General features: G+C 30.6%; 3 protein-coding genes across 8 annotated transcripts in view; 2 read left to right on the top strand and 1 right to left on the bottom strand.

Moving 5' to 3' along the window:
- Positions 1-16,340: 16,340 nt before the first annotated feature.
- Positions 16,341-17,765, bottom strand: LOC111632184. The gene has a single exon (XM_023376548.1). The coding sequence runs from the start codon at positions 17,676-17,678 to the stop codon at positions 16,536-16,538; it is 1,143 nt and encodes a 380-aa protein (XP_023232316.1). The 5' UTR covers positions 17,679-17,765; the 3' UTR covers positions 16,341-16,535.
- A 6,326-nt stretch (positions 17,766-24,091) lies between these two features.
- On the top strand, positions 24,092-27,101 carry LOC111632181 (BTB/POZ domain-containing protein KCTD5-like). Its single transcript, XM_023376547.1, has 2 exons — positions 24,092-24,411; positions 26,850-27,101. Exons 1-2 carry the CDS (start codon positions 24,202-24,204, stop codon positions 26,982-26,984), a joined length of 345 nt encoding a protein of 114 aa, XP_023232315.1. The 5' UTR covers positions 24,092-24,201; the 3' UTR covers positions 26,985-27,101.
- A 17,233-nt stretch (positions 27,102-44,334) lies between these two features.
- Positions 44,335-71,210, top strand: part of LOC111632190 — a 35,245-nt gene continuing 8,369 nt past the window's right edge. The window contains exons 1-5 of one of the 6 annotated variants that reach the window (XM_023376565.1): positions 44,335-44,485; positions 56,190-56,256; positions 56,327-56,402; positions 62,741-63,043; positions 67,166-67,333. In XM_023376565.1, the coding sequence (XP_023232333.1) occupies positions 62,745-63,043; positions 67,166-67,333 (467 nt within the window). In that variant the 5' untranslated portion in view covers positions 44,335-44,485; positions 56,190-56,256; positions 56,327-56,402; positions 62,741-62,744. Of the gene's footprint in view, positions 44,486-56,189; positions 56,257-56,326; positions 56,436-62,535; positions 62,656-62,740; positions 63,044-63,653; positions 63,985-67,165; positions 67,334-71,210 lie in introns of those variants that run through there. The other 5 variants (XM_023376562.1, XM_023376560.1, XM_023376563.1 and 2 more) reach the window with 5 other exon arrangements.

Raw genomic sequence — 71,210 nt, 5'->3', positions numbered from 1 at the left:
TTATGAGTCTTGGGCGTTGGCCATGGGAGACGATATGGAATACGACTTTCCTCTTGTGAAAGTTGTGACGTGCTCCTGGCTAAGGGCGTTGGCCAGAGGGAGACGGTATGGAATACGGCTTTCTTCTCGTAGAATTTTTGTCGTACTCCCTGAACAATACCAAAGAATCCCCCTTTTCGAGGTTTTCAGTTAATGGTAACATCGTATTCTTCCCACGTGAGCAGGATGAGTGGGGATTTACAGAGGGGTGACTATTAGTTGTGTGACTCAAAATTGATTTCGAAACATTAATTTCGAAAACACTAATTATTATGAAATGTAATGTGAAATGAGGTAATGACGTTAAGAAAATCTGGATTCTATGTAGTATGTATCCAGCAGATACATGACTTTTTTTATTGAATTTCTGAAAAGTAAATAACAGTTAAACTTCGGGCTTTGTAGTATTTTTTAACTGATAGGTTCTGAAGAGATTTTTGCAGTGGTATTCAAGTTTATGATCATTTTTTAAAAAATGTTAGGAAAAACAGTACCTTACTACTACCTGCAATAATTTCTCTCGCAGCATAAAAGCGCTGTACTCTCGATTGTTTCACGTAGCATTCGCGATTCAATAAAATAACAATGTAGAATATTTTAACTTTACCACAATGCTACGCATTTTATTTTTTTTTTCTGCTGGTTTGAATGACCTAACTAATCCCATAGAATTTATTAAAAAATATAATTTATGTTTATTAAAAACAGACAAATCAAATCAAATAGTTATTATAGATTTACAAGAATTTGAAAATAAGAAACAAGAAATCNGTTTCCTTCGTTTTTGGAAGTAAACTTTTCCCATTAAAATCAGAAATATTACTTTTAAATATTATTAATTTGATATAAATTTTCAATTAATTAAGGGAGTGTGTTCAAAATCTCACAATTATAAGAAGCACTAAAAGAGTTATATTAGAAAAAAAAGGTGTCGTCTATCGAATAGAATGTACTGTACAGTACATGTAACAACCCTAGTTTTCACATTGGTGAAACGAAACGAAGACTGTAGATTACATCGTCAGAACACCTCGCTGCAGTAAGGTTGAGAATTAGTAGTTCTGTCTTCCAATATTGTAATACAGTAAAGCACAGTTTATCCGAAACATCGGTTAACCGAAAGCGTTCCAGTCCGCAAATTAAAATTTTCGCTAATGGTGCTGCAATCTTTGGCTACTCTAATATTTTTTTGTTGGTGTGTGTGCGTTTTAGCTGGCAGCACTGGCACTTTTGTATGGTGTTTTTCTGAGGACTGTGTGTGGTGCTGAATCGAACGTTTTTGATACTAGAACAACTTCTAAAATATAGTTTTTTAGTTTTTATATTTTTCAATATATTTATTTTGTTTGTAAAAAATAAAGAAATAATTTTTAACGATACAATAGCTACGATAATTATTTTAAAAAGTTTACGTTAGGCTTAACATCGACGAAAATTCAACGGGAAGCGGCACGCAACGGAGAAGAATTTCAACATGGTATAGGTTTATATATTTTTTTCGTACATGATCGGTTATCCGAAAATAAGTTATCCGAACAACTCCAGTCTCCAATTGATTCGGATAAAAGACGCTCTAATGTATTAATAATTGTCAAATTAATACTAATAAATTAAAAATTACTTTTAAAGAAAAAAAAACAATGTATAACGGAAAATAAAAGAACAATTTGCTATAATTATGCAGAACAACAATGCAAATTTGAATACTGGAATGTTAACAGCGGAATGCTGGGAATTTTTTGTAAATTGTATATGTGGTTCCTCTTGACAAGTTATTGTCCGAGCATGAACTGCATAAGGTTAGACCTACTGAAGGGACCTTCCATAGGAGAAATGCATTTAGGAGGTTTATTAATGTAAATAAAAGTTTTCTTTGAAAATTTATGTTTATTAAAAACAGACAAATCAAATCAAATAGTTATTATAGATTTACAAGAATTTGAAAATAAGAAACAAGAAATCATATCGGAAGGAAACTTTTAAAAATTAGAAAGCGATTCGTTCATCGATATACAACGAACATTAACCAAAAAGTTGAAGAAATTGATAAAAGAAGGATGTGTCCAGGCTCATCAAAGTAAAGAAATTTTCTCAAAGGAAAACGTAAGAATCCCCAAATTAAATGTTAGAATTAAAACACATAAAGAAAACGAATGCAGACCAATTATAGACTTTAGATTTACACTGTTGTATAACCTAGAAATGTTTATTAAAAAGCTATTACAGGACATACTAAATTCAGAATAGGCCTATACAGTTAAAAATGCTGACGATTTAATATGAAGGCTACAAAAAGGAGCAGTTTTGCCGAACTATAAACTAATGAGCTTGGATATAATGTCTATGTTCCCTTCCATTAATAAGAATATGATTGTAGAAAGTTTATGTAAATATGGTGTCTCTGATTATTTGAGAGATTTAATTACCTTCGCATGAGATAATAATTACTTTACAGTAAAGGAAAATTTCTATCGCCAAACCGATGGTATCTCTATGAGTTCCACAATAGGACCAAAACTGGTTGAGATATGGACAGGGTTTTATCAACTTTAAACGGCATAAAGTTTTTTGCAAGGTACTTCGATGGTGTTTTGATTATATATGATAGTGCAGTAACAACACATTCGCAAATTTTGGAGCAAGCTAACAAAATCAAATTAAATATTAAATTTACTCAGGACGTGAATTAAATAACCAGTTAAATTATTTATATATAACAATTAAAAGATTTAAAAATCATATAGAATATTGTAAATTTGAAAAACCGTGTAATACGAGAAAAGTTATTAATTTTAAATCATACTGTCGTTTAAAACATAAATATAATACATATGTAATGGAAATGACAAAGATTTTTTTCTAGAATAACAAATATAGATTGAAAAAAAGAAATTGGAGATTCAAATAGGAAATTTGTCTTAAATGGATGCCAAAAGACATTATTGAATGACTGGAACAACAAATTTTTAAAAAATAGATGTAAGGAATGTCAAGGAATAAAACAGTATGTATCGTTTCCATAGATAGGTGTTTATGAAAAATATAATAAATTTCTTAACCAAAAATTAATCAAACTTGCTCCATCTCGAAATAACAGGTTATCAAATATGATGATTACGTGAGATTAGCCGGGGTACTTCTATAGACTGTAAAGTCCAGATCCACGTCAGGATGTTGACACCAGATAGTCAATTACGCGGGCTATCACACGATTACTTCTACTCNCTTATTTAATTCTTTATTTCCAATTATTGCAATGAGAAGTAGAATATAGTTCCTTGATTTTTTAACTTGAATTATTTTACAGTATTCCCTTTCTATCAATAAACATAAACCACCACTTGGTCTTCCGGGACCTACTGGTTCTTGCATTAGAAGATTCAATTATAAATTTATTCCAGAAATTTGTAGAATAATATTTTTCTGTTGTTATCCAAGTTTCCGTTATGCCAATAATAGCCGGATTATATCTAGTGTGCAGAGAGTTGATGACTGAAGTTTTATTTTTTAGACCCTGACAATTCCAATTTAGTATGTCAAAAGAATGGTTATTATCAAGCTTATTTGAACGTTGAATTTGCCTTTGCTTTGTGTTATATCAACTTCCCCATTCTATCAATTTACGGTAAGGTAGAAAAGTATCAACATATACCAAATCTCTCGAATTAATCTATCACTTTCCGATCACTGAACATCCTGAATAATCTTAAGTACTGTACAATCAATACACCAATTTTTCACTGTTCTAAAATGAACTTCTCATTCAACTAATTTTAATTTTAATAATGAAGAATTCATTATATTGAAATAATAATTTTCAATTACCGAAATAAACACCATAATATATATAAATTCTCAAGTATATGGAAATATTAATAAATAATCACATATCAAGAATGATTTATTCATATTTAGTAGTTATATAATCTGAACTGCATTTAATAAATGTGATTATAATTTTAAAACGAATTAATTAGTAGCCATAGCAACCTACAGTAACAGTATGTAAAAATTTCATACAAACCAAGGAAAATTTTCTTGAAAGAAAGGTTGAATATTGGTAAACTCAAAACAATCATCTTTATTCAAGTAAAAAATGTCATCACATCGACAAAAACAACGTTGTATGGGTTACATGTTGGCTCCGATACTTAATTCAGCAAAGGTATTTGGTCTATTTTATTGGAATCCGTGTCCATGCATAGAAGAAGAAAAAACAGCAAAATCCTATTTACGGTCAGTATTATTTGAGTTGTACACTTCATTTGTAGAGGTATTTCTCTGGATGATGGTTTGCGCAACTCTGATGATGTTATACAATATCAATTTTTACTTTGTAAGATTTATGAAAACGTATGGAAATTACACATTGGAAGCATCGGTATTATACGCGTTTTTCACAGTATGCATTGCAGTACAGTTCAGTATACTGAAACGAAGGAAAATCCACTTTCATTGCATCGCCTGCAGTTATTCAGAGGAATGGAAAATAATCGACATCATAGAAGAGTACTCATTGCGCTTGTTATGTCTGTCATTCATCTTATTTATCACGATTTCTGTGGAGTCCGGAATTACATTTTATGCTGAAATTAAGAAGCAAAACGGATCAGACACAGAGGCATTTCTTGTGTCTTTTTTTTACAATTTATGGTCAATTTATTCTGCAGGTCAAATTTTTTATCTCGTTTCTATATGTTCAACGTTAATATTCATAATGGAGAAAAGATATCTGATGCTGTCCGAAGAAATGGTGGAAATAACTGTTAAGAAACTTTTCCTTCAGAAGATATTAGATGAAATCTTGCAAAACCAGATTGAACTTTGGGGATATTGGAAAATGATTAACGAAGAATGGGAATTTTTTTTGCCTTTTGTTTACACGTCTTTTCTCTACTCGACTTCTTTCGTTTGGTACGCAACATTATTTGTGAAATTAGACCCGATATTGAAAATTATTGTTGCAATAATATCGCTGCTTTATCTGTTTGGACTAATTACTATCTGCTGGGCTCTCTCTCATTTGACATCGATGGTATGTTATCATTACTTCTTGTTTGATTCCTTAAACTTNATGTGGTGTATAATAGACAAGCCTAGTTCATAATAAATACAGTAGAGCATCGATTATTCGACCCACGATTAACCGTCACATCGGTTAACCGACCGTTCTAGTAGGCAAATTTCGAATGTCCGCTAGTGATGAGATGCTACAATATTTGAGTATGTCTTGGCCACTTTAATATTATGTTTGTTAAAATTTTGCGTGTTTTAGCTGGCAACACTGGCTCGATCATGAAAGTGAGGCCAGTATTTCAACGAGACTTAATTTTTTAATTATGAGTGGGTTGTTTGTTTTGTGAGGAATAAAATAATTTAAAAATAATTTTTAAAAAATAATATCGACGATAATTATTTTTTTTAAAAATTTTGTTATGTTTAACATCGATGAAAATTCAACGTGAAATAGGTTAATTTATAGCGATATACTAATATACTAATTACATGGGATATAGTAATATACTATTGGCAAGCGCCCAATCCGACAGAGGGCGCTGTTTTTGAGCCAAGATGGCTGCCGAAACAGGTAAGGAACCGACCACGTGTTTGTTCAGTGTCTGAGCAGATTCAGTTTTTATCGGTGACGACTACTGCGAAGACCAAATGGAGAACAAATCATTGAGTTTATGTCAAATTCTAGACTATATCGGCGACAGGAAACGTTGTCTTGTAGAAGGTGAAGCCGTTTTGGATGCTGGACACATCGTATTTTGTAGATTAAACTCTAACAACAACACCAAAGTTCATGTTGTTGCTTTAGTATTGCAATCTCAGATATTGGAATTTTAATACATCTTAATTACAGGGAGAATGCACGTGCTAAGCGGGCCTGTCTGGTTTTTGTAAACATGTAATAGCATGTTTATTACACGTAAACAGGTGAGAAGTATTTAAATATTTTAAGCAGTATACACCATGCTCCAATATATAAACATAGATTTATTTATCATAATAATTAAAATTAGTGCCAATCTGAAGGTTGCTCTGCTGAGTCATTCAGCACTTGTACAACATAGGCCAATCAAAAGTTTGTAGCACACATTATGTTTTTTGTGTGTGTGTGTATGTCTCATATATCGAAAACGGCTTCACCTTCTACAAGACGTTTAATGTTGCCGATATAGTCTAGAATTTGACATACAGTAGAGCGTCGTTTATCCGAAGGTCTGTTATCTGAAACGTCGGTTATCCGAATGAATTCCAGTAGACAAAATTAAATTTTCGCTAGTGCTGTGGCACTGTAATCTTTGGCTATGTCTTCGGCTACTCAAATATTTTACGTTTTTGATACTAAATTAACTTCTGAAGTATAATTTTTTATTGTTTTTATAATTTTCAATATATTTATTTTCTTTGTACGAAATAAAAAAAATAATTTTTAACGATACAATAGAGTTCGTTAGGCTTAACATCGACGAAAATTCAACGCAAAGCGATACGCAACGGATAAAAATTTCAACACAGGATAAAATATATTTTTTCGTACATATTTGGTTATCCGAAAAATAAGTTATCCGAACAACCCCAGTTCCCAATTGAGTCGGATAATCGACGCTCTACTGTAATTAAAATTTTTGTCATTGTCATTCATGATTAATGCAAAGTTTGCGCCGCATTAGTATACACGATAGCCATCCCAATGATTAAAATATCTTCCTACAGTGCAAACAAGAATAAATTATGTCTCATATAAGCATTAATCTATCACTTTCCGATCACTGGACATCCTGAATAATCTTAAGTACAATCAATACACCAATTTTTCTCTGTTCTAAAATGAATTCCTCATTCAATTAATTTCATAAATGCTAGTCACTTTATAAGCGACTAGCATTTATGAAATTAGTTGAATGAAGAATTTATTTTATTGAAATAATAATTTTAAATTACCAAAATAAACACCACAATATATGGAAATATTAATAAATAATCACATATCAAGAATGATTTATTCATATTTAGTAGTTATATAATCTGAACTGCATTTAATAAATGTGATTATAATTTTAAAACGAATTAATTAGTAGCCATAGCAACCTACAGTAACAGTATGTAAAAATTTCATACAAACCAAGGAAAATTTTCTTGAAAGAAAGGTTGAATATTGGTAAACTCAAAACAATCATCTTTATTCAAGTAAAAAATGTCATCACATCGACAAAAACAACGTTGTATGGGTTACATGTTGGCTCCGATACTTAATTCAGCAAAGGTATTTGGTCTATTTTATTGGAATCCGTGTCCATGCATAGAAGAAGAAAAAACAGCAAAATCCTATTTACGGTCAGTATTATTTGAGTTGTACACTTCATTTGTAGAGGTATTTCTCTGGATGATGGTTTGCGCAACTCTGATGATGTTATACAATATCAATTTTTACTTTGTAAGATTTATGAAAACGTATGGAAATTACACATTGGAAGCATCGGTATTATACGCGTTTTTCACAGTATGCATTGCAGTACAGTTCAGTATACTGAAACGAAGGAAAATCCACTTTCATTGCATCGCCTGCAGTTATTCAGAGGAATGGAAAATAATCGACATCATAGAAGAGTACTCATTGCGCTTGTTATGTCTGTCATTCATCTTATTTATCACGATTTCTGTGGAGTCCGGAATTACATTTTATGCTGAAATTAAGAAGCAAAACGGATCAGACACAGAGGCATTTCTTGTGTCTTTTTTTTACAATTTATGGTCAATTTATTCTGCAGGTCAAATTTTTTATCTCGTTTCTATATGTTCAACGTTAATATTCATAATGGAGAAAAGATATCTGATGCTGTCCGAAGAAATGGTGGAAATAACTGTTAAGAAACTTTTCCTTCAGAAGATATTAGATGAAATCTTGCAAAACCAGATTGAACTTTGGGGATATTGGAAAATGATTAACGAAGAATGGGAATTTTTTTTGCCTTTTGTTTACACGTCTTTTCTCTACTCGACTTCTTTCGTTTGGTACGCAACATTATTTGTGAAATTAGACCCGATATTGAAAATTATTGTTGCAATAATATCGCTGCTTTATCTGTTTGGACTAATTACTATCTGCTGGGCTCTCTCTCATTTGACATCGATGGTATGTTATCATTACTTCTTGTTTGATTCCTTAAACTTTTATATTAATTTTTTAGATGTTATGTTAGAAGTTTTTCAATAATTAACGCATTTAAAAAATTATCTACTTATATTTATAAAAATAATTTTTATTATTCTTTTTATGTGTTATTTTTATGTTCTAACCTAAATTCCTATACTGTGTATTCTTCATAATTTGTTTATTCATTATTAAGATATTGAGGTCATATATTGATATAATGTATATGCGAGGTGGTCATAATATTTTAAAATATAGGAGTATTTAAAGAAACATATTAGCATTTTTTACTTTATTAATATATTGTTTATTACTTTAAATTTTTTATTAATACAATAATTTTATTAACACAATAATAATCTTTTTTAATGAAATCATAATTTTGTTTTAACAATTTACAAAACTGTATATAATTTATGTCAAAGTCTAATATTTTATAAATGTATGCTTTTAAAGTCTTGATTTTTAATTAATGTTTTTCATTGCCATTCTTAACGCTGACTATTGGAAATACTCGTTTGTCAAAAACATCACATTCATAAAGACGAGAACAACACTNCCCCTCTTTCCAAACTAATTAGAGAATTTTTACGTTTAGTCAAACGAACTATTTTCAACGTTTCTGGAATGTTTACAATCGTTCTATAATCGAACCAATATTCGAATTTTATGTTCGAATTTAATTCGAACAAAACATTCGAAATAAAAATCCACTTTCAGCCTCATAACTCCCGCACCCTTATAGCTATTGAGACGCAACCACTCCTATGCACGAATGGACACTTTGGGCTACTACCACATGCAAACACCATTCACGTGCGATGTGTAGTTTTCGCGAAAAAGTGAAATATAGGAACATACATTTCCCTATATTTCACCTTTATTATATATATATATATCAGTCGTTATTTTATTTTATTTGTATTTAATTTTTTTGTTCTATTTTATTTATATTCGAATGTTCTTAACCTGATGATGGCCAACAGATTTGGCTGAAAACATCTACATTTTCATTAAATCTTCTCAGCAAATTAAGGTGTTATGTTTTTTGATTTACTTATGCTGAGTGAGGGTACTTCAACCAATTTTGTCGATGTGACTGTTTGTCTCTCCTTTCTTAATGTGGAGAACAGAGCGAGGTATATGAAAATCGAGATAACATATGGACTGCAGCCCCAATTAATCTTAAAGAACTTTACCTGTAAAGAATTAATTATATGACCGGCATGACTCTGTTGCTAACAGAAAAAGTATGTTGTACAGAGGTAAGACGCGGCTAAAACATATTTTCAATTACATGACTTATAAAAATAATAAAAAAATTGCGGATAGGCAATGTGACGATGACACTATAAATATTCGCTCGTTTCTTTTATAATTTACATAAAAATTACGCTTTTCTAACAAAATTAATTTTTATAATGTAGTAAGAAAATGTAATTTAATTAACAATAATGAGAAAGTAGGCTGGTAAAACCCTAATTTTTTATACCAAATGAAAGTATACAATATCTGTCACAATACCAACCATATTGCTTTGTGAGTTGAATTTCTATACGAAATGATGACTTAAACATTTATTGCAATGATTTAAATAATTTGACAATTTATAGTTTAACTTAAAATTTTCTCTTCGAAACAACAAACAGTTTTCAATTGTAATAAATCATACCAATGGATATTTATGAACATATTAATTATATATCAAGGATGATTTAAAAACCTTTGGAACTTATATAAACTCAGCTCCATTTGAAAAATATATTACCATAGCAACCTATTATAATATGATAAATCAGTTTTCTTTATTGCGAATATTTTAAAATAATTTCCTTCAATCAAGTAAAGAAAGTAAACATAAGATAATTCATCTTAAAATTACAGTTATCGCTTAAAATTGTTTCTGGTAGGAAGAATTTCGATTAGTCTTTCGTAAACGATATTAAATCATTTTTCAGAGCATAATAAAGTCAGAAAGATGAGAAAATTCAATTAAAACTACTTTAAAGTTCGAATAAGTTATGCGTTGCCAATTAGTTCGTTTTATAGGTAATAAAAATGCTTTCAAATTTCCATACAAAATCAATATAACACTACAGCAACGCAACGTCATACAAAGACTTTTTAGCTGGTTGCAGTCGTTATATTCTGCCGGAATAGAATAATTCGTTTTATTCAAAGAAGAAATGTCACTACGACAAAAAGAACGTTGTATTGGATACATATTAGCTCCGATATTTAATTCAGCGAAGATATTTGGACTGTATTTCTGGAGTTCGTGCCGATGCAGGAAAGAAGAAAGTGGATATATTCGATCAATATTATTCAAATTATATACTTCATTTGTTGAAGTATTATTATGGATCCTAGCTTTTTCTTCTCTGATAAGATTGTACAACATTGATCTTTACATTTTCAAAATTAACAAGATGTTTGGAGATTATATGTTGCAAGCATTTGTAGTGTGTGCATTTTTAGCAATATATATTGCTGGGCAGTTCAGTGTTGTCAAAAGATGCAAAATTAATATTTATTGCGTCGTCAGCAGTTATCGAGAAGAACGTAAAATACGCCAAACGCTAGAAATGTATTCATTGAGTTTCTTATCTTTGTTATTTATCTTAATTATCGCAATTACTATAATTTTCGAAATTACATTTTATGTTGAAATAAAGAAACAAAAGGGAACAGACACAGAAGCATTTCTTGCGTCTCTTATTCACGCTTTGTGGTTTATATATTGTACGGGTCAGATCCTATTTCTTGTTTTTATCTGTTCGACAATGGTATTTTTACTGCACAAAAGATTCCAAAGGTTGTCAGAAGAAATAGATGAAATAAGTGGTTACAAATATTTCCTACAGGAAACGTTGCAGGAAATATTGCAAAATCAGGTTGAACTTTGGGAATATTTTAAAAAGATTAACGAAGAATGGGAAATTTTGCTACCTTTCTTCTACACTTGTTTCCTTTACGGAACCTTTTTCTTTTGGTACGCAACAATATTTGTTAAATCACACCCAATGATTACAATTTTCTGTGCAATAATATCGTTGCTTCTTGCGTTTGGATTAATTTCCCTTTGCTGGGCTCTCTCTCATTTCACATGTATGGTATGTGATTATTATTCAATTCTTAAAACCCAATAAATCAATGTGTTAAGGTTAGCTTTGTGACAAATTATTAATTTGAGTATTTTAAATTCTTTTACTTATAGTTATCATTTGTCGACAATATAAATAATTTACGCTATGTTTTATCTGTAAAAAAAAGTTTATATTTTCGAATTTTTATTTTGCCGCGAAAGTAAAAATTTCTCTTAATGTAATTATTTTTACGAATTGCATTTATTTTTCTAAATTCCCCATCTATTTTGTTGTATCTGTGTGGTAAAAAATAAAGTTTTAAAAAATACATTATTCTACAAATTTCTTTCTTTTCGAGAAACAGATTATGACACATATTAGAATTTTTCGCTAATTTATAATCTACGTTTAATTTTTTTTTACTGAGCAAGAGTTTGAGTAACGGGAGTTTTCAAATTTCCTAATATGCTTATAATTTTAATACTTATATGCAATGTACTTATGAAATGACTTATTCAGTCTTAATGTATCTCTACACCATATAATATTAAATATTTAATAAATAAGGTATGCGACATAATATTTATAAAAATCTTATTATACATTTTTCAAAAATAAAATTGCACCTCCAGAAAATGCACGTCGTAACATTCAATTTGCAGGAGCAGCAGAGTTTACAGAGATATACAACTGTGAGGACCCAAACGGGGTTCGAAAGAAGGCAATTAACGACTTTTTAACAAGACAAAATGTTCATTGTTTAAATCCGATCTTTAAGTTCGCTCTTTCGCACTACGAAACTTGACTCGTTTAAAAAGTCGTTAATTGCCTTCTTTCGAACCCCGTTTGGGTCCTCACACAACTGATTAACTTTGCGTACGCGTCATGTAGTGTTCAGTTTCTGGCTTTAAAGCTTATGAGTCGGTTCAAGCCATAAATGTTATCAGAGACGGTTTGCGGTAGCGGAAAGTTGAAAGACTTAAAAATTCGTAGACGACCAGTGAGCAGATTACCACTAATCATCGGCTGAGAAACGAAAGTGTAGTCTCAAGCTGTTTGTAAATGCACACAGTGGTCAAGTGTGTTGGGCACAATTTGAGTACCATGAAACGATATGTCACACGATTGATGCAAGAACATCTGCGAACATACTTAAAAGACAGTGAATTGGATTTGCCGAACGACTTTCGGAACTCTTCTGCCATGACACGACATCCGAAGCTACCTCTTACTATCCATGAGTGCAGCTGTGATCACTCAAATCATTCACAACTTGTTGCAAGATGTAGGGTACATGAATGGAAACCAACATTGGTGGAGTCATTAATCCCTCAACACAGGGCTGCAGGCTTAGCATAGTGTAATCGTCATGAAACTGGACAACTGAATGGTATTGTTTACAGAGGAATTCCGCTTCTTTCTTTAGAAAAGTGTACTGGTCCTCTGTCAGAATACCGGAAATGTACACCAGGGCTATAACTAATTGACAATGTTGCCTCCCCAAACCATGATGCTCCGTATGGGCTTATGTGACGTTCAGTGAATACAGCTGGAACAGCGTTTTTCGAATAATTTTTTTTATGGACTCAGAAGTTAAGGTTCTGTTGGACTCTTAGCAAATTACCTTCTGTTTCGTAAATCTCCTTTTTTTATACATTCAACAAATACAGGAGTTTCACATTTTTGTAATTTTATTTTCACTGTAGATAATACGAGTATTTTAGATGTAACAGCATATTAAAATTTCATTTTTTTTCAGATCTACGATAATTTCATAAGTATCGAAAAGATTTCTTCTGCAAATCTCCCGTTGACATTCAAATTTAAGGTATGTAAAATATATTATCACAGGTCATAAATAAGAAATGTTAGAAATATAGTTTTTCATTTACTTCTCTTCCAACGTTAAATGTGTCAATTTCTTAGAGAATTTACAAAGATTAACTTCACAAACAGATTTATTGACCAACGTCAAATTGGATAAACCTATTGTAAGCAGATTAATACTGTTAAATAATATTTCAGTGAACAATTTTGTCTTTCAGTCAGGATCTATTTTTTAATTGTGATAGTGTACAATTTTACGTCAATTTTACAATTAAACACTATTTATTCTAAAAAATCAGACAACATAGATTTCACTTCACATTATACATTTTATACGAAAGAAGCTGAGAATTAAAACATTTTATGGCATATAATTAACATTTGCAAATTTGAATTTTATTTTCAAATTATGTTAACTAATTTAATTAATTATTTTTCTAAAAGATAAACGATTTCATGAAGAGATTTGGAAAGATTCCCCTCAGAATATCCATTGGCGGATTCTTCTATATAAAACGGGATTTCTTGATAAGGGTATGTTTTGATTTATGTTTAAGTGTATATAAATATACTTTATTAATTAAATTATAAATCATCGCTGTTTGCAGGTGATAAGTTCCGTCTATTCGATATTCTCTTCCTGCATACAAGTGAGCGGAATTTTGAAAAAAGAAACAAAATGTACACTCAAATACGGAAATATTACACATTAAACTGAATTATTGTTTATACATGATTTATGAAAAAATATAAAATGTAGTTTTATAGCAGTTACAACGTTAAACCTCTAATAAGTATTTACATTTTGCACGAAATAATGTTATCACTTAGTACAACGGCTGTAGAAAACGTATATATTGATATAATTATTGTTAATATGTAGAACATTCCTAACTAATCGGTTTCATTATAACTTCACAAACACACATTCTATACTGATACAGAAGTTTTGATCGTTTTTTGAAAGTCACACACGTTCTTCTTTCTTATTCTTTAACATTGTTGCAGAGTCATACCATTTTAAGTATCTTGTGGCAATTTCATTAATTATTTATTAGAGAATAACATTACAACAAATTACGAAAAAAGTTGCATTCTTGTAATTGTTTTGCTCCAAATTATCCTAATTTATTGTGATTTTTGCAAAACTATAAAGTAAAATCACATTATTTTTTATTAACATTCAAACATTGTTATATTTCGTGATGTGCGATGCTTTTCAGTTAAAGATTACTGTTCACTTTTATCATTTCTCTATAAAATATGTTATTTATTTCTTATTGATAGATTGATAATAAATATATATATATATATTAGTACAGAAGCAGGTTAAGTCGTCTGCATGCGCTATTACTTTTATTTGAGTTCTACTCCCGGGAACTCGCAGACCTTCTATATGTTTATCTTCTTTTATTGTTCTGATTAATGTGTCTATTGCAGTTACAAAGAGCAGCATCGACAGGGGGCACCCTTGTCTGACTGACCTCTTTATGTCTATCAAGTCACTGAAACATCCATCTAGTAGTACCGTGCTACTCATTTTTGCGTAGCAAGTCTCGATAATTCTAATTATTTTTTCTCCTAGATCTAATTTTTTTAGTACGTTCATCATAAACTGGTGATCTAATCTGTCGAATGCATGGTCCATGTCTATTGTTATGAGGCAACCAGGACTATTCTTTTGGTTGATGTAGTCTATTGTATTTCTTATTAGGTGGATATTGTCGTGGATTTTTCTTTTAGGCAGGGCGCACGATTGTTCCGGGCTGATGATGTTTTTCAGCACCGATGAGAGGCGGGAGGATATTATTTTTGCCAGGATTTTATAATCTACATTTAGAAGTGTAATCGGTCTATAGTCATTTAACACAGTTGCATCGGCTTTCTTTGGAATTAGTTTGATTGTGCCTTTGTACATCGAGTGAGGGATGCCGTTTTTCGTTATTTCATTAAAGAGGGTGGTCAGGGGTTCGGCCAGCTGCTCGAAGAACACTTTATAGAATTCTTTACTTAGGCCATCTAGACCTGGAGATTTATTTTCGCCGAGTTCTTTAATTGCTTTCCAGCATTCGTTGGCTGTTATATTTTCTTCCAGCTTTGTTTTATCTTCGGGGCTTATCTGGGCTATTTTTTCCATGAATTTATTTTCTGGGTATGTAGCTACCGTGCTGTCTTTGCTATATAATTTTGTAAAAAACGACTGGCATTCCTTGAGTATTTCGGCTCTGTTATTTATAATTCCATTTTCTGTTTGTATTTGTCTCATTTTGTTTTCGTTTCTTGTGTTTTCTATTCTTATAAAATGTTTGGTAGGTCGTTCATTGTCTTCAAGGATTTGGGCTCTGGCTCTAATCGCTGCTGCTTCCACTTCAACTTTTTCTATCTCTTTGATTTCTTCTTTTATCTGTTTGATTTTATTTGTGTCCTCATGTGGCGAATTCATCAGTAACCTTAATTGTTTTTTTAGATGTTTTACGTTTGATTTCCTTTCTTGGGATTTTTTTGTCGCAGTTTTTATGAAAAAAGCTTTTATTTCGGACTTGAAACTGTCCCACCACAGCGCAATATCTTTTTCTTCTTGCTTTTGTATGTACTTTTCTATAAATTTCCTTGTACTCTCAATTACTTCTTCGTTTTTTAGCAGTTTATTGTTTAGTTTCCAGTATCCTTTGCCCCGTTTGCAATGGGGGAGGGTGTTGATTTTCATTGTTATCATTTCATGATCTGAGTAGCAACATGGTTCGATGTCTGAGCGTTTTATCGCTTCTTCCATATTGGATCGGATAAGGAACCTGTCAATCCTTGTTTTACATTTACTGGTTATATGCGTAAACTTTCTCTCGTTTGAATGTTGTTTTCTCCATATATCTATAAGTTTGTGGTTACTCATTAGTCTCTTTAGAGTTTCTGATGTTCTGCATGATGTTATATCATTTCCCCCTTCCTTGTCCAGTGCGTTATTCGTTATACAGTTCCAATCGCCTCCTGCGATAATATAATCCACCCCTGTCCCCACGTAATGGTCAAGCGAGCGAAAGAACTCTATCCTTTCCCCTGGTGTTACCGGGGCATATACGCTTAAAAGTCTAATTTTTTTGTCGTCTATGTGAATATCTGCGGTTATTATCCTCCCTTCCGCATCTCTTTCTGTCTTTTTGACTTGCCAGTCCGATCGTACAAATATTGCTGTACCTGCCGAATTTTCTTTCCCATAGGACCAGAGACAATTGTACAGTGGGAACAGTCTTTGTGCAATTCCCGTAGCATCTGTTTTATTGCTTACATGTGTTTCTTGGATAAAGACGAGGTCAAAACGCCGTTGTTTTATGGTCATTAAAAACGTATTTGTTCCTCTCTTTTTTAATCCATTAATGTTAATAGAGGCTATGTTAATTGCCATGATTGTTTTACAGGGGACAATTCTAATTTTCGTCGGTATCTGTTTCTTCCATGTACCATGTCTTCTCGCATTCTTTTTTTGTAATACTTTTTTCGTCGCCTTCTTTTGAAGGTTCCGATTTGGTATTGCTATCTTTGGTACGTTTTGTTTGTTCTAACTGTGTTTTTTTCTTTTTCCCGGGTATATTTCGTTCCTTATTTTCGTTGCTATTAGTGTCGGTTTCGCTCCCTTCGTTTGTATCGGGTTCTTTCTGCTTTTGTTGGGCATTTGCGTTCTTTGTGTTTCTTCTCGTTTTTCTTTTATTTTGTGATGTTATATATTCGTTTATCTTACTTTGTTCGTTTGCCTCCTGCTGCTTCGACACTTCTGCGGGGCATTCACTACACCCCTCATTCGTTTCCTCTCTTTTGTTCGATACTTCCGCGGTGCATTCGCCACCCTTCTCATTCGTTTCTTCTCTTTTGTTCGTCCCCTCTACTTGCTTCTGGCAGTTTTGGGTATCGTCTTTGTTATTGGTTAAGCCTCCCCTCAGGCGAGTGGCATATGTCGGTCCAGTACACGATATAGTGTCATGTCTAAAGCTTTTGCATTTAGTGCAAAATGGCGCCGTACATCTTTTTTTTATATGTCCATTTTCTCCACATCGTAGGCACCGTGGGGGTCGGTTTTTTAGCACTATTAATACGTTAAAGTTACATATCGACACTGTATGCGGAATCATGTCTAGTTGCATTCCTTTCTTTAACTTAAACTTAATTATTCTTTTCCCGTTGAATATGTGTTCAAGGCCTTCTTCTATGCTAAGTTCTCTACTTATTTCAAGGCTCTCAGCGAATTTCTCTAAGACTTTTTGTATATATATATCGGGTATTTCCAACGGGAGCCAGTGTATTTTTCCCTCTATTATTTCGTCTATAACTGGCTTAATTTTTCCTTTACTACCGGACACCTCAATTTCTTCTAAGTTTAAAATAGCATCTCTTACCTTTTTTGTCTTTAAGGTGATTATCCATTTCGATTTGAACTGCAGTGGACCTATTCCAATAATGTCCTTTGTTTCGATGATGTCTCTTAAAGCGGTAACAAAGTCCTTTCTGAAATATGGACCACTAAATCTTGGTAATTCTATTAAAACAGAGTTACCAAAGTCCACATGAGAACCCATTTCGAACTTTGATAAAACACCTAACACCTAACACCCTTACGTACTAAAATTGAGCTAATATTTTAAATAAAGAAGGCGACTACGCACACGTTGTGAACAAAGGGTCAGGAGCTCGTCGACCGCACGTCTTGCCCCTTGGCCCGACGCCGTTTCACTTCGGTGATCGGACGAGAACCGGTATTTTCAACGTGGTATGGCCGCTGTCAAATACAAATCGCCTTCACAGCATCACTTATCCGTATTCGCGCCTCCAATATCGCTTTTCGTCCTTCTTCCCATCATATTCCACCCTAAATACACTTTAAACCAAAGCGCATTGACAGGAATCGATGGGAAAAAAGTGACTTAAAAATTTACAATGTCAGTCAATTTCACTAACTCAATAAGACTTATTGTAATTTACAGCATCTGTCTACATATATGTAATATTTTAAATAATAAAAATTGGAAAAATCACACGAACAGTACTTTTATTGTCACATCGTATCAATGCCGGCTTGCAATTTCTCATTTATTGAATTTAAAATATATGCTAGCCTCCCAAATCAGTAGTTACTTGCCCCTGTACGTCATACTTTACCTTTAACAACAGAGTCGTGCCGGTCATCTATCTAACTCCTTTAAGGGGATATTTTTGAAAAATTGAAATGACGTGACTTCCGGTTTGCATCGGAAGTTCGTACATAGTCGGGGACTCGCCTTTCATCTATCTAACTTCGTTCTCGAGATAAAAGAAACACCGACGGAATTTGCAGTTTACAGTTTTTTTTTTCTTATTGAGTTTTGTTCGCTTGTCCTATTATAATCACGTAGCTTAACAGTAATGTCCATGATAGGTTATAAAAAATTCTTAAAGGGGTCGACTCGACTGTCGGAAAAGTTTGCAGTACTGTATTTGAAATTTTCTGATTCATCGTGATTCGTGTACATTTATTGCATTAGTTAAGAAATATTCCTATCGTGTTAATTTTATCTAAATTGTAAGTAAGAAATATATAAATATTTCATGTTCGAATGCAGAGAAAATTTATGATACAAGATTTTAATTAAGATAAAAGTTTCAAAGTCAGAAATCAATATTATGAGAAAATATTCAATTATTAAATATAGTAATTTTAACCTTCGATATATAATTTAAAAAATCGGTCTATACAAATTACACAATTCTGTCGTTTGTTATAACACAAAGTATTTGTGGAATTAGAGAAATTATAATTAAAGCACAGACAAATAAACATTAAAATCGTGAGCGGTTATATAAATGGCTATATCGTTAATGATTAAACTCTATCCGCCATGAATTCGATTGGCTATGGTTGTGGGAACAAGAAAAGATTTCAGATCCTAGAACCTACAAATTGGGTTTGAATTCGGATTTTTTGTCAACTATCTAATAGAAACTGAGGACTATTCAAGATTCTTTTACGTATTTAATAATCAGTGGCGTATCCAGGATTTTGAGAATATGGATGCTGCTCGAGACAGATTGGGAAGACACCAAGGCACGTGTCCTCAATAATTTTTTACAAAATGCTACTTAATTAAACGTGTTGGTAGACTTAAGCTCTGTACACACTAGGCGTTTTTCAACGCGCGTTTAACGCCGAGCTAACGAGCGCATTAGCTCGGCGTTCGACGAGCGTTAGTTCGGCGTTAGCACTGGCTCAGTTTGGAAATAAACGTGAAAGTAATTGATTGTGTGTGCTTCTCCATCGTCGCTATAAAAGACGTTGGCAGACACAAAGAGAATTTTGGGTGCACCCAACCGCGCGTTTTAATTATGAAAAATCTATAAACGAGCGCTTAACGTGCGCTTGGCCAAAAGCGCGCGTTTGAGTGTGTACGGCTACATAGAACTCTTGGTTCTTTAAAACGCGCGTTAAACGTTAAAAAACGCCTAGTGTGTACAGGCTCTTAACCAGAGACGACTTGGTTTCACAACGGATTGCGTTTTATGCTTCAAAGTTATGTTCGAACTTTGAGACGAATTTTTGTCGAATTTACCGTTCCAACTATGAAATGTTGGAAGTTAGAGTTGTTCGAAGCACGATACAACATTGTATTTTTCTTGAAAATAGCAGGAAATATGAAAATGACCCTTTTTTTCTTCAAAGAACAATTGCATTTGTATTGCTGATTTGTTAACAATTACCGAAAAGGCTCGTTGCCAAGTTGTTGTCATCAATGACACTCAACATACCAGTAGCGTAGCGTGAGTGTCAGTCACCCGGGGCAGAGGAAAATTTCGCCGCCACTTTATTTAGGTATCTCAATTTAAAAGACTAAAATTCAGTTTCATCACAGAATAAGTAATGAAAACTTCCGTGCTCATTTCAATCGGTCCGAATCGTAGGTGCGACAAAAGTATGAAATAAAATGGTTCAAATTTTTATAAGATATTGTTATTATTTATTGTCAAATTTTGCCGCCCCACTACGCTACCTACTGATTCGAGTACTTACGGGCAATTTAAACGGGCTGTAAAATTTTTTGTTGCGATTAGTTGTGTGTATTTTTTTTTTATTATTATTGTTTCTCTTTTCTCTGTTTTTTTATTGTTTTGTTGATTGTATATTATATATATGTCTGTATCTTTAAATTGGTCGTTAAAATTTTGAAAATACAACAATTTAATTATTGTTTTAGATGAATAAAAAATATCAGATATATTTTTGATGGAATAAAAACTTTACGGATAACTTTATAGAAATCGGCATTTATTGTTAATTGGTATCCGGGTTGTGTCAGACGTATTGTAAAGTTTATCGTAAAAGCAAAATATTAAAATGATAAATTGGTCGTTAAAATATTGAAAATACAACAATTTAAGTATTGTTTTAGATGAATAAAAAATATCAGCTATATTTCTGATGGAATAAAATTTTTTCCGTTCTCTTTCTTTGAGTAATCTGAAATGAATCTGAATTTTGAATTTTATTAGTTTCAATTTTCTGCGTAAAATATATAGAAATCCTGGGCTGTCAGGCCTAATACAAGACGAATGGCATAAATTTATTCTCAATTATAAGCTGTTTTTAAAGTTTTCACGATATCCTTGTGAGGACCCGAAAACACTCGGAACAACGCGAAGTTATAAAGCAATTTTATAAAATGATTACGTAAGATTGTTGGTATAAAGACGTGGAAAATTTCCTGTCCGTATAACGAAATGCTCGATATAACGAGAAAAAAGAGATTGTAGTTCTCGTATTTAACTCTCAACAACGCCCCGGGGCAATCTACCTCCGAGCAGACTTCAGGAGATTATCACCTGCGGGACGGAACCTTCCACGGAAAGGAGAGGATCCAGGAAATTTTACTTTTCCCAACAACGGAAGAGTTTTGATATTGTAAGTATTTTTTTGTAACAATAAGTCGGGATTATTATTATGTAACTGTGAAGTTTATCTCTGGATAATTCGCTCCCACATACGATCCGGAACTACTCCGTCATTCTGACATTTTAGCGCGAATCGGCAATTTTACATGGTCGTTACAACAGATGTAAAACTATTGGCCGAATGGCCGAACTGTTAATATGGAGACTCGCCGCTCAGGCTGCCCCGAAATCGAATCTGGATTGTAAACAAACATCGGGAATTTTTCGGGGTGGCCCATTCTGGATATGTCGTTTTCCGCTCCTCACATGTCATATTGAAAGTTCAATGGACATCCGTTAAGACATACAAAGCTATTAATTTCATAGCGGTATCAAAGTTATTTTCAAAATTTATTAATAAATGATATGAAAGTCGTTATAGTTGTCGGAAGATATCGATATTTATTAGAATAACCAACTCGTAAACAGTACGACTTTTTATATTTGATGAAAACAAAGACGTCAAATTTTTACCAAAGTACAAGTTTTATGACGTATTCGTACCAACATTTATTTGGGAAGCGGTTTAGCTATGTTAAAAGAAAGGATAGTTTTATTTATAAGTATTGTTAGGTAGCATTTATTAGTTGCTTAAGACGTCGACTTGTTACTTCAAACAGGTGTATTTTTTTGTTTTATCGTGTATTTGTAGTTTTCTAAAAATAAATCCGTTTTTTCCCATGACAATATATGATGTTTGGTCAAATTTCATTTGCAGAATCTGTATACGCTGAGAGTTCTAAATATTTTTTATTTATAAATAAATATTTAATTGCAAAGAAATCACTTCTGAATCAGGTTCGGGATTCGATTTCCTGGAGTAAACAAGAAAATATTAATTGCTACTTTGGAGCCCACTCGGCCTTCATTGTAATAAGTACGATACATTTCTCCCTTGATTTTTTATACGGAAAAAACCTTTATCTGTAAATGTTAAAATTTAACTTTTCGTTAAAATTGTTAAAATCCTAGAGTTAGGCCAAGAACGTGTGATCTAAATACGATATATCCATTTTACTAGACCTACCTGTTGTTTGAAATTTAGCACCTATGGCCGTTCATAAACTTTGTTTAAACACAGTGTCTTTATACGTGACACTTTTTTTTGGTCATAAAGACACTGATGTGGTTGAACGGATTCAATAGTCTTCTGTTTCATTTATTTTTCGTTTCTCGGAGACCGTCACAATTTTAGGGCTAACCGCTATTGCCACCATTATTACAATAAAAACCACGTGTTTACTTTGACGTTACAAAACAGACTTCTCTTTATTGGAGGAATTTTGCCGTAAAAAAAGTAGACACGCTCTACTCTTTTTTCAGTTATTTTTCAGAAAAATTTTTACGCCGAATTTTACGCATGTGTGTTCCTTGCCTTAATTATCCTTTTTTAAAGCACCTGTATTTAGGTCATACCGATACATGAGAATAAAAAGTCAAAAATCGACATAGAAAATTACCGTACGATCATTATCAACCTCGTGCTGTTAAAAATAATAGAAAAAATCTATAAAAATCTCATGCTGATAAGCAAAGTTTTCCTGTGTTATACTGTTGCAAATAATAGGCTCCAATCATGTCTTGATAATTTTTAGCATTCCTACGACCATTTATATCATCCATTTTTATTTATCTACTGTAAAACAGCTACCTAAATGATATCTTCCCCTTTCAGTCGCAGCGAGAAACGACATAGCGTCCCGACTCCCGTCGGAACGTCGCCCCGTTCAGCGCAGCGAGGGTCGATATTAGAGCCCCGACACCGGTAGCGATAGTACTCTATTTAACTATAAAGTAGAATAAAATGACTCACATTATTAATTGTATTCTGATCTTTCTCGAATTTGCCAATTTTGTTGTGACTTTGTTCATATTTTGCTGCCGTCATTTTCGAAATCCTCGGAAATTTGTTTTCATTGGAATTTCTCGAATTCCTCATTTCTGTTGTTAGTCTTCGTTTTCTTTCTTTATTTCTTCTTAATTTTTATTCTAAACTTTTCAAAAAGACATAGAATTGAATGATTTCAATTAAAATTTTGAAGGAAGATTCGACGAGGACGAGTTCAGCAATGATTTAATTTGATTGTTGATCTGTTAACAATTGTTTAAATATTGCATTGTTGTAATGACGTCACGAATGACGTCGATCGTCGTTTAGTTTTATAATTAATACAAAATTTAGATTTTTGAAAAATAAAATATTTTATTTTATTTATGCATTAATCTATCAACTTATATATAACTGGAATGCTTTAAAAGAAGAATACAAAGATTTGAGTCAGTGGCGTAGCGTGGGTGTCAGCTGCCCGGGGCAGAGGAAAATCTCGCCGCCCCTTTATTTAGGTATCTCAATTTAAAAGACTAAAATTCAGTTTCGTCACAGAATAAGTAATGAAAATTCCGTGCTCATTTCAATCGGTCCAAATCGTAGGTGCGACAAAAGTATGAAATGAAATGGCTCAAATTTTTACAAGATATTGTTATTATTTATTGTGAAATTTTGCCGCCCCCTAAAAGTGCCAGCCCTGCCGCCACCACGAATGTGTCCTAATAAGCGCAAATTTAATTATCATTGCTATTCAGAATTTGCGTATGATTGATATCGGATGTGACAGGAAAAATAATTGCAGAATTTTCCATATAATTTGGTGGTTTTTTTAAATTCTTTCCGCCCTGTGGGCACTATGGGCACCATTATGGGTTCGGCCAGGCACACATTTCCGGGTGGTGAGGGACTGGGCCCGACATATCCAAACAGACCACCCCTGAAAAATTCCTGAGGTTTTTTCAGCCCGTTCGGATTCGATCCCGGATCCCCCAGAGCGGTAGGCTGCCACCTCGATCCAAAATCAAATTTTAAAAACATCTCTTTTGCTAAAAGAAAAGAAACTTTAATTTTAAAATTCGTTTTAAATTACTAAATAAATATATAATTATTTTATTAAATCCAAATTTAAAAAAATTATTTTATAAAAAAAAATTATGACAAATTTTAAAACAACGCCCCAAATTTATTAGTGTTGCCAGATGCGTCAGTAAATATTGACGAATGATAACGCTCGTTACGTAAAACGTCAGAAGAGTTTACAAATCGAGCGAAACGCATTTTATCAATCTTAATTTTTAAATATTTTTGGTAATGATATGAATCATTTTATAGAGATGCATTTAAATAACTCGGACGAAGAAATGTATTACGAGCGAGAGAACGACGATAAAACTCGTCACGATCAATGGGTGCGATTGAACGTCGGAGGGACTTACTTCTTGACAACCAGAACCACTCTCTGCAGGGATCCCAACTCCTACTTGTATCGCCTGTGCCAAAATGACCCCGACCTCAACCCCAAAAAGGTAAATTCTGCCAATGTTTTTGTATAAATTGATGTGTCTTCAATAATCGTTATCTCGTTTATTGATGTTTTTATGTAAAAATCAGTAGAATTGCAGTCCTGAATGAAGACTTTGGACCTCATATTGGTACGATGTAAACCCTGAATGAGGGATTTGCCACCCCTGAGTTATAGACCCCTCTGAACGAGCAAAAATGTCAATGGAACCATACCTGTATGTATTTGCCTCCAAAGGTCAGATTTACCGTTACCGGTACTACTGCCTATTCTCTATGCGTGTCATTCGAGACGAGCAATGTTCTGCATATAGTTGTGCACTTCGGTGTGAACCGTTGCTCGCACCGAAGTGTTCGCATGGGGTGTAAGCTCTCGCAGTCCCCCTGAAACTGTATAATGTTGAGTATTCTGAGAACGGTCGAGTGGGCCAGCATAGTTGCCTGGGGATAAGTAGTCAATGCAATAGTCTGGCAGAACAATGCAACTCCCAATCTGGGACCAAAAGTAGGCCAATTTTTGGTGGCAGTATCTCACCGAGGGTTACATGTAAAGGTTCCTCTGACATTTTGCTCCTGTGGGTATGATCTTGGTTCTGATAAAGTCCCGACTGTCTCGTTTGGAGGTAATTATACCCCAAAATTTTAGACTCTCTCTAGATTACCAAAAAGTCAAAGGAACCTTATCTCTAACTGTGACTCTTGGTGAGACATTTGCCTCCAAAGTTTTCGTGACTCAAGAAGGGACACCAGAAGGGGTGTAATTCTTGGGGCCTGGAAAGGCTTTGCTGGCCAAAACATCTGCAGAGCTATGTTTTTTTTTACATTATCTCATTTGTGTATCCCCTTTTCTTGTACCTTATCTCCTTTTCCACATTGCCTCTGCATATTTTCTCTTCTGCTCATATCTTCCGGACTTGCCAAGGTCACAATTGCCTTATTCAGAACTGTATTTGTACCTAAAAATATTATTGTTAGGATGGGTTTGTGGTATATCGAATGCAAATAATCCAGTAAAGATGCCATTCTTCAAAGCAATCTGGCTCAATCTACATCTCCCAGTTATCTCAATAACAAATTTGGTGGATGATTGAATATAAATCTAATGTGGTGTCCTCAAACTCCTGATGCATGATAATTCAGATTGGAATATTGGGGAAGAGAGAATTCCCCAACTTTGCCTTCCCCCCTCTTTCCAGTTTCATAGCTATCAACAAATTATCAGGGCTATGGGGGTAAACTGAAAAAATTATGACTTTTACTCTTTTCTGGCCAGTGCTGGATCTATTAGTTTAGAGTCCAAGTGTAAAAAAAGCATGATGAAAGTGAAAGTATATATCATATATACTGCATCTGAGGATTGCTGATTAAGCTCAGGTGGTTTAGCCAATATATAGTCTTCCTGAGCCATGGGTCTTTCTCTCTTTCCATCTTATAGGCATTAAGAGAGTTGTTTTAATCCTACCCATCATGTATTTGGTCAAGCCACAGGCCATTTGGGAGGTGAAGGCATGGGATGGGGCTTAACATATCTGGGATGGACTACTTCCTGGGGAGTTGATTGCATGGACTCAATTTCAGATTTATAGAATGGTAAGCCAGTGTCAGAACCACCTTGGTCATCTCACCATCCTCTCAACTTTATCTTACGATGATTGAAGATTTAAAAACAATTATCAGAGATCTGTTTAGTGAGTATAATTCAGTCACTACTATTATGCTAGCTTTATGAGTACTGTAATAAATAAACCCAGAAAACATGAAGAACCATCAAAAATACAATAATTTAATAACAAATGTATTAATTGTATTAAATAAACATCATCAGGTTATATAGATCAAACACAGAACTGAATATGTACTGATATTTAAATATGTGAGCTTAATTTGTCAATATGAAAGATGTCATTCAGGAGAATTTGAAAAAATAATTTTAATTTTTGTGAAGAATTGAGGAAAATATATAGATAACTTCCATTGTCTCTACTAAGTTAAAATGGTTACCCAAAACACAAGAATTTTTTATTAAAGTTGACAAATATGAATGTTTGTGCTGGATGTGAAATGATTCAAAGCTACTGTAATTAGGAACAAATAAAACCTTGCTGTTTTTTTAATTTCAATTAAAAGTTTTCTAATTTATTAAATAATTAGGAAAATCAAATAATCATTAATTGGAATTTTTGTCAAATAATACTTGAATTAATATAAACATTTTAAATGTAAATAACAGGTACCCTTTCTGATAAGAAGAGATTATGCTCCCAAAATGTGTATGTGGATATGGGAAATAACAAAAGGCGTTCAGTGTTATGAAGTGATATTTCACATAGAAAGAAACAAATGTTGTAATATTTATAAAATTATGATAATTTTACAACTGAAAATGTTTGCTTTTTTTCTAAAATTTCTTCACACTTGTTTATTCATTACTTTTTAATTTTAGGATGAAACCGGAGCTTACTTAATTGATCGAGATCCAGACTATTTTGGTCCAGTACTTAATTATTTACGACATGGAAAGTTAGTTATTAACAAAACTTTAGCCGAAGAAGGTAAAGCTAAGAAAACTCTTCATTAAGTATACTAATAATTATATAATATATTTACTCTATATGTCCACAGATATGATGAGGTATAATTTTTCGTGAAAGTTTTATAGTTTTAGCATATATCTGTCCTATAAGACAACTCCCAAACTATCAACAGCCTATGAATTTAGTCTAGCTCAGCGATCATCATCTGAATAATAATACTGTATAGCATATACAGAATTATGTCCTATTCGTAATGTTTTGAATGAACAAATTTTATTTTCTCCCATCTGGCAGCACTTCCTTGCTATTGTTGCAAACATTCGCATTGATTCAGGCATTCGGGTAATGACCTTGACTATTCACAAAAACATCGCATGGGCTATTCTATTTTATTGACATACCCTACTCTCTACTAGTAAATAATTGTGGTTTTTCTGTTTTTTTATATTGATTTTAATTTATATAAATTTCAATGTAATTTTTTTTGTATCTGTCCTATAAGACGACCCCAGATATTGGGGGCTTTTTTTTTTATGACTCAACTATCGTCTTATATGTGGAAATATGCGGTATTTACACTCTTTCTAATCATCTTAATTTATGTAAATTATTAATATTTAATACTGATACATTTCACAATAATACAGAATTAAAATTTGATAATCTTAATAATGTGTAATCACATTATTAATAATCATCGCATTTAATTAGATCTGTGAAATTTCAAATAAAATGAGTTTAACCTATATAGAATGAAAGCAAATCAACTTCATTATACACAAGTTCATATATGGAGGGTGTTCATGCAAATTTGAGATAATTTTCAACAGCTTGTGAAAAATAGGTTGGCAGAATCATCAAAAATGTTGGCAAAAATGGTCGGCAGCATTAGCAGATGAGAAATTTGTATTGTGCACTAAGCCAAATCTGCAAGAACCAAGCAAAATATACACAAAGTTTAGAAACTAATTTTGAGACCTAACTCACTCACGTCAAAGAGCTATTACAAAAGCATATAAAATGGAAAATATGAGAATAGTTAAGGAATAATAATAATAATAATCACCAAGATCTGGACTTTATTATTAGGAAAAAAAAACAAAAGGATGTAGGCTAACTGCTGAACAGTGTGCAAATTGAAAGAAAAATGCAAGGAAGCTTTATGGAAACTATTTAGCTATTAATAGATAGGACAGAGTACACAGTCACTATAGATGAGGTTTACATCTACTTAAACTACTGCAACAGGGAATGGAAGATAATGTATGCTAAATAAGAAAATGTTCCTGATGAGTGGCTGGTTCACTGCATTGAAAAATGACAAAAAGTCTTCACAGTCACAATCACAATTTACAATCATGGGATATTAAGCTGTCAAGCTATACTACTGATCAGAATTCCAAAAAATGTTAAACTTAATGCAGAATTCTATGTGGAGAGAGTGTTAAAGCCATACTTAGAAAGAAGTTCTAATACTGTATCCTGGTTAGCTCCACAAAATTACAGTTTATAATGACATGGCATACAGCCAACTTTACGACTGCATATCATGAAAAGCTGAAAGTTTCAACTAGCAGCAACTAAATTGCAAAAAGGGACACACCTGTGAAGTCTGATATATTGCCAGTGGATTTCTATGGCTTTGGTTTTTCAAAGTGAAACCACTTTCTTAGGAAAGCCAATATGGTAGATGGTCTCTGGGAAGTTTTCTAGGACAAATGGTACAAAGTTACTTGGGAGAAGTGCATGGAAATCTTTAATGCTTAGAAAAGGAGGTGCAGAACTATTAGTAGACTTCATATGCAACACATTAAGTAGACCAAGACTGTTCATCACAAAGTTTTGAGAGATAAAAATTAAGAAAATTGTTTCAAATTTTCATGAACACCTTTCATATTATTACAAATTATTTTTTGATTCACTTCAACTTATGATATTATTGTATTACATGGGCTATATTAAAGCAAAATTTAGGGCTTGAGATTTTGAACATTTTTATATTTTTTCTTTGTTTTATCTTCTTTTGAAGCTTATATGACTGCTATCACTAGCCAAGTGGTCGCCAACCAGTGGTCCATGGACCAATGATGATTCATAAGAAAATTTTCACCAAAATTTTCTCATGAAGAAATTTGTACATTGATTACAAAGTTATATGAAGTATTTTAAGACAATTATATTGAAGACAAAGTTATATGAAGTATTTTAAAAGAAATGCAAAATGCTTGGTTACTTTTTCTTATTCATTAGTTTTAGATTCAAATATAAAAAAATCCAAACATGAAATGACTGTTATAAATAAATAATAATGTCAATAAATACTGTAATGCTGTGAGTGCAATTGTTGCCCTTTGTGGAAAAGAGCCAAGAATCCATAAACTTATTTCAAACAAGCAGCAACAAACTTCATATTAATTTGTTATAATTAAACAAGTAAATTTCATATTAATAAAGTAAAATGGATATATAATGGATTTAAAATCTATAATGTTTGTATTGTTAAAAAGAATTATGATAGTGGTCCACAGGATTCAAAATTGTGAGTTTAGTGGTCCACGAGGTCATAAAGGTTAGCGACCACCGCACTAGGCGTTCTGAACAAACAGAATGGTTATTATGTGAATTATTGCTTCTATGTGCTTATGAAGCATGGTAAAAAAGTCTTTTATTGATGATATGAATTAAAGTAATGTGATTTTAAAATACAGTGGGTGATCAGTTAACGAACATAATCTGTTCCAAGATTTTGTTCGCTATCCGAATTGTTCGTTAACCGATTATCGATTTACCATAGGTTTCTATGGGAATTTAATTAATTCGTTCTAAAGACCCCAAAAAATAAAAATTATATACTTTCTTACTATGTTTATTTATATGTAATAATAAAAATACATACACACACAGTCTTGCATTTTTATTAGTCATGTTTTTNGTACATTTTATATTTATTATTATAAAATAGCAAAAAGCTTAATTTTGAGAGTAGGGATGAGCTTTATAAAAAACTAGTAAATGTTAATAATGAGCAGTCTTCTTTAGAGAGGTTGCGGCCCAAGTACAAACATTACTTGCACATTGCAAGCAGAAGTACATGGTTTACATTTTAACTCCAAGAAAAAATTGTTGCAGCACATGTTCACAACATCTCGTGACTCAGTGAACGTCACATATTGACTCATGAGAAATTTGTTGGAAAAATGGCGGATACATTTAACATCGAGGGTTACCAGCAAAGGTAAATAAACAAATTAAACTATTTTAAAGTATTTATAGGATGTTTAATAACACAAAATAATTATTTTTAATTAGCGTGATGTCTCCTACCGTACATCGGATGGTAGGACTATCTCATACTCATGTCAAGGGAAATAGTGGCTTATGTAAATTTGAAAGCAGCTCGGAAAATTAATGTTTAGAAAATTTACAAAAGTATTATGTTTTTGATGGTAGAAGATGCCATAGAAGAACAAACCAACCTTAAGATAAGCTATTATGAAGGCAAATATATGTAAATTCTGTAACACTTCATATCACTTGCTAAAAAATTGAATAATTAAATAATTTCTGGATTAAAATCGTCTGTTTCTTTATAGTATTATTCATAAATGCTTAAATAATCATTATTTTTATAAAATAGGTCATAATTTTAACCCCAAACACAAAAAAAAATGAATAAGTTTAAATCGATCTTCTACTTGCCATGCTAGACGTAATGAATGCCATTATCAACTGTCTAGAGTTGCCAGATGGCAGCGCTCGACCGTCTGCCATTCATGTTTTGGGCTGAATACGACGGCTGCAACCTCTCTATTATATCCAACCACTCAGAAGGGAATGATGCATCATATCTTCAATTTCCTCACTTCCTCAACCTTTAACCACCAAAATTTAATAACATCAGTTCCTCTTATATGCAAGATACCATGCCAAATTTCATATCTTAATTCCACACACACACATCATACACACAACAATACATCACTGAATTTTTTGACATTTTTGAGTTCAGGAGGTCTCAAAACAGGAAAGAAGTAAAAACATACTCACTGCACATAGTGTTGACATCATAGGTAAGCAAAGGATCTTATCTTTCTTTAGAAAGAAACTGGTTGACAACATGGTTTTTCAGTTTTCAATGTATTCCAAAAAGTGTTTGCTAACCATTCAAGAGATGCATTGTGCTCAATGGAACAGGTGCATGATTTTGGTTTTGTAAAAAAACTACAAATGCAGAATTATAACTAAACAACACAAAAAAGTTAAGTGTTAACCTGGAACAATTTTTGAAAGTTCTTTAAGAAGAAAATGGTTTCATAGTTTCGACTTACAAGGAGAGGGATGTCGGGTCTCTGATTCAAATAAAACTTGGTAAGCATGTAGCCCTAAACACAAACAGCTCCTTGTCCAAAAAATAGGACCCACTTCTCAAGCATTTCTGAGAAATGGGCCTCTGAAAATTCACTGTAGCTTATGTCTTTGGAAGTTTCATGTCTCCTGGAAACAGTGGTAACTGAGTGAATAAGATGCTAAGTACTGGAGCTACATGGTGTAGATTCAAACTTTTATGATTTTAGTTTTTTTTTGTGTTAAACAAAATTATTTTATTATTTTACTATATCATTACCATTATTATTACTATTATTATTCCTCATCTGTAAAGCTTAAAAAAAAGATATTTAAAAATTGTGACATCATTTTTTGTTTAGCAAAAAAGAAGTCTGTAGATTTAACCTTTATATCATTAAATATATTAAGTTTTTATTCTTATTAATNGGATATCTCCCCTGTCAGTCGCAGCGAGGGGCGACATAGCGTTTCGACTCCCGTCGGAACGTCGCCCCGTTCAGCGCAGCGAGGGTCGATATTAAAGCCCCGACACCGGTAGCGATAGTACAGTACTCTGTTTAAACTATAAAGTAGAATAAAATGACTCACATTATAAATTGTACTGTATTCTGATCTTTCTGGAATTTGCCAATTTTGTAGTAACTGCGTTCATATTTTGCTGCCGTCATTTTCGAATTCCTCGGAAATTTGTTTTTGTTGGAATTTTTCGAATTTCTCAATTTTATTGTCGGTTTTTGTTTTCTTTCTTTGTTTCTTCTTAATTTTTATTCTAAACTTTTCAAAATAACATAAAATTGAATGATTTTAATTAATCGAAAATTTTGAGGAACGATTCGACCAGGGCGAGTTCAACAATGGTTTAATTTCATTGTTGATCTGTTAACAATTGTAAATATTGCATTGTTGTAATGACGTCACGAATGACGTCGATCGGCGTTTAGTCTTATAATTCGTACAAAATTTAGATATTCGAAAAATAAAATATTATATTTAATATTTTATTTATGGAAGTTTAAATGACACGGATAACTTTATAGAGATCGGTATTTATTGTTAATCGGTATCCGGGTTTTGTCAGACGTATTGTAAAGTTTATCGTGGAAGTTGAATATTAAAATGATAAATTGGTCATTAAAATAAAAAAATATCAGATATATTTTTGATGGAATAAAAACTTATTCGTTCTCTTTCTTTGAGTAATCTGAAATTAATCCGAATTTTGAATTTTATTAGTTTCAATTTTCTGCGTAAAATATATAGANTGCACAATCTTTCCATTAGATATGCCATCTGCATACTGAGAGTTTTAATGCTGTTATATGTAGGATAGATACAGAAATACTAAATTTAACCAAAAAAGTTGGTTAAAGTCATTAAAATAAAAAATATCAGATATATTTTTGATGGAATAAAAACTTATCCGTTCTCTTTCTTTGAGTAATCTGAAATGAATCCGAATTTTGAATTTTATTAGTTTCAATTTTCTGCGTAAAATATATAGAAATCCTGGGCTGTCAGGCCTAATACAAGACGTATGGGATAAATTTATTCTCAATTAGAAGCTGTTTTTAAAGTTTTCGTGATATCCTTGTGAGGACCCGAAAACACTGGGAACAACGCGATGTTATAAAGGAATTTTATAAAATGATTATGTAAGATTGTTGGTATAAAGACGTGGAAATTTCGTGTCCATATAAAGAAATGCTCGATATAACGAGAAAAAAAAAGATTGTATTTCTCGTATTTAACTCTCGACAACGCTCCGGAACAATCTACCTCCGAGCAGACTTCAGGAGATTATCATCTGCGGGACGGCATTTTCCGCGGAAAAAAGAGGATCCAGGAAAGTTTATTTTTCCCAACAACTGAAGAGCTTTGATATTGTAAGCATTCTTTTGTAACTATAAGTCGGAACCATAATTATGTAACTTTGAAGTTTGTCTCTGGATAATTCGCTCCCACATACGATCCGGAACTACTCCGTCATTCGCGAATTGGCAACCTCACATCGTCGTTACAACAGATTTAAAACTGATGGTCGAATGGCCGAGCTGTTAATATGGAGGCTCTCCGCTCGGGCTGCGCCGAAATCGAATCCGGATTGTGTACAAACATCAGGAATTTTTCGGGGGTGGTCCATTCTGGATATGTCGTTTTCCGTTCCTCACATGGCATATTGAAAGTTCAACGGACAAAGTTCCTTTGACAATATATGACGTTTGGGTCAAATTTCATTTGCAGAATCTGTATACGCTGAGAGTTCTGATATTATTTATTTATAAATAAATATTTAATTGCGAAGAAGTGACTTCAGAATCAGGTTCGGGATTCGATTTCCTGGAGTAAACGAGAGAATATTAATTGCTACTCTAGAGCCCACTCGGCCTTCATCGTAATGAGTGCGATACATTTCTCCCTTGATTTTTTATACGGAAAAAACCTTTATTTGTAAATGTTAAAATTTAACTTTTCGTTAAGTGGCAAGTAATATGNGTTTTTTCCCCCTGACAATATATGTTTGGTCAAATTTCATTTGCAGAATCTGTTTACGCTGAGAGTTCTGATTATTATTTATTTATAAATAAATATTTAATTGCGAAGAAGTGACTTCAGAATCAGGTTCGGGATTCGATTTACTGGAGTAAACGAGAGAATATTAATTGCTACTCTAGAGCCCACTCGGCCTTCATCGTAATGAGTGCGATACATTTTTCCCTTGATTTTTTATACGGAAAAAACCTTTATTTGTAAATGTTAAAATTTAACTTTTCGTTAAGTGGCAAGTAATATGGCGATAAAATATTTACAAACACAACTTTAAATCACGTGATTTTTTTCCGTGGAAATTTTATTATAAGTTCAAGTGTGCCTTGAGATAAAAAAAGTTAAGTAGCAAAATGGAACTAATAGAGTTGTATTCCATTAAATCTCTAAATAAAATGAGAAATTATTTATACCCATCACTCATTTTATGATATTGATTAGTTTGCGGAACAAAAACGTTTTTTCCCTTCTCATAGTAGGGAATGTTTAATTCCTTCCAAAAAGTTATGAAGGCAATATAAACGTATTTGACGGCTGGATGGCCGAGCAATTAGGGTGGCAGCCAACCGCTCTGGAAAACCCCTGATAGAATCTGGACAGGTAAAAAAAAATCCAAGAATTTTCGGGGTGATCCATACGGATATTGTCGGGCTCCGTTCCTCACCATCTGGCATCTCCATTCGTAATGGGTTTGCTAAAAAGAAAGTCGTCTTAATGCCCACAGGACGGAAAGAGTTAAGAAACTATTTTATTAAAATAAAAAAAGTTATTATTTATGAATGGGAAAACATCACTAAAAATTATAAATTAATTAATTAAAAAGAAAAAAAAAAAAACGAAATTAAATATACACTAGATGGCACAACTTGTTCACAACAGTATCGTTTGGTGTCAACAAAGCTGAAGTTTATCATAAAAATTTCTTCAAAAAAGAAATAAAAATTTGAATTCTCGTTATGATTTTATCATATTAGTGTTTTATAGAACATAAGAAGAACTATTAAAGGATTGTAAAAGGTAATTGATTTGATATGGCAATGTTTTTCAATTTTCTTTAAATGGTCATTTTATGCATGGCGCCATTTTGTTTCTGTTTGTAATTAGTTCATTTTTTCAGTTATGTTTTCAATTATCTTATATATATTATCGATTGAAGAGCATTTTTAGTATTTAATACTTCTAAATTGATTTAAAAGTTTATTTTATTTATTACAGTATTCAGTTTAATATGTTTAATCTGATTTACGTTTATTATTCAATGTAAATAAATGTGCCATTTTTGTGTTCTCATTTAATGTTTATCAGTAATTTAAATGGATTTTTGTTAGAGTTTAATCAGACTACAAATAATGCATTTGTAAGAATGATTTTAAAATAAATATTGAACTTCTGTCATATCAATAATGTGACACATTGTTTTTAAGTAAATAATGCTTTAAAAATAGAAGCCGTATAGGAAAAAATGAGGTTTGAGTTATAAAGTGCCAGTATATAAAACTGGTTAAAGAGAGAATAACATTCTGAAAATTTATTTATATATATATAAAGATGTTTCAATATGAAATAAAATTTAACAGTTGGAATTAATGTAAGAAATCTATATTTTATGGAATTAAGATGATAAAAATTTTTAAGAATGTTTATTTGCAGAATTATGATTAATTTTTTCATCAATTTTTTCTCTATTTCATTAAAGATGAAGTAGCCACTGTGGTTACTTAGCTAAATTAATTAATGCACCGTTAACAGTGAGTGAAGTTTAAATAATGCTATCGTTTTTTACCGTTTACTCTTTTTCTGTTTGTATAAATCAACTGTAAACATGCCACTTTCAGATGTGGACAGTTGAAAGTGTAATTCACTTTTGACTGTCCACATCTGAAGGTGGCCAGTTAACAAGGTTAAAAATATTACCATTAATTAAAAATTATTTTTACGGTAAACGTTGCACTTTCTTAATATAAATATTGTTAAAATATTATTATTGCAGGTTTATAGCTAATGATTTTAACATTCCTTAACTTTAAATGAAATGTAATAAATGCTGATATTTTTTACAATACTAATATTTTTTATCTGTTAACCAGTCACTTTTATGGCAAACATAAATAAATACTGATGTAATAAAACATATCCTTTGAATTCTTTTTTGCAAGAAACACGTAATTTGATGATAAAAAATCAGATGGCTTTATTTATTGCAAGGCCATTTAAATGAAATAGATGCCTGTTATGAAAGTCGAAAACAGTTGACTACAGTGACCATGTCCACTTGCACAATCTTTCCATTAGATATGCCATCTGCATACTGAGAGTTTTAATGCTGTTATATGTAGGATAGATACAGAAATACTAAATTTAACCAAAAAAGTTGGTTAAATTTATTAACTACTAAATTTAACTAAAATATTTTATTAAGATGCACATAAAAAACAGATTATCTGACCATTAACAAAAAGAAATTAGAGGGGAGAAAAACAGAAATGAATGGTAAAATTATAAGGATAACACTGAATTTAAAGAACTTTGCAGAAACTTTAATAGGGATGATATGTTATACAAAGAAACAAAATATTTTTTTTATATATACATTTACACTTCATGATAATGTTTTTAAAGTTTCTAGATAAATTATTCTCAGTTTTATTATCGTCATTAATATGATTCTGTAACACATTACACACCAAATGTTCAATAAATAATTATTGAATGATATCAGTGTGGTCTGACTAATTACATGGTGTAAACACAGGTTTTACTTAGTTTTGGAAGCAACAAGTATTTCAGAATTTTGCTAATGTTTTTTTGTGAAAAAATGGTACTTCAGGAAGGCTTCAACAAAATCATAAGCAGTAACCATATGATCAGCAAATGCTCATGATGGACATGTTTAGCCATCATAATCCTGAGTACTTACAGTCGACCCCCCTATAAGATATAGATACGTTCCAATTTATTAGGAATCCGACTTCTTACAAGTCGTTCCAATCACAGCCCGACACGTGTCAAGTTTACGGACTACGGCTGATTGAAAGGTTTTCTTCCATAAAATTAACCGATTCTACACTAATCCGACTCAACATTTCCAAAATACGTATATTTTTTCGTAGTTTTATAGGAATCGTAATTATAGGGGGGTCGTCTGTATTAACAAATATGGTGATGCAGACTTTTGAAGTAGGTGAGAATCCTTTTAAATGCACAGTATAATTCTGTTCTGTTAGTTATTCTAGTTTTCTAGATGCTAGCATATGCTTTCATGAACTTATCTTTTCCTGGAATCACTGAAATACAAACATTTAAATATCATAACACATAACAAGAATTATTTGTAAGTTTATTCTAATATTGAATACATTAATTACCTGGGGATTTATTTCATTCTCTAACAATTTTTGGCATTCTAAGTTAGATCTTTTTCTAAAAATTGTTCACTGCAGTATCCTTCTCAGCCAAGTTGATGATCATTGTTGTTGGAAAGAAAAGCTCAGTAATTGAGGCTTTACTTCCTTAATGACTATCAGTTGAAGTCTTGACAAGTCCATCTTTGAACATCTTTTCCATTGCAGACATTATATTTATATAAAAGATTTAATGACTTTCACTGAAGAAAAAAATGGAAAAATTTACTAAGCATTACTCTATTCTCTTTAACCTTTGCATCAACTGATCATTGCAACCAAAAATGTGATGAACACTGCTGAAGAGTGTTTCTATAGGATTATTTGAAAACCTTGTCAACACAAGGTGAAATTTTATGTGTAGTAAATACATAATAATGGAAGAAAAGAGAGAAAAATTAATATGCTACATGTTAAATACAAAAATCCAGCAACCAGTTGCATAACTTTTCCAGTTATGAGATTTTATTTAAAAAATAACTTATATTATTAATCATATTAAATAAAATTGTATGTAGTACCATCTGTTATGATATTTTATTATAAAGTACATTTTATATTTATTATTATAAAATAGCAAAAAGCTTAATTTTGAGAGTAGGGATGAGCTTTATAAAAAACTAGTAAATGTTAATAATGATCAGTCTTCTTTAGAGAGGTTGCGGCCCAAGTACAAACATTACTTGCACATTGCAAGCAGAAGTACATGGTTTACATTTTAACTCCAAGAAAAAATTGTTGCAGCACATGTTCACAACATCTCGTGACTCAGTGAACGTCACATATTGACTCATGAGAAATTTGTTGGAAAAATGGCGGATACATTTAACATCGAGGGTTACCAGCAAAGGTAAATAAACAAATTAAACTATTTTAAAGTATTTATAGGATGTTTAATAACACAAAATAATTATTTTTAATTAGCGTGATGTCTCCTACCGTACATCGGATGGTAGGACTATCTCATACTCATGTCAAGGGAAATAGTGGCTTATGTAAATTTGAAAGCAGCTCGGAAAATTAATGTTTAGAAAATTTACAAAAGTATTATGTTTTTGATGGTAGAAGATGCCATAGAAGAACAAACCAACCTTAAGATAAGCTATTATGAAGGCAAATATATGTAAATTCTGTAACACTTCATATCACTTGCTAAAAAATTGAATAATTAAATAATTTCTGGATTAAAATCGTCTGTTTCTTTATAGTATTATTCATAAATGCTTAAATAATCATTATTTTTATAAAATAGGTCATAATTTTAACCTCAAACACAAAAAAAATGAATAAGTTTAAATCGATCTTCTACTTGCCATGCTAGACGTAATGAATGCCATTATCAACTGTCTAGAGTTGCCAGATGGCAGCGCTCGACCGTCTGCCATTCATGTTTTGGGCTGAATACGACGGCTGCAACCTCTCTATTATATCCAACCACTCAGAAGGGAATGATGCATCATATCTTCAATTTCCTCACTTCCTCAACCTTTAACCACCAAAATTTAATAACATCAGTTCCTCTTATATGCAAGATACCATGCCAAATTTCATATCTTAATTCCACACACACACATCATACACACAACAATACATCACTGAATTTTTTGACATTTTTGAGTTCAGGAGGTCTCAAAACAGGAAAGAAGTAAAAACATACTCACTGCACATAGTGTTGACATCATAGGTAAGCAAAGGATCTTATCTGTCTTTAGAAAGAAACTGGTTGACAACATGGTTTTTCAGTTTTCAATGTATTCCAAAAAGTGTTTGCTAACCATTCAAGAGATGCATTGTGCTCAATGGAACAGGTGCATGATTTTGGTTTTGTAAAAAAACTACAAATGCAGAATTATAACTAAACAACACAAAAAAGTTAAGTGTTAACCTGGAACAATTTTTGAAAGTTCTTTAAGAAGAAAATGGTTTCATAGTTTCGACTTACAAGGAGAGGGATGTCGGGTCTCTGATTCAAATAAAACTTGGTAAGCATGTAGCCCTAAACACAAACAGCTCCTTGTCCAAAAAATAGGACCCACTTCTCAAGCATTTCTGAGAAATGGGCCTCTGAAAATTCACTGTAGCTTATGTCTTTGGAAGTTTCATGTCTCCTGGAAACAGTGGTAACTGAGTGAATAAGATGCTAAGTACTGGAGCTACATGGTGTAGATTCAAACTTTTATGATTTTAGTTTTTTTTTGTGTTAAACAAAATTATTTTATTATTTTACTATATCATTACCATTATTATTACTATTATTATTCCTCATCTGTAAAGCTTAAAAAAAAGATATTTAAAAATTGTGACATCATTTTTTGTTTAGCAAAAAAGAAGTCTGTAGATTTAACCTTTATATCATTAAATATATTAAGTTTTTATTCTTATTAATTAAATAATTAAATTAAATAATTAAGTTTTTATTCAACAACATAAAATTTTAACATATTTCTGAACATAAAATATAGAAAAATTACAAATAACTTAAATAAAATATAGGTAATAATTTTTTTTCACTTGGTTTACTTTAAAATTGAACCTTCCAATTATTAGACATTGCTTTTTAGTTTGTTGTCAATGTAAAGATATAAAATTAATTTTTACTATTAAATAATTGCTAATGTGAATAGAATTTCATAATGTTTTTCTAAATTTATATTCACTATATAGAAAGAATCTGAAATTATTATACATTGTGAAAGACTATTTTACATATATCAAAAAATATAATAAAAGCAAAATAATTTTAAGTTTATAAAGCCTTTATTAACATTTTCAATCTGATTTTTCTTAAAAAAATATACATCATTCGATAAAGAAAAAGAATATATAAAACTAAAGATAAAACATTTAATAAAACATAACATTTATTAAATGTTTTAAAAGAAGCTGAGTTTGATATTCAATTTATTACTAAAGATAAAGTTGAAAACATGCATTCTTTTACTAATAATTATTATAAATCTAAAAATTTAATTTTTTGAAAACATTAAAGAATTTTTAAAGTGAAATTAAATATTAAAAATAAAGTAAAAAATTTATATAAATATGACATTAAATAATTATTAAAACATTGTTATCCATTAAATTGTTTTCAGAAATTTATTATCAAACATTCTATATAAAAATTGATTTATATACAAATTGATCTGATTTAAAATGTTTTATGTAATTTAATGGAAGGGCATTTAACTTCTGAAAACTTTTTCCTCAATTCAGTGTCTGAAACTTAAGTCTGTGAAATATTCAGAAAGTATCTAGTAATGTATGTTTTGACTAAAACTATACTGATAGAATGAAAGTTTCATTACAAAACATTATTTTCATTACAATAATATGTACAGTACACAATTCTCTTCCAGTAGAGTGCATTCAATCATTAATTCGTATTTACTCTTACATACATATGAATTGTTATATCTTATATGTGCACTAAATTGATGCTGAATAAAATTATTATGCAGTATATTTGTATAAAAATTTATGTAGTATCACTTGCATTATAAATAATGACAAATAAAGTTGGACACTATAATAAATTTTGATAAATAATGTGAAATTTATCACATTGATCGGTCAGTTTCAATATTGCTATCATCTCTTGGGAGAAGTGATGTAATAATCTTTAGGATTAATCATCTGACAAAATATTTAATTTTTTGTATACTGTATACCAAAAATGATGTTCCAGAAATTTTTTTTAAGTTGATTTTTACAATTAAATTAAATAATTTTGTTAAACTATTGTTAACAAACAGTATTATTAATTAATACAGTTAATATTATGTTTAAAAATATAAAATAGTTTATAAGTGAAATTTTCACAAATGTCATTGAAAGCTATGTGCAAAGTAATTGCCAAAGTAAATTTATTTTAATGATGAATATAATTATTATATAGTGTCTATTGATTATTAAAGAGTTTTATGTAATTAAAATATCTATAACAAATTACTTTCTTCTCAATAACTGAAACAAATTACAAAGCACAATCAACAAAACTTGACAAACATTTAAAAACATGTTTAAAAACTTGTGTTCTGAGCATTCCAATTTGGAATACAATGTTGACCTGATGCAGATCTTGTTTAAGATTGAAAATATTTGTCAAGTTTTGCATTAAATTTCATTACTGAATGTTAAAGGTTTTGTTGATTGTGATTTAAAATAATTATATTAATATTGCCCATGTAATAGTGTATTGTTCTTAAAATACTTTAAAATGATTCACAAAAATAATTCTTAATAAAAATGTAAAATGGTTTTTTAAATCCTTAATTACAACCTCTAGTTATCTATTGTTAATATTAATAACGGATAAGTTTTAAATTATACATAATTCTCCCTGTTGCTGTTATTTCAGTGTAGAAAGTAAAACTGTAACAAATTTCAATTGATATAACAACAACCTCTTAATATCCAACATTACATGAGCAAAAATCAAATATAATCATATCAAAGCTTGATAATTATATTAAAGCCAAATAACTGTGATTGCCAGATTAAATTAGGCTACATGGCTTCAAAAAGCAAATTTTTTCAACCACTTTATAATTGTCTTCAGATTTATACATAAAATTAATAATAAATTAATTTTTAATTCTTGTTTTATTTTTAGATTAGGTTTTAAATAATTCTTTACATCATTCAAAATATCATATAGTGCATAATTGTGTCACTTAATCACAAAACATTTTAGAATATAAGCCATTTTAGAATTTTTTGATTAAACCTGAAAATAATTACATAAACTAGGTGAAAATATTTGAAAGATATTAAAGATTATTGTTATATTTGAACTTGCTTATTCAGTTTATGTTTGTCATCACTGTTTTATAGATTACAATTTTAGGTACTAAGTTTACTTTGGAATATCTATAACCAAAATTTATATGAAACATGTATATGTAAATGATAAATTTACATTCTTCTATTTTTAATGTTTGTCATCACTGTAAAATAAACTAATCTGTTCCTCCTTTGTATTAGTATGTGTCATTACTATTGTGCCATTGTCTAATCTATGTGTTCTTCATTCTGTCTTATTTTTATCATCATTACAAAGTACTAATTGTCATTTATTGCTGTCTTAACTGTGTATATTTAATCTTTTGTTGATGTATCTATTGTTTTAACCTTGTCTGATTTGTCTCAGTGTTGCTCAGAGAATTTAATGCTGCTGTTGATTTCTAGATCTTCATCAAATTAATAATACAATATTAACTTATTTAGATGAAAAGTATAATTGAAGAAATTTTGCCTTTTAATGATAAAATTTTTCAGTTATTAGATATCCTTTGCAGAATACTTCATTTAAATTGCATTTTTAAATTAACTGAAAATAAAAAGTAACATTCTGACAAACTAAAGACTATGTTTGAGAAATGAAAATATCACAACTTTTAAGATTCTATTGATATTTTATAAGAAGACCATTAATGTATCACAGCCATGGATAAAGAGCATAAACTTAGAGGAATTGATCATCTAATGAGAGGGCTATCCAGAAGTAACTTCCATTTAGTTATTAAAAAAAATCAGTATAGTGAAAGGAATTTTATTATATACAACTTAAAACTACACCTTTACAAATTTTTAACAGTTTCCAGCTAAATTTAAATGCTTGGCATAGCCGTGTTACAATTTTTCTGTCACCTGTGATTTAATCATGCCAATGATCACTTCATGAAGAACTGTATGTGAAATCCATGGAAAGTTCTGACTTACTAGAAAGTTCTGAATGTGAATTGGCAATTCTCTCTAACCTTTTTATGAATCTTCTGTATGATAAATAAATGCTTACTGGAACTAATTAAATAATTTAAAAATAAACAAACACCTTTTACTAGTCCAGCACAACGTTTAATACGCTAAAAACGTTTTCGACCAATTTAAGCGATCTTCTTCAGTTCACATTCCATCAATATAACGAACAAAGTATTCAAATAATACAAAAATTCAAAGCGCGGATGCACAAGTTAACATTAAGGCGCATGTCTGTTCTCAAAAATGAAAAATATAAACCAAATAATTAAAAATAAACAAAAAGTATACACCAAGTAAATATTATAAAACCAATTAATAATGCCATCTACATGGTTGCGACTGTTAATCCATGTTATCATAAAAGGACTTCCAGGCTGCTGATAAACCATTGGCATCCCTGTAATTGATGTACTGCACAGTCATCTGCACTTTGTGTATCTACTTTTTCCAGGTGTCTCACTGCTTGTGTGGATCTTGTAGGTGTAATAATTGCTGCTTGATCCCAGAATACTGTGATGTCCTGCTGCTTCGCAAACGCTGTGAGGACCGTACTATCAATGCTTCTATTCACTGAGTATTTGTGCTCATCAATCCTTTTCTTCAAGTTCCACATCATTGCTCCTATATATATTANGATACATTTCTCCCTTGATTTTTTATACGGAAAAAACCTTTATTTGTAAATGTTAAAATTTAACTTTTCGTTAAGTGGCAAGTAATATGGCGATAAAATATTTACAAACACAACTTTAAATCACGTGATTTTTTTCCGTGGAAATTTTATTATAAGTTCAAGTGTGCCTTGAGATAAAAAAAGTTAAGTAGCAAAATGGAACTAATAGAGTTGTATTCCATTAAATCTCTAAATAAAATGAGAAATTATTTATACCCATCACTCATTTTATGATATTGATTAGTTTGCGGAACAAAAACGTTTTTTCCCTTCTCATAGTAGGGAATGTTTAATTCCTTCCAAAAAGTTATGAAGGCAATATAAACGTATTTGACGGCTGGATGGCCGAGCAATTAGGGTGGCAGCCAACCGCTCTGGAAAACCCCTGATAGAATCTGGACAGGTAAAAAAAAATCCAAGAATTTTCGGGGTGATCCATACGGATATTGTCGGGCTCCGTTCCTCACCATCTGGCATCTCCATTCGTAATGGGTTTGCTAAAAAGAAAGTCGTCTTAATGCCCACAGGACGGAAAGAGTTAAGAAACTATTTTATTAAAATAAAAAAAGTTATTATTTATGAATGGGAAAACATCACTAAAAATTATAAATTAATTAATTAAAAAGAAAAAAAAAAAAACGAAATTAAATATACACTAGATGGCACAACTTGTTCACAACAGTATCGTTTGGTGTCAACAAAGCTGAAGTTTATCATAAAAATTTCTTCAAAAAAGAAATAAAAATTTGAATTCTCGTTATGATTTTATCATATTAGTGTTTTATAGAACATAAGAAGAACTATTAAAGGATTGTAAAAGGTAATTGATTTGATATGGCAATGTTTTTCAATTTTCTTTAAATGGTCATTTTATGCATGGCGCCATTTTGTTTCTGTTTGTAATTAGTTCATTTTTTCAGTTATGTTTTCAATTATCTTATATATATTATCGATTGAAGAGCATTTTTAGTATTTAATACTTCTAAATTGATTTAAAAGTTTATTTTATTTATTACAGTATTCAGTTTAATATGTTTAATCTGATTTACGTTTATTATTCAATGTAAATAAATGTGCCATTTTTGTGTTCTCATTTAATGTTTATCAGTAATTTAAATGGATTTTTGTTAGAGTTTAATCAGACTACAAATAATGCATTTGTAAGAATGATTTTAAAATAAATATTGAACTTCTGTCATATCAATAATGTGACACATTGTTTTTAAGTAAATAATGCTTTAAAAATAGAAGCCGTATAGGAAAAAATGAGGTTTGAGTTATAAAGTGCCAGTATATAAAACTGGTTAAAGAGAGAATAACATTCTGAAAATTTATTTATATATATATAAAGATGTTTCAATATGAAATAAAATTTAACAGTTGGAATTAATGTAAGAAATCTATATTTTATGGAATTAAGATGATAAAAATTTTTAAGAATGTTTATTTGCAGAATTATGATTAATTTTTTCATCAATTTTTTTCTCTATTTCATTAAAGATGAAGTAGCCACTGTGGTTACTTAGCTAAATTAATTAATGCACCGTTAACAGTGAGTGAAGTTTAAATAATGCTATCGTTTTTTACTGTTTACTCTTTTTCTGTTTGTATAAATCAACTGTAAACATGCCACTTTCAGATGTGGACAGTTGAAAGTGTAATTCACTTTTGACTGTCCACATCTGAAGGTGGCCAGTTAACAAGGTTAAAAATATTACCATTAATTAAAAATTATTTTTACGGTAAACGTTGCACTTTCTTAATATAAATATTGTTAAAATATTATTATTGCAGGTTTATAGCTAATGATTTTAACATTCCTTAACTTTAAATGAAATGTAATAAATGCTGATATTTTTTACAATACTAATATTTTTTATCTGTTAACCAGTCACTTTTATGGCAAACATAAATAAATACTGATGTAATAAAACATATCCTTTGAATTCTTTTTTGCAAGAAACACGTAATTTGATGATAAAAAATCAGATGGCTTTATTTATTGCAAGGCCATTTAAATGAAATAGATGCCTGTTATGAAAGTCAAAAACAGTTGACTACAGTGACCATGTCCACTTGCACAATCTTTCCATTAGATATGCCATCTGCATACTGAGAGTTTTAATGCTGTTATATGTAGGATAGATACAGAAATACTAAATTTAACCAAAAAAGTTGGTTAAATTTATTAACTACTAAATTTAACTAAAATATTTTATTAAGATGCACATAAAAAACAGATTATCTGACCATTAACAAAAAGAAATTAGAGGGGAGAAAAACAGAAATGAATGGTAAAATTATAAGGATAACACTGAATTTAAAGAACTTTGCAGAAACTTTAATAGGGATGATATGTTATACAAAGAAACAAAATATTTTTTTTATATATACATTTACACTTCATGATAATGTTTTTAAAGTTTCTAGATAAATTATTCTCAGTTTTATTATCGTCATTAATATGATTCTGTAACACATTACACACCAAATGTTCAATAAATAATTATTGAATGATATCAGTGTGGTCTGACTAATTACATGGTGTAAACCCAGGTTTTACTTAGTTTTGGAAGCAACAAGTATTTCAGAATTTTGCTAATGTTTTTTTGTGAAAAAATGGTACTTCAGGAAGGCTTCAACAAAATCATAAGCAGTAACCATATGATCAGCAAATGCTCATGATGGACATGTTTAGCCATCATAATCCTGAGTACTTACAGTCGACCCCCCTATAAGATATAGATACCTTCCAATTTATTAGGAATCCGACTTCTTACAAGTCGTTCCAATCACAGCCCGACACGTGTCAAGTTTACGGACTACGGCTGATTGAAAGGTTTTCTTCCATAAAATTAACCGATTCTACACTAATCCGACTCAACATTTCCAAAATACGTATATTTTTTCGTAGTTTTATAGGAATCGTAATTATAGGGGGGTCGTCTGTATTAACAAATATGGTGATGCAGACTTTTGAAGTAGGTGAGAATCCTTTTAAATGCACAGTATAATTCTGTTCTGTTAGTTATTCTAGTTTTCTAGATGCTAGCATATGCTTTCATGAACTTATCTTTTCCTGGAATCACTGAAATACAAACATTTAAATATCATAACACATAACAAGAATTATTTGTAAGTTTATTCTAATATTGAATACATTAATTACCTGGGGATTTATTTCATTCTCTAACAATTTTTGGCATTCTAAGTTAGATCTTTTTCTAAAAATTGTTCACTGCAGTATCCTTCTCAGCCAAGTTGATGATCATTGTTGTTGGAAAGAAAAGCTCAGTAATTGAGGCTTTACTTCCTTAATGACTATCAGTTGAAGTCTTGACAAGTCCATCTTTGAACATCTTTTCCATTGCAGACATTATATTTATATAAAAGATTTAATGACTTTCACTGAAGAAAAAAATGGAAAAATTTACTAAGCATTACTCTATTCTCTTTAACCTTTGCATCAACTGATCATTGCAACCAAAAATGTGATGAACACTGCTGAAGAGTGTTTCTATAGGATTATTTGAAAACCTTGTCAACACAAGGTGAAATTTTATGTGTAGTAAATACATAATAATGGAAGAAAAGAGAGAAAAATTAATATGCTACATGTTAAATACAAAAATCCAGCAACCAGTTGCATAACTTTTCCAGTTATGAGATTTTATTTAAAAAATAACTTATATTATTAATCATATTAAATAAAATTGTATGTAGTACCATCTGTTATGATATTTTATTATAAAGTACATTTTATATTTATTATTATAAAATAGCAAAAAGCTTAATTTTGAGAGTAGGGATGAGCTTTATAAAAAACTAGTAAATGTTAATAATGATCAGTCTTCTTTAGAGAGGTTGCGGCCCAAGTACAAACATTACTTGCACATTGCAAGCAGAAGTACATGGTTTACATTTTAACTCCAAGAAAAAATTGTTGCAGCACATGTTCACAACATCTCGTGACTCAGTGAACGTCACATATTGACTCATGAGAAATTTGTTGGAAAAATGGCGGATACATTTAACATCGAGGGTTACCAGCAAAGGTAAATAAACAAATTAAACTATTTTAAAGTATTTATAGGATGTTTAATAACACAAAATAATTATTTTTAATTAGCGTGATGTCTCCTACCGTACATCGGATGGTAGGACTATCTCATACTCATGTCAAGGGAAATAGTGGCTTATGTAAATTTGAAAGCAGCTCGGAAAATTAATGTTTAGAAAATTTACAAAAGTATTATGTTTTTGATGGTAGAAGATGCCATAGAAGAACAAACCAACCTTAAGATAAGCTATTATGAAGGCAAATATATGTAAATTCTGTAACACTTCATATCACTTGCTAAAAAATTGAATAATTAAATAATTTCTGGATTAAAATCGTCTGTTTCTTTATAGTATTATTCATAAATGCTTAAATAATCATTATTTTTATAAAATAGGTCATAATTTTAACCTCAAACACAAAAAAAATGAATAAGTTTAAATCGATCTTCTACTTGCCATGCTAGACGTAATGAATGCCATTATCAACTGTCTAGAGTTGCCAGATGGCAGCGCTCGACCGTCTGCCATTCATGTTTTGGGCTGAATACGACGGCTGCAACCTCTCTATTATATCCAACCACTCAGAAGGGAATGATGCATCATATCTTCAATTTCCTCACTTCCTCAACCTTTAACCACCAAAATTTAATAACATCAGTTCCTCTTATATGCAAGATACCATGCCAAATTTCATATCTTAATTCCACACACACACATCATACACACAACAATACATCACTGAATTTTTTGACATTTTTGAGTTCAGGAGGTCTCAAAACAGGAAAGAAGTAAAAACATACTCACTGCACATAGTGTTGACATCATAGGTAAGCAAAGGATCTTATCTGTCTTTAGAAAGAAACTGGTTGACAACATGGTTTTTCAGTTTTCAATGTATTCCAAAAAGTGTTTGCTAACCATTCAAGAGATGCATTGTGCTCAATGGAACAGGTGCATGATTTTGGTTTTGTAAAAAAACTACAAATGCAGAATTATAACTAAACAACACAAAAAAGTTAAGTGTTAACCTGGAACAATTTTTGAAAGTTCTTTAAGAAGAAAATGGTTTCATAGTTTCGACTTACAAGGAGAGGGATGTCGGGTCTCTGATTCAAATAAAACTTGGTAAGCATGTAGCCCTAAACACAAACAGCTCCTTGTCCAAAAAATAGGACCCACTTCTCAAGCATTTCTGAGAAATGGGCCTCTGAAAATTCACTGTAGCTTATGTCTTTGGAAGTTTCATGTCTCCTGGAAACAGTGGTAACTGAGTGAATAAGATGCTAAGTACTGGAGCTACATGGTGTAGATTCAAACTTTTATGATTTTAGTTTTTTTTTGTGTTAAACAAAATTATTTTATTATTTTACTATATCATTACCATTATTATTACTATTATTATTCCTCATCTGTAAAGCTTAAAAAAAAGATATTTAAAAATTGTGACATCATTTTTTGTTTAGCAAAAAAGAAGTCTGTAGATTTAACCTTTATATCATTAAATATATTAAGTTTTTATTCTTATTAATTAAATAATTAAATTAAATAATTAAGTTTTTATTCAACAACATAAAATTTTAACATATTTCTGAACATAAAATATAGAAAAATTACAAATAACTTAAATAAAATATAGGTAATAATTTTTTTTCACTTGGTTTACTTTAAAATTGAACCTTCCAATTATTAGACATTGCTTTTTAGTTTGTTGTCAATGTAAAGATATAAAATTAATTTTTACTATTAAATAATTGCTAATGTGAATAGAATTTCATAATGTTTTTCTAAATTTATATTCACTATATAGAAAGAATCTGAAATTATTATACATTGTGAAAGACTATTTTACATATATCAAAAAATATAATAAAAGCAAAATAATTTTAAGTTTATAAAGCCTTTATTAACATTTTCAATCTGATTTTTCTTAAAAAAATATACATCATTCGATAAAGAAAAAGAATATATAAAACTAAAGATAAAACATTTAATAAAACATAACATTTATTAAATGTTTTAAAAGAAGCTGAGTTTGATATTCAATTTATTACTAAAGATAAAGTTGAAAACATGCATTCTTTTACTAATAATTATTATAAATCTAAAAATTTAATTTTTTGAAAACATTAAAGAATTTTTAAAGTGAAATTAAATATTAAAAATAAAGTAAAAAATTTATATAAATATGACATTAAATAATTATTAAAACATTGTTATCCATTAAATTGTTTTCAGAAATTTATTATCAAACATTCTATATAAAAATTGATTTATATACAAATTGATCTGATTTAAAATGTTTTATGTAATTTAATGGAAGGGCATTTAACTTCTGAAAACTTTTTCCTCAATTCAGTGTCTGAAACTTAAGTCTGTGAAATATTCAGAAAGTATCTAGTAATGTATGTTTTGACTAAAACTATACTGATAGAATGAAAGTTTCATTACAAAACATTATTTTCATTACAATAATATGTACAGTACACAATTCTCTTCCAGTAGAGTGCATTCAATCATTAATTCGTATTTACTCTTACATACATATGAATTGTTATATCTTATATGTGCACTAAATTGATGCTGAATAAAATTATTATGCAGTATATTTGTATAAAAATTTATGTAGTATCACTTGCATTATAAATAATGACAAATAAAGTTGGACACTATAATAAATTTTGATAAATAATGTGAAATTTATCACATTGATCGGTCAGTTTCAATATTGCTATCATCTCTTGGGAGAAGTGATGTAATAATCTTTAGGATTAATCATCTGACAAAATATTTAATTTTTTGTATACTGTATACCAAAAATGATGTTCCAGAACTTTTTTTTAAGTTGATTTTTACAATTAAATTAAATAATTTTGTTAAACTATTGTTAACAAACAGTATTATTAATTAATACAGTTAATATTATGTTTAAAAATATAAAATAGTTTATAAGTGAAATTTTCACAAATGTCATTGAAAGCTATGTGCAAAGTAATTGCCAAAGTAAATTTATTTTAATGATGAATATAATTATTAAATAATGTCTATTGATTATTAAAGAGTTTTATGTAATTAAAATATCTATAACAAATTACTTTCTTCTCAATAACTGAAACAAATTACAAAGCACAATCAACAAAACTTGACAAACATTTAAAAACATGTTTAAAAACTTGTGTTCTGAGCATTCCAATTTGGAATACAATGTTGACCTGATGCAGATCTTGTTTAAGATTGAAAATATTTGTCAAGTTTTGCATTAAATTTCATTACTGAATGTTAAAGGTTTTGTTGATTGTGATTTAAAATAATTATATTAATATTGCCCATGTAATAGTGTATTGTTCTTAAAATACTTTAAAATGATTCACAAAAATAATTCTTAATAAAAATGTAAAATGGTTTTTTAAATCCTTAATTACAACCTCTAGTTATCTATTGTTAATATTAATAACGGATAAGTTTTAAATTATACATAATTCTCCCTGTTGCTGTTATTTCAGTGTAGAAAGTAAAACTGTAACAAATTTCAATTGATATAACAACAACCTCTTAATATCCAACATTACATGAGCAAAAATCAAATATAATCATATCAAAGCTTGATAATTATATTAAAGCCAAATAACTGTGATTGCCAGATTAAATTAGGCTACATGGCTTCAAAAAGCAAATTTTTTCAACCACTTTATAATTGTCTTCAGATTTATACATAAAATTAATAATAAATTAATTTTTAATTCTTGTTTTATTTTTAGATTAGGTTTTAAATAATTCTTTACATCATTCAAAATATCATATAGTGCATAATTGTGTCACTTAATCACAAAACATTTTAGAATATAAGCCATTTTAGAATTTTTTGATTAAACCTGAAAATAATTACATAAACTAGGTGAAAATATTTGAAAGATATTAAAGATTATTGTTATATTTGAACTTGCTTATTCAGTTTATGTTTGTCATCACTGTTTTATAGATTACAATTTTAGGTACTAAGTTTACTTTGGAATATCTATAACCAAAATTTATATGAAACATGTATACGTAAATGATAAATTTACATTCTTCTATTTTTAATGTTTGTCATCACTGTAAAATAAACTAATCTGTTCCTCCTTTGTATTAGTATGTGTCATTACTATTGTGCCATTGTCTAATCTATGTGTTCTTCATCCTGTCTTATTTTTGTCATCATTACAAAGTACTAATTGTCATTTATTGCTGTCTTAACTGTGTATATTTAATCTTTTGTTGATGTATCTATTGTTTTAACCTTGTCTGATTTGTCTCAGTGTTGCTCAGAGAATTTAATGCTGCTGTTGATTTCTAGATCTTCATCAAATTAATAATACAATATTAACTTATTTAGATGAAAAGTATAATTGAAGAAATTTTGCCTTTTAATGATAAAATTTTTCAGTTATTAGATATCCTTTGCAGAATACTTCATTTAAATTGCATTTTTAAATTAACTGAAAATAAAAAGTAACATTCTGACAAACTAAAGACTAAGTTTGAGAAATGCAAATATCACAACTTTTAAGATTCTATTGATATTTTATAAGAAGACCATTAATGTATCACAGCCATGGATAAAGAGCATAAACTTAGAGGAATTGATCATCTAATGAGAGGGCTATCCAGAAGTAACTTCCATTTAGTTATTAAAAAAAATCAGTATAGTGAAAGGAATTTTATTATATACAACTTAAAACTACACCTTTACAAATTTTTAACAGTTTCCAGCTAAATTTAAATGCTTGGCATAGCCGTGTTACAATTTTTCTGTCACCTGTGATTTAATCATGCCAATGATCACTTCATGAAGAACTGTATGTGAAATCCATGGAAAGTTCTGACTTACTAGAAAGTTCTGAATGTGAATTGGCAATTCTCTCTAACCTTTTTATGAATCTTCTGTATGATAAATAAATGCTTACTGGAACTAATTAAATAATTTAAAAATAAACAAACACCTTTTACTAGTCCAGCACAACGTTTAATACGCTAAAAACGTTTTCGACCAATTTAAGCGATCTTCTTCAGTTCACATTCCATCAATATAACGAACAAAGTATTCAAATAATACAAAAATTCAAAGCGCGGATGCACAAGTTAACATTAAGGTGCATGTCTGTTCTCAAAAATGAAAAATATAAACCAAATAATTAAAAATAAACAAAAAGTATACACCAAGTAAATATTATAAAACCAATTAATAATGCCATCTACATGGTTGCGACTGTTAATCCATGTTATCATAAAAGGACTTCCAGGCTGCTGATAAACCATTGGCATCCCTGTAATTGATGTACTGCACAGTCATCTGCACTTTGTGTATCTACTTTTTCCAGGTGTCTCACTGCTTGTGTGGATCTTGTAGGTGTAATAATTGCTGCTTGATCCCAGAATACTGTGATGTCCTGCTGCTTCGCAAACGCTGTGAGGACCGTACTATCAATGCTTCTATTCACTGAGTATTTGTGCTCATCAATCCTTTTCTTCAAGTTCCACATCATTGCTCCTATATATATTAGGTTGGAGTTAAACCTATTGTCTTTTATAGGTATAGAGTATACCCCTGTCACGCTATTACGCTCACATTTTCTCTTATCGTTTTTTAAAAGCTTGTACACAGTAGGATTACACCTATAAATTATTTTCATATTCCTATTTCTGGCAAATTTCTTAGCGATTTTATTTAGTAACTGATAGTAATTAATCACAACTCTTTCCTTTTGTTCAGCTCCTCGCCACTGTTGGTTCTGTTTTTGCATCTTTGTTATAAGTGTATCGATTACCCTTCTTCTGTATCCTTGTTGCACCACTGTGCTCCATATATAATCCAATTCTTTATAAGTATCATATATGCTGGTGCAATGTGCCAGCATATATGATACTTATATTATCAATGAACGAAAAGCTGCTAATTTGATGTGTTCTAGATCTGAGGAATTCTTAGGAATGATAACGGGTTGATAAACCGGCTTGCGGTATATATTTGTTCTGATCTCACCCTCTCTGCATGTTATTGTTAAATCTAAGAAGTTAAAACTATTCTCACTTTCCTGGTCTAGCTCCAATGTTAATCCATAAGGATTATTGTTGATTAAGCTTATAAAACGGCATATGTTATGATTGTTTTTCCACAAAATAATGATATCATCCACATATCTNTCAATGCTTCTATTCACTGAGTATTTGTGCTCATCAATCCTTTTCTTCAAGTTCCACATCATTGCTCCTATATATATTAGGTTGGAGTTAAACCTATGGTCTTTTATTGGTATAGAGTATACCCCTGTCACGCTATTATACTCACATTTTCTCTTATCATTTTTTACACAGTAAGACTACACCTATAAATTATTTTTATATTCCTATTTCTGGAAAATTTCTTAGCGATTTTATTTAGTAACGGATAGTAATTAATAACAACTCTTTCCCTTTGTTCAGCTCCTCGCCACTGTTGGTTCTGTTTTTCAATTCTTTATAAGTATCATATATGCTGGTGCAATGTGCCAGCATATATGATACTTATAAAGAATTGGATTATATACGAAGCACAGTGGTGCAACAAGGATACGGAAGAAGGGTAATCGATACACTTATAACAAAGATGCAAAAACAGAACCAACAGTGGCGAGGAGCTGCACAAAGGGAAAGAGTTGTGATTAATTACTATCCGTTACTAAATAAAATCGCTAAGAAATTTTCCAGAAATAGGAATATAAAAATAATTTATAGGTGTAATCCTACTGTGTACAGACTGTTACAATATGATAAGAGAAGATACAAGCAATATAGCCTGATAGGGGTATACTCTATACCAGGGGTCGCCAACCTGCGGCTCGCGAGCCACATGTGGCTCTTTGAAGGATTATTTGTGGCTCTCGATAANATGTTATGATTGTTTTTCCACAAAATAATGATATCATCCACATATCTTGCATATATTAGTATATCTTTCTGGAAAGTGGGTAGGATATTGCCTTCTAGCTTACGCAATACTAATTCACAAAGTATCGCTAACATTGGGCTACCCATTGGTATGTTCTGTCCTTGCAGGTACGTTTTTCCTTCAAAATCAAAGAATGATGTGTGGCAAATCAAATCAGGTAAGCTAGAAGGCAATATCCTACCCACTTTCCAGAAAGATATACTAATATATGCAAGATATGTGGATGATATCATTATTTTGTGGAAAAACAATCATAACATATGCTATTTTATAAGCTTAATCAACAATAATCCTTATGGATTAACATTGGAGCTAGACCAGGAAAGTGAGAATAGTTTTAACTTCTTAGATTTAACAATAACATGCAGAGAGGGTGAGATCAGAACAAATATATACCGCAAGCCGGTTTATCAACCCGTTATCATTCCTAAGAATTCCTCAGATCTAGAACACATCAAATTAGCAGCTTTTCGTTCATTGATAATATAAGTNTAGAGTTGAAAAACTTCCGTATGTCTGTAAAAAATAATTTATTATTAAAAAATAAACAGACTAAAGACTAGTTGTGAGATTTAAAGATTTTCCTTTTTTTTTGAAATTTCTATTTTAACAGATGCATCTTGTTAAGTAGAAAAATATTTTAATTTACTTTGCAAAACTAAATGTTAGAAAAAAAAAAGCGTGCTGTTTCATAAAAACAGCACAGTGCAGTTATGGAATGTGCACACAATCCCATCCTGCATCTATGATTCAAAATTTCATAGTTCTTCTGTTTTCCATTGCAGCATAGTTTAAGGGAGCTTACGTAACAATAAATTATGCTGCATACAAAGAAGAAATGAATTTCAATATTTTGGAAAATAGGATTGTGCTAAAATTTTCTGAATTTGATTAATATTTTTCATAATTAATAGTCAAACTGCTAAATGAATTTTTTATTTTGTGGGTGTCCTGAACATACAGGTTTATATACTTTGTAATGTAGCATATCATGCTTCAATATACATCATGTTGTGTGCATATAAATGTAATATAATATCCTTCTCAAAATTTAAGATCTCATAAACAAAAATTTTCATCATTGCCCTTCCACACTTCTAATAAATCATCCACATATTTCTAGTATGTTAATGTGCAGTGATAAACTGAAAAGCAAAAACTTTAAATTTCAATTGTCTTTCAACAATTCTGCCAAGAAAATGGCCAAATCTCTCTCTGTAATTAAATATTAAATAGAAACTAATCAGAGAATCATACTAATTTCAAAACTTATTAATAATTCCAGTCTTCTTGTGCAAAGTCCTGAAACTTTAGTGTTGGTTCTGTTTTGATTCAGGAATTGAAAGTTTGGCTTAATGGAAATAATATAATTTTGTAAATGGATCAGTAATGATTACATCATCAAGTAAAGAATAATATTAATGAATAAATATTATTATTTATTAATATTTATTTTTATATAATATAAATTAATAATTATATTAATTATTTTTAAATTTAGGTATTGTTATCAGTATGTATTTTACACTCTTTCCATCAAATATCCCTGACGGTACATCTCCAACTAGGTACGTTTTTTTATTCAAATTTTGTGTTAAAACTAAGTTTTGTCAGTAATTTAAAATATTGTATTTTTAGATCAAATATTTCTTAGAAGATTATTTTCAGCAACTCTTAACAGAAATTTCTGGATGATGAAACATCAAAGATAAATGTTAATTTTATTATATTGAAAAGCTTCTTGCCTGTAAGAGTTAATTAGATGCACTAGGAGTATAATAAGCCTGGTTCATTAGTTCTAATTAACTATGTTTTTTGTAAATTAATTTTATTACCTCAGTTTTTGCCTTCCATTGTAAATTATGTAAATGAGTTGTTTATTTTACTTTCTGAATCTCTGTCAAATTTGATATGTTGTAATTCCACTTTATAATTGATTACTGAAAACTGTAAAAAGCAAATACCCTATTTTGTTTTCAGAAGACTATTATTTAATTGACTAAAGTATTGATATAATTGAGCTGTTAATCAGAAACATTAGATTAAAGAATAAAAATTAAATTTTATGATATTTACAGCAGCTNAGTATTGATATAATTGAGCTGTTAATCAGAAACATTAGATTAAAGAATAAAAATTAAATTTTATGATATTTAATTACAATTTTTAAAAGAAAATTATTTTCAAGTTTTGTAAACAATAACGATACTAATAAAGATACTAATGATGTATAATGAATCATCAGTATTAATCATCATTATTATGAAACTTGTGTAATTTCCTCCAGATTATACAATTTTAAGCATAATATTTTTAAATTTGAACTGCCATTTTCAATTATTGAAAGTTGATTTTGAACAAGAAAGAAATTTCTTTAATTTAACTTAAATTAACTACATTTAATATTTAAAATTTTCATTGGTTTATTTACACCATTCTTAAGAAATTAGTAGATGATTAAAAAAAAGTTTATGTAGTTTTTGCAATAGTGGCTATTGCAAAAACTACATAAACTTTTGGTCACCTCATATAATCATCAGATGAGGTTTTTTTTTTAATTTGTAAAATTATTTTTATTTATTTGTAATTTTTCACATTTTAAACTCAAGGCTCCAAACAATTCATTTCAAAGAAAAACTTACAAGTTTTTAATTTTTATAGAGTACCTCAGTATATGAAAGTCATTTTAGCACATTTTGAATTTTCAGTAATTTCAAGAATTAAAGCAGCATTATTTATATCTTTGAATTCATTTCAGTACTAGTGACAATAACAGTGCAAGGTTCATTTGTGTGACAATTTAGTGCATTATAGAAATGAATAAGGTTTTAAATATACAGTAATACCCCGTTTGCACTGAGAATTTCAATGTAGATTGTGGCCAAGGTCGGCGACTATGCCATGATGCAACCTCTCTTGACCGTTTCAATCTCGACTGAAACGAGGTTCAATCGCAATCGACTCGAGAGTTCTTGAAACTAGATCTAGTCATAAGAGAGATACCACAATCCCATGCACACGAGAAAATACAAGATGGCTGTGGAACAAGTGTTGGGCTATCAACAGAGAAATAAAAAAGATACTGTATTTGGTGAGACGATGACATCTGTCTATTATTAGATATATGGCAAGAAAAAGTACTGTATTTATTTCTAACCAAAAGTTCCATTTTGTTTGTTGGTGTTCGTGACTTGCCGTGTAGTTATGTCAGTTTTATCATCACGAGCAATAGCTGGGTTCTTCTCAAGTGGACTACTTGTGTGAACAGCACAATGTTTGACTGACAACAGTCACAATTGAGATTGTAGATAAATTGAGATAGAAGTGAGTCGTGGATTGTGTGCGAACGTAGTATAAGAACCCGCTTAATGCTGCCTTCCTTAATGCTGATTTGATATAACGCCATCTGCTCAAAGCCTAAAAAAAAAAAGCTCAAAATATACGCTGATTTAAATTATTGTGGCATTTTATTGATTCATACATAATACAATTATTTATGAACATGAACCAATCAGAAAAAGGCAGCAAAAAGGTGTACTTTCTTTAAATCTGTTTGTTTGGTGCAATTTTGGAAAAAATATAACATCATGGATGCCTTAGGTGATATTGACTTCTCTTGGCAAGGATTAACTGATAAATGCATGAACAAAGTGTGGAAGAAGTTATGGCTGAAGGTATCCAAGAATTCTCAACAAGAAGAGGTTGAGTTTGATTAACCTATCACTGTATTGTTAGGTTCATCAAACTCAATCTAATCAATACAGCAGGACTAGGAGATGTAGACAAACAGGATATTGAGGAGTTACTGTGGTTTCTGGTGAGTGTCTTACCAACGGTGACCTTCAAGAACTGGCAGAACAAGGAATCCATGTAGAACTGGAAAATAGAGATTCTGGAAATGAAGAACCCAAAAAATTTCTCTACAGATTTCCTTAATAAAAGTTTGGTAATGATAGCTGAAATCATTGATCAAATTGTAGCGAATAATCTAGATTTTGAAAGGAGTGCAAAAGCAAAACGAGGCGTTTTAGATGTGATCTTCTGCTACCAACATTTGCTTAAGGAAAGAATTTCAGAAAAGTCAGGACCTTCTTTGTCACAAAAAATGAACTATTAATTTAGAAAAAATGAAATAATTAATATGTTATTATACATTTTTGTGTGCATATGTTTGTGTTATTTAACATATATTATCAGGTAACCAAAAAAGTTCTGTCGTTTTTTGTTGACAGAAAACAAACATAAAAATGTATAGGAAATAACACAATTTATTCATCAAAATAACCACCCTCACATTCAATAACCTGTTCCCAATGGGAAACAAGCTTATAAATTTCATTTTTATAAAAGTCATGATTTTTAGAGTTGAAAAACTTCCCTAATTCCGTTTCTATAACCTCTCTATTTCTAAACTGTCAATTTCGCAGATGATTATCTAGGCTTAAAAATAGGTGGTAGTCAGAAGGGCTAATGTCAGGGAAATAAGGAGGGTGCAAAAGAGGTTCCCATCCAAGGGTCTGAATTGTGTCAGAGGTCACACGCGCAACATGATGTCTATAGCATTATTGTGTAGGAAAAGAACGCCTTTATGGTTCACTAAAGCTGGTGGTTTTTTCAAAAGTGATTGGTGAACTCAATGCAGTTGGTCACTGTAGACATTAGCAGTAATAGTCTGGCCAGATGGTATAAGTTCATAGTGAACAATTCCATTTGCAGTCCACCATATGCACAATATTGGCAGGTGCCAATTGATGAAGTATCCATTTACTGAGCTTGTAAACTTTCCCAAGACAATGCAAATGTAAACGGACAGTTTCATCACTTACGGAGAACCTTTGTGCTAACATCTGACAAGTTTGAGCAGAATATTCTTCGATTGCAGCCTGTAATTCAACATCATTCTCATGGCGCATCTTTAAGCGACTCATTGCCGGAAGAAAATTTTGTAAACCATCTTTGGGTGGTGTGAGTGCTAACAGAACCTTGTCCAAAAGCCTGGCATATTTTTTGAGCCATTTGCACAGCACTTGTTCCAAGTTTAAACTCATACAACATACAAGCACGAATTACAGAGTTTGGAGTACTCATCTTCAAGTCAATTTTTATAATATTAAGAGATAACCTTTACACTTCTCTTTATATAAGGTGAGTCAGCATTAAATCTTGATTAACATATTGCTGGAATTTTAGTGTCATCTATTGTGTATTGCGTGTAACATTCTTTAAACTTTGTAGTTTCACAAAAACGACAGAACTTTTTTGGTTACCTAATATTATGCAAATTAATATAAAAATAACTTAAGTAAAATTTTTTTTATTTTCGGTCGCATGTTTCCCTATCCGTATTTACTCTATGTTAAAATGACATCGTTTAACACTGTTTCATTTAGCACTTTGTCATCTAGGAACGCATCTTCCGCGTTAAGTGGGTCTTACTGTACTTTTATCAGTTTTGATGTAATATTTTGATTATCTTAGTTGTTAATGTGTGTGCTAAATGTGTCTGCTGTAGCCCCTAAATAAGTTAAAAACTAAGAGAATCAAAATTTAAAATAATTTGATAGTATTTTAATTCTGTAAATATTATAGTTCCAACATTAACCTATATAGATGAGGAGAGAAAGATTACTTTAAATAATATACAAACAAATTATACAAATATATCAATTATATCTGGATTTATTCAATTATAATTTTACAAATTTTATGAATTGATATAGAAATAGACAGTGCTGTTGTCTCATATTAAATTAAATTTTTAAAAATTATTTAGAATGTCTGGAAGAAAGATTATTCCAGATGGTATAATTAAAAACATATTTGCCAATAAACCAGAAACAAATATATTTCCAATTATAATATATGTGTCTCTGTTCATCTGCTTTCAAATATATATGTAATTTAGAATACTATTAAACCATACATATAACTGATTGTGTGAATGATCTGTATTCCTTCAAAAGAATTCTTAATAAAAAAAAATCAAGAATTTATTTGGAGGAAGATAGTTGCTCTACTTATAAATTCTAAATGGTTTATGATTTGTTATGTATTATTCTATCGGTTGACATTAAAAACAACATTGTGTTCAAATACTGCAAATTTTTTCATCAATGTTTATTGTATTAGAGCCTTTATTGATAACTGTGGCATAATTTGAATTAAAAATTATTTATAACAATTGGTATGTTTGCTTCCAGAATATAAATTTTTGTTTTACATTCTTGCTTGAAGATTATTATTTGATTGGTTTTTATTCTTTTTTATTGAATATTTTGCTCATTAATNTCTATTTGCTGTTTTATCTATAATCATTAAAAACTGTCAGGGTTCCAACACTTTTTACTAACGTGAAAAGAGTTCTGCAATAAAAATAAGTTGGAAATCTCTGATCTATGGTATGGTCTATTTCAATCAATATAAATAATCAGATTAATTTTCAACATTTAATGTTCCTATTTACAGGTTTAATAATTTAAAAATTTTTAACAGAAATTACTTTTATAATTATAAACAAATTTGTGTCTACATATGAAAAAACAATATTCTAAATTATGCATTTTGATGCTGTAAAGTTATGTATAATTAATATTAAAACTCAAATCTAAAATACAATTTTCCAATTACATTAAATTCTAAAAGTTAAAGTAAATTATCAAAACAGATTTACTTTTCTGGACTGTCACTTTTTCTCTTCAAATGCTGATGATTGTTTGGTTTATTTTGAGATGTTCCAAGATTATGCAAAAGTTCCCAACTAGTGGCTGTTTGTGAAGTGCAAGGATCTGGAGGAAAGGGTGCTGTAAACTGCATTACTGGTGTCTGTAGTGTAGTAGTCCACGGCATATAGGTAGGTACAGTATGAGCCCATGAATACGTTGGAGTAAATGAGGTAGAAGTTGTGCTACTAACAAATGATGATGATGGAATATTGCCAGCAGACCAACTTGACATTGAAGATGGAGACATAACACTGAAATATTTAAAACTTTAATTAGATTTTAAGATAAAATATAATATATATGTTAATTTAGAAAAAAAAAATTATTATAAAATACCTTCAAGATAATTCAAATCTATTATAAATGCTGTATTACAATCAAATATCTTTTTGATTAATCTCTAATATGAATTTTAATAATAAAATCATATTTTGAATATTCTGTTTTAAAAATTATCTGGAATGTAATATTTAAAGTGATTGAGCTTTATATTGGCACTTCTTTCTTTAGCGGTGCTGAATCTTGTTTCCCATCTTACGTATTCTTGACTGGTAATATTCAGTTCTTTAATAATCGTTTCAATATTGGGAACAATAAATTCTGGGGTTGGTAAAGGAGCAGGAGCAAACAATGGACCATATTTTAACGCTTCTAAGAGACACTTAGGAGGTGTGATATTATCCCATGCTGTTATAAAATTGTTATTATTAAAACGAGGTTTGACGTTCTGGTAACGTAATAACCATTTGAGTTTTTTGACATATTTACGCTTTACCTGCTATTTAGCCTTCTCATATGAAAAATGTGTAAAACATAAATATGTCGAAAAACTCAAATGGTTATTACGTTACCAGAACGTCAAACCTCGTTTTAATAATAACGATTTTATAACGGCATGGGATAATATCACACCTCCTAAGTGTCTCTTAGAAGCGTTAAAATATGGTCCATTGTTTGCTCCTGCTCCTTTACCAACCCCAGAATTTATTGTTCCCAATATTGAAACGATTATTAAAGAACTGAATATTACCAGTCAAGAATACGTAAGATGGGAAACAAGATTCAGCACCGCTAAAGAAAGAAGTGCCAATATAAAGCTCAATCACTTTAAATATTACATTCCAGATAATTTTTAAAACAGAATATTCAAAATATGATTTTATTATTAAAATTCATATTAGAGATTAATCAAAAAGATATTTGATTGTAATACAGCATTTATAATAGATTTGAATTATCTTGAAGGTATTTTATAATAATTTTTTTTTTCTAAATTAACATATATATTATATTTTATCTTAAAATCTAATTAAAGTTTTAAATATTTCAGTGTTATGTCTCCATCTTCAATGTCAAGTTGGTCTGCTGGCAATATTCCATCATCATCATTTGTTAGTAGCACAACTTCTACCTCATTTACTCCAACGTATTCATGGGCTCATACTGTACCTACCTATATGCCGTGGACTACTACACTACAGACACCAGTAATGCAGTTTACAGCACCCTTTCCTCCAGATCCTTGCACTTCACAAACAGCCACTAGTTGGGAACTTTTGCATAATCTTGGAACATCTCAAAATAAACCAAACAATCATCAGCATTTGAAGAGAAAAAGTGACAGTCCAGAAAAGTAAATCTGTTTTGATAATTTACTTTAACTTTTAGAATTTAATGTAATTGGAAAATTGTATTTTAGATTTGAGTTTTAATATTAATTATACATAACTCTACAGCATCAAAATGCATAATTTAGAATATTGTTTTGTACAACTCTATATAACACTTATGCATGTATGTTTATTCGTTGTGAAATTATCACACATTATATCAAACATTTGTTTGAAATCAAAACTTTATTCTGCTATCAACTAATATAATGAATTAATATACTTTATTCACTTCATATTGAACGAGAATATAAATTTTTGTAATAAACATATGATTACCAGTAACATTTACCAGTATACATGTAACATTTGCTGATGTTTTAGATTAAAATAAAAAATATATAAAATGTCAGAACTGAAGGTCACAACTTGAATATTTATAATGTAAAATATGATAATGCATTCCATGCCAAAAAAAATATTCAAATATTTTATGTATAATGTTTATTCAAAGAAAATTGTACAATGTGCATTGTTAAGGAGCGTGAATCATCATCGTCATTTCTTCTAGCATGGACTGAACCAACCTGAAATGCGAATTTGATTTGCCATATATATTATATTTTATCTTAAAATCTAATTAAAGTTTTAAATATTTCAGTGTTATGTCTCCATCTTCAATGTCAAGTTGGTCTGCTGGCAATATTCCATCATCATCATTTGTTAGTAGCACAACTTCTACCTCATTTACTCCAACGTATTCATGGGCTCATACTGTACCTACCTATATGCCGTGGACTACTACACTACAGACACCAGTAATGCAGTTTACAGCACCCTTTCCTCCAGATCCTTGCACTTCACAAACAGCCACTAGTTGGGAACTTTTGCATAATCTTGGAACATCTCAAAATAAACCAAACAATCATCAGCATTTGAAGAGAAAAAGTGACAGTCCAGAAAAGTAAATCTGTTTTGATAATTTACTTTAACTTTTAGAATTTAATGTAATTGGAAAATTGTATTTTAGATTTGAGTTTTAATATTAATTATACATAACTTTACAGCATCAAAATGCATAATTTAGAATATTGTTTTTTCATATGTAGACACAAATTTGTTTATAATTATAAAAGTAATTTCTGTTAAAAATTTTTAAATTATTAAACCTGTAAATAGGAACATTAAATGTTGAAAATTAATCTGATTATTTATATTGATTGAAATAGACCATACCATAGATCAGAGATTTCCAACTTATTTTTATTGCAGAACTCTTTTCACGTTAGTAAAAAGTGTTGGAACCCTGACAGTTTTTAATGATTATAGATAAAACAGCAAATAGAAACATAAAAAACAATTTATTAAAAATGCAAAAGAAAAAAGATTAATAATGGAAAGCAAGTATTATTACTTAATTCAAACTGGTCTTTAATGTGAAGGGTTGAACTTCTTTCTTTCAATATTTTAAACAGTGCTAGTGCCTGGATTTGTACCTTTGTTTGAATCCACTTTTTCAGTCTTGTCACAAAAAACATTTGAAGAACTTGCTATATTTTTCATCAAAATTCTTCTCAACCAATGCTCCATGATTTTTTAATTTGGGGTATACACAATACTTAAAGCACTATAAATTTATATAATTCCTACTATATTTTTATATGAAAAATACCTAAAATATCACAAAACGATTGCAGTGTAAAACTTTAATGATGTTTGTCTGATATTCCTGCTTGTACTCTGCACCATTGGGCTACAACATACTATAGATAATGGTACATTAATTAATGATTGTATTCTAATTTGTATGTTGGATACTTTATAGATTTTTTAAAATGATTTTCTAGCTTTAGGTTAAGTTTTACCATTTTTATGGTTTTTATTATTTTGCCAAACATTATATCAAGATTTCATTTTGTTCCATTGTTGATAAATCAGTCTCCACTGTTTATAAATCTATAAATAACTAGCACATGTTTAGGATATCATAAGAGGATTCCATTGGAGACTAGAACAGTTATACCTCACATCACAAATCTGCATTGGCACATTCATACACCATTAGACTCAATTGATTTTATTGTGAAACCCCAAATTTTGTTGATGGAAGCCAAGTTGGGAACTTCTGTCATAGATGGTAGTCTGTTTCAATTAAATTATCAAACTGTAAAATACTATCTACAGTGGAACCTCATTTAACGAGCATAATTTGTTCCAGAATTGTACTCGTAATATGAAACATTCATTAAGCGAAACAATTTTTCCCATAGAAATTAACCCTTTACCACCACCATCTTGTTTATGTTAATTTTGTAAACTGTCCTAAGGCAATATAGGTCAGTCAGGCAATATTATTTTAAAAATTCACCAAAAATCAAATTATCATTATATTATATTCATATGAAAAAATCACGTACATTTATTAATATCTTTATAAAACTAAAGATATAAATAAATGTACATGATTTAAATAGAATATGTTATATATAGAATAGTGTTTTAAATAGAATATTTTTCAATACATTTTATTAGAAAAATTTATAAGAAAAAAAATAATATATATCAGAACTGACATTTAAACTTGATAATTTGTAACTTTTTGTCAAAATTAACATTGTTTAGTTACCTAGTTTTTTGCTGTCAATGAGCCAGAAAGATGTAGAATATTGATCTGTACAACTGTATATAACGCATGCATGTATGTTTATTCGTTGTGAAATTATCACACATTATATCAAACATTTGTTTGAAATCAAAACTTTATTCTGCTATCAACTAATATAATGAATTAATATACTTTATTCACTTCATATTGAACGAGAATATAAATTTTTGTAATAAACATATGATTACCAGTAACATTTACCAGTATACATGTAACATTTGCTGATGTTTTAGATTAAAATAAAAAATATATAAAATGTCAGAACTGAAGGTCACAACTTGAATATTTATAATGTAAAATATGATAATGCATTCCATGCCAAAAAAAATATTCAAATATTTTATGTATAATGTTTATTCAAAGAAAATTGTACAATGTGCATTGTTAAGGAGCGTGAATCATCATCGTCATTTCTTCTAGCATGGACTGAACCAACCTGAAATGCGAATTTGATTTGCAGAAAACAAAAAAATCATTGATAATATGTTTGATAAACACTCCAAACGATATGCCAAATTCTTGGGCTATGTAAAAGCTATAATTAAATATTAGAAATTAATTAATTTCACTAGAGGTAGGCAATTATGCTTCCATCTTGTATTAAATTTAATAATTATAAATAGTTCATTTTTAATTCAGACATTTCTAAAATTTAATTTGGAATTGGTCATTAAATTTAATATGAGATGGCAGCATAACTGTCTACCTATAGTCAAATTAATTAATTTCTAATATTTAATTATAGCCTTTACATAGCCCAAGAATTTGGAATACCGTTTGGTGTGTTTATTATATAACGGGCTATGGTTGTTGATGTTTAAAAGTAATTTGTGTGATCACAAGTTTGGAAAAATATGTGATCACATGCAACACTAAGATGCTAGAGGAATGCGTGCTGAACACAGATTGATGGAGCATGCACACAATTTGGGACTTTCCCTCTCTTCGTCACTCATTATGTGAAACATCGCTAGTTAAGCAAGGCAATTTTTTACAATTTGTTTTGCTCGTTATGTGAAACACTCATTATGCAAGGTGCCCGTTAAGTGTGGTTCCACTGTATTACAAAATTTCTCATATTCACAATGAATATGAGAAACTCATAGTATATCTATTAAGGCTGAATTAACTATTATCATTATTATCAAAAAAATACTGAACTTCTAATTATTCATTTTTTATCATATTTTTAATCTGTCAAAAATATCTTTTATTTACAAAAAAGCTCTCTATTATCAGGAAACAATTGGCAACAAGGGTATTAAATATTTTGCATGTTATTTTATAACATAATCTCAAAAGAAATATTACTACAAGAGCAACTATATTCTTTGATAAACGAAATTTAAAGTAAGATTTCAAAAAATACAAAATTGATTTAATAATTACTAAGAAGTTTTTATGAAATAAATATAATTTCATTTGTACAAATGTATAATAGTTATTTACAGAATTTTTTTCTATCATTATATTTTTATAGCTTAAAACCACCAAAACAGTATATCAGCGAAGAAAAAATGGTAGCACGCCTTAATGAACTGCACATCAGCAACAGTAATATTGCTTATGATTCACAAACACCTACTTTGAAGAATAAGAATATTGAGACAAAGAGGCCTTTCAAATCTTTGGAAGAGTTAGAGGAAATGTTAGTAAATCTTAATTTTTTTAAAAATATATTTCTTATTTCACAAACTTATTTTGGAAAGTATTTGCTATATTTTAAAATTTGGTGGATAAGTTTGTAGATGTAATGTAAATATTCTCAAAAGTACAGTATAAAAGTTAGTAAAGAAGATTGTGTATCAATGTTAACAGAAAACTGTAAGGCCTCATGCCCTGCAAATTTTTTAGAGTTTATCTTTTACCTGTTGCAGATTCATAAGCAAATATTAACATTAACTAAAATTTTTTCAATTTCCTTTTCATTAAAACTTTTCTATTAGAAAATCTCATCAAATCATTTAATTAACTCAATGAAGCTTAAATATATGTATTCATGCTTGGTGTGTGTTTTAATTTTCTTGAAAATTTATTTTAGTAGTTTCATTAATTTGTGTCAACCTGCCTAGCTGTTGTCTAATATTGTTTATTTGTGTTTTGCTATTCTTTGCCAAACAGGCTTCTGAAGGGTTTTTGATTTATGTGCTTCTGTCTGTGGATGTAGTCTTTGTCCATGGTAAGTGACTACTGTGACAGTGCCAGCATAGACTAGTGTGTGGATGTCTGAGTGTGTAGAAACAGAATGAGTGCAATCTGTTAACATGTAACTGTTCACATAATGTAGTATTTTACCTACTAGTTTAGAAGTGTTGATTTTGGGAATGCTTGGCTGTTGTACAAGGTCAGTGCCTGTAACTTTAGTGAGTGCTTCTTGGAAAAGAAGAGAGAGAGTATGAATTAAATTTGAATTCATTTCAGGCAGTGAAGAAGTGTTGATATTGTCAGTATCAGTGAAAATGATGGTAGAAACAGTATTGCCAATGCATGTATCCTGATGATCCTGATGGATAATGTGATTGTTGTTATTGTTGGTGTAATTGTTCTGCAGTTTTTTGTTTGATATGTTCTATTGTTTTCATGTCGTATAAGTTTGTTATTATACATAACAAATTTATACCATAAACAACAATAGAACATACTAAACAACAAATTGTTCTTTTTGTTCAACAATCTTTTGTACAGTGACTGTGAGATGAGGATAATGTTGTGAAAACAAGTGATGTTACTGTTGTCTGTATGATGTCATGCCTGTTTTGAGTTTTGTGATGGTGAAGAAAGTATGGATGATAAACTTGTTCATTTCTGACATCCATTTCATCCATTGGGTGGTTTACTTTTCTTAGTGTTCTGTGACTGGATTGCTTTAAAACAAAAAAATTAGGCAGGTTTCACAAAACTGGTGTGGACATTGTAGTAGCCATACTTGGACCAGTGCTACTTTACCACTGGTGGACAAGGGAGACTGTGACAAATTTGTCAAACATGATCCTCTGCCTAATTCATGAGCATGAACCTTGTTAACCTGAGGCAATGTCAGAACCAGTATTATATTTGGATTGTGTTATCACCATGGTTAGATCTCCACAGATGTGGGTTCAGTCACTCTTGGCTTTATTTCTCCTCACAAACCTCATCGGCATCAGTCACTCCATTTGTATGTCCTTTGATTTCAATGGCAACCTTTTTGTTGTTCTGTAAGAATGTTGTGTTCTTCAACATGTTTTTAAATTTTGTTTACGATATAGGATGTCAATAATTTGTAGTGTTGGAAGACATGTACAGTTGACCCCCCCTATAACATGGGTTTCTATAGTTTGGATTCCTATATCACGGCGGAAAAATTTCGACAGTATTCGTACAAACATGCTAAAAAAACTCCTATAATTTGGTAAAACGTCATCGCCAACTCGTGTCGTGACAGGATTGATCGAATCTAGACCAATAGCGGATATTGCACAAACTGTTGAGTTTAAATGAGCAGCGGACCTACCAAAAACCATTTATTATTTAAAGTCCATAAAAATTATATTTATATTAATGATGTCTCTAAAGTTCAGCGAATTTTTTGCAAAAAAAATAATTTATCAGGAAGCACGTGAACGCCATTCGATGACAATCTCCACGACGAAAACAAGCTTAAGCAACGGCGTAGTCGAACGGTGCACACTCGGTAAGTAATCCTACAATTTTTTGTTTATAGCATAGTTTATATGGATTATTCCCAAAAAATTATACGTGTTTTGGAAATGTTGAGTCAAATTAGTCTAGAATCGATTAATTTTATGGAAGAAAACCTTTCAAACAGCCATAGTCCGTAAACTGCATACGTACCGGGCTGTGATTGGATGGACTCCTAGAAGATGGATTCATAAAAACAGGAATGTATCTACCATGTTACAGGGGGGTCGACTGTAATTGGTCTGTATTGTGTGGGGTCTGTGATATTGTTGTTTTTAGGTTTCATGTAGATGATGCACTAAGTAAGAAATTTTGGCATGTCTTGTGGGTTGATGATGATGATGTAGCTAGTTCCTGGTGCAGTGAGTAAACTTTTTATACCAGAAATTGTGAATGTTGTCTACACGAGGTGTCTTCCAGTTATGTGTTCTGTTAACAGTGTACTGGACATCATGTATGTTTATTTCAGTACAAGGCATAGTTGATATGTTATGTAAGTTTTTGTTCTCCTCCTCGATCCAGCGTGCATCAGCATTGTGTGTAACAGCATTGGACCAAAGAGAAGACCAATAAGTTGTGAGTTCTTCTTCTGTTGGTGTGCCACTGTGCTGTGTATCAGTGTTTGTTTTGGTACTGATTTGTCTGTAGAAAAGTTTTTCATTGTTTGTGAATAATTTATTTTGTTGTTTTCGTAATGTACATGTTTTGTATCGTTTGAGTCTACGTGCTTTGGCTGCGAGTTTTTGTTTTAGTGTATCGATGTATTCTGTAATGTGTGTGTTGTGATGTTCATGTTTTGTGTGTGTTTTAATTTTCTTGAAAATGTTTTTGAGTTGTTTCTTTAATTTGGGTGTTATGTTGTTTTTAGTGTATTGTGTCAGCCTGCCTAATTGCTGTCTAATGTCATTTATCTTCTTCTCTGCCAGGCAGGCTTGTGATAGAATTGTTTTGTGTGTGTCCATCTGTGATTGTATTTTCAGTCCATGGTGTCACTACTGTGACTGCCCCAGCATAAACTAATGTATGAATGTCTGAAAGTTTAGAAATTGAGTGAATGTAGTGTGGTAGTAAGTGAGTGTTTAATTTAGTGTTTTTCCTACTTCCTTTGATTTGTTGATTTTTGGTATTCATGGTCTTTGTCTGAGATCTGTACCTGTATGTTTAGTGAGTGTTTCCTATAAGTGACAGCATATTAACTAAATCTATGTCTATGTTATCAGTGGTGGATGAGGAAGTGTCTAGTATCATTAGTGGTAGATTGTTGTGTGTGTGCTATAATCAGTGTTTGTTTCTGGATTATCCTGACAGGTTACGTGATCTTTATTAATGTTAAATGTTTCTTTCTGTTGATATATTTGATTAGCAAAAGTAAGTTCAAGTGTTGTTTGTGGGATAAGGTTGTTGGGTATAATTGTTCTTTTTTGATCAACAACCCTTTGTTCAGTGACAGTGAGGTGAGGATATTGTTGTGTGAATCTATGGTATAGTTGTTGTCTGGACGTTATCATGTTTGTTTCGAGTCTTGTGATGGTTTAGTAAGTACGAATGATAAACTCGTTCATTTCTGATGTCCATTTCATCCGTTGGCATGGTTTTCCAATCTTTGTGGTGGGTATTGTCACAGAAACACCAGGGCTAGGTTGGTTCTTCACTTCTGTCGAGAGCATTGTAGTAGCCATGCTTGGGCCGGTGCTGCTTTTGCCACCGGTAACCAAGGGAGACTGTGGCCTATTTTTCAAACTCTGCCTAACCCACAAACATGAATCTTTTTAACCCAGGTGATGTCCGAGCCACTATCACACTTAGATCTGGTTACTACCATGATAAATATCTCCACAGAATGT

The sequence above is a fragment of the Centruroides sculpturatus genome, unplaced genomic scaffold, assembly GCF_000671375.1.
Source record: "Centruroides sculpturatus isolate CEXI.00-Female unplaced genomic scaffold, Cexi_2.0 scaffold704, whole genome shotgun sequence".
In the NCBI taxonomy this organism is placed as follows: Eukaryota; Metazoa; Arthropoda; class Arachnida; order Scorpiones; family Buthidae; genus Centruroides; species Centruroides sculpturatus.
The sequence above is the reverse complement of the archived record's forward strand: the minus strand, read 5'-3'. Positions and strand labels throughout refer to the sequence as shown.

Coding starts and splice junctions, on each gene's coding strand:
- LOC111632184 (XM_023376548.1), bottom strand. CDS start 17,678: ATGGGTTCTCATGTGGACTTTGGTAACTCTGTTTTAATAGAATTACCA.
- LOC111632181 (XM_023376547.1), top strand. CDS start 24,202: ATGAATCATTTTATAGAGATGCATTTAAATAACTCGGACGAAGAAATG. Junction 24,412..26,849: donor CCGACCTCAACCCCAAAAAG/GTAAATTCTGCC, acceptor TTTTAATTTTAG/GATGAAACCGGAGCTTACTT.